Source organism: Physcomitrium patens, chromosome 15 (assembly GCF_059467195.1).
Source record: "Physcomitrium patens ecotype Gransden chromosome 15, ASM5946719v1, whole genome shotgun sequence".
NCBI classification, from domain to species: Eukaryota; Viridiplantae; Streptophyta; class Bryopsida; order Funariales; family Funariaceae; genus Physcomitrium; species Physcomitrium patens.
This window is the reverse complement of record NC_143424.1, coordinates 15,691,714-15,763,564: the sequence shown is the minus strand read 5'-3', so window position 1 is coordinate 15,763,564 and position 71,851 is coordinate 15,691,714. Positions and strand designations below refer to the sequence as shown.

Genomic DNA, 71,851 nt, shown 5'->3' with positions numbered 1-71,851 from the left:
AACTGGACAGCATGTGGACTACGATCAGAGGCCTGATGTGTTTCGGTAGGTTTTCTACCCTGTCCTGACTACAATTATGTTTTGATTGTATTTGATATTTGTTTTTAGCCTCTAGGCACCGTGGGTTGTAGCTGAAATGCTTGTATCTGCAGTGGAACAGTTCGCTATGCCAGTGTGCACGCGCATCTGGGAAGAACTGGCAGCAGAAGGGATGACTTAGAATCACTCGCTTACACCTTGGTATTCCTTCTGCGTGGACGTTTGCCTTGGCAAGGTTACCAGGTATGACTCTCTTTTGTGACTTGAGGTGGAATAACTGTAGTTCTTTGTAAGTGCGGCATTTTCTCTGTATAATGCCTTTCTTATTGGCCACCATCTGTTTCTCTAACTAGATGGATGGGTTGGGTTAACAGGGTGACAACAAGGGGTTTTTGGTATGCAAGAAGAAAATGTCAACTTCTCCAGAAATGTTGTGCTGTTTTTGTCCGCTTCCATTCAGGCAGTTTTTGGAGATGGTCGTAAACATGAAGTTTGACGAAGAGCCCAACTATGGAAAGCTTGTTTTACTTTTCGACTCAATCTTGGGTCCCAATCCCGCTGTGAGACCCATTAACACAGACGGCGCTCAAAAGGTATATCCATGAACTGGAATTTATCTTTATCTTTATACTTGTAGTTTCTGCGACACCTGTCCATGGGTTATCTTTTTATTGTTGTTTCTTCAATGACGTATTGTGTCTGCAGTGCTCTATACAGGTTGGACAGAAGAGGGGCAGAATAAGCGTGGAAGAGGATGAGGATGACCAACCGAAGAAGAAGATTCGCTTAGGAATGCCTGCTACTCAATGGATTACCGTTTATAATGCTCGGCGACCTATGAAGCAGAGGTAATTGCAAAAACAAGTCGTTACAACGATTGAGTCAGATATTATGCTGCGAGGCTTAGTATTAGTGTCGTCCTGCCTATTTGGGTTGCTTGGGGACATAACTGTTGCCGAATTTCGTGTCTCCAACTTGAACTGAACATAGTTTCCTCTGAAAACTAGCCACTTTTCTCAGCATCCTCGATCAACATATTTATTCGATTGTTGAGCTAACTGTGATTCGTTTTGCAGATATCATTACAACGTGGCTGATTCTCGCCTTACGCAGCATGTGGAAAAGGGTAATGAAGATGGCCTGTATATAAGCAGTGTGGCTTCTTGTACAAATCTGTGGGCTCTTATTATGGATGCGGGGACGGGATTCACAGCCCAAGTTTACGAGCTGTCTCATGTTTTCCTCCATAAGGTAAGTGCTCAGTGATTGTTTAGTGTTTCTGCTTGTTGTTTTTGAAGGATCTAGTTGGCCCTCTTCTTTTGTGGAAATTAACATGGTCATTGGTATTCTACAGGAGTGGATCATGGAACAGTGGGAAAAGAATTTCTATATCAGTGCAATTGCTGGAGCTAATAATGGGAGCTCTTTGGTCGTCATGTCGAAAGGTATTTTATTGGATAGTATCCTTTGATGTATATTGAATCTATTTTCAGAGTTGATCTCAAGGGTGTTTGATGATTTATTCTTATAATTTGTCATTTGGAGACCTTTTTGTGGTTTTCTGGCTCTTGTTTTACTTGTTGCATGATGTCTCACGGTGTTTATTTCTGTAGGAACGTCGTACACGCAGCAGTCTTACAAAGTGAGCGACTCTTTTCCATTTAAGTGGATCAATAAGAAATGGCGAGAAGGCTTTTACGTGACTTCAATGGCTACTGCGGGAAGCCGATGGGGTGTCGTTATGTCTCGAAATGCAGGGTTCTCAGACCAGGTGATTAAAACCGTCGATCGGTTTTTTTATTAAACTTTCATTTATTTTTATCAGCTTTATGATTTTAGCATGATCCAAAGTGTACATCAATTGAGAGACATATCGAGGACTTTGTGACCTAACACCTTAGAAGTGACGTGTTTTTGATTATGCTATTTGTTTCTCACAATGCTGCTTTCTTTTGCCTCTGCAGGTGGTTGAGCTTGACTTCTTGTATCCTAGCGAAGGTATTCACAGGCGATGGGACAGTGGATATCGCATCACATCTACTGCTGCCACATGGGATCAAGCAGCCTTTGTCCTGAGTGTGCCTCGAAGGAAACCAGCCGATGAAACTCAAGAAACATTGCGTACATCTGCTTTTCCAAGCACTCATGTGAAGGTATGCTATGGTCGATTTGCGCGTCGAATGCAAAAATATTGTAGGTTGTCGTATCGATTCCCGTTAATTTTTTGGTCACGATAATTCTGTACTGAATTGGTTCGCATTATTTACAGGAGAAGTGGTCGAAGAATCTTTATATTGCAGCTGTAAGTTACGGGCGGACCGTCTCATAAATCCCTTTCGCTGCAGTCAAGTAGCTTAAATGACTTGTCGCCAGGATCTTGACAAGAAAGATAACATGACGTCTACAACTTTCTGGCTTTTGTGCCTAATTGGCTTATCTTGTCGCCTTTACTTAAGTGGAAGGTCTTGCGGCTTTGGAGCTGTACCTTTGCCCGCTCTCTCTTCCCCCGTCCCCACGTTGAGTTGAGGAGAACAGGTGCAATGAATGCAAAAAGGGAGGAAGATAGGTGCTCTAAGTTATCCAGATTGTTTGTTGGAAGACTCAAACTGAATTGCAGGCGAGGGAAAGGTAGCGAAGTTATGGTGCGATCGTTTTCTACCAGGTCGATGTTCAAGACAGATGTGGTCTTTGCCTGAAAGAAGATTCGTCGTTATCAATACCAAGGTTATTCCACGCGAGGCTGGTCTGATTTTTTTACATTTTCCTGGCTAGGTTGAGCTGATCAAAAATGTGCCTACTGTTGGCCATCGAACTTTTGCGGGGATGTAGTAATGGGATGATAAGATTCTGTATTTTGCACTCAGCTTTCGTTGGGTATAATATAGGCCAAATTGTTCAATATTCCTGGGGGAAGTTTTCTGGGGACTGCACCCTGGACCAGGTTTAATGTTCGAATTCCCCGAAGAGTTTTTCATTCTTGAACGAATGTTTATTTTAGCCTTGACATTATGATTGTTTTTTTAGAGTGGGCCTGTGCTTGAAAATCCTTGCCGTATTGATCTTAGTACGGATAATTTTTATTTGCATCTCTCTCTTCGACCTTGGAGGATTGTTAGTGCAATCAAATGAATATATGCATTCTTTGGCTGATGGCAAAACCTGTTAGTCATGATACTAATCTTGTGATCAGGATCAAGGGAATGTTGGCGTTTGCCGATCTGCATTGATTTTAAAATTGTCATTCATGCTTGCTTCCGCTGGAATTGTCGAGGGTTTTAGATGCTGAACCTGATGAATTTCTCACTGTAACATGCGTTGCCATGCTTCGACTTTCCCATTGGCCACTCAAAATGCCTTCTGAAGTCGAGCCATGTCAACTCATTTACTGCTGAACAATTAATAGAAACTGAGTCTCCTCAGAATACAACGAAGTCAGGTTTGAAGAGTTAAACTGCACTTGGTTGAAACAGATCTGTACTGTATGAAGAATGTGCAAGCAAGTATGATAAAGGGTGTTGCTAACGTCACCACAGTGTCCAACATCGCAATGATAACGCGCTTAATTGGACTCAAACACATGTTTAAAAGAATGTTGATTTCATTCAATGTGGTGAGATGTGCATCAGCAGTATTTCTCGAATTTGTTCACAACACAAATTTAGGGGATTTGTGGTGGCATTAACAAACACTGTGACAACATCTGGTGGATGGCAAATTCTGGAATCGGAGAGATTGCTCTTTTTGGAAACAGCGAAGACGAGAGACTCTAGGTCGTAGTTCTGTTTCTCAATGAAAAGGGGTTTTTCAACTTCACTCCATTCTGCTTTAGCATTTGAGCAATAAAACCTCATAGCTCACTTCAGCTGGTTCTAGCACTCGCAATAAATTGTGCCTTCATTTCGTGCATTAACTATTCCATCATTCTGTTATTCATTTTGTGTGTGTCTGTGTGTGTGCTGCCATGGACTCTTTAGCAAATTGCTTCCTTGTCCCAGGGTTGCAGTCGATCGATGGATTGCTCGCCGATTTCATGGAACCTGCGAGGAGCAAGTTTTGCAGCTGACACGATGCTGCAGCTGAAGCATCAAGGGAGAGTCTGGCATTCTTCCCAATGCTTCGAAAGGCGTCCTGATATCCGAGAGCACAAATGACCGAGAACTTTCGATGTCAACAGTGGAACATCAGCGCCATATTCTGACCAGTGCCCTCGAAGAGGAGTCGAGGTAGCAACTACGACAGTGCCTCGGGTTTTGTTACGAGATCTGGCTGGAGTCTAGAGGAAGGTGAAGCGGAAGGATCGCCGTGTCCGGACCCCATTAAGGACCTTTTTCTGGCTTTATTCAGAATGGAAGGCACAAAGCCCAGCTACTCATTCGTGCCGCGTCGGATTCCCCTCTGCCTCAATTACCTTGCGTTATCGATTCACCGAACTTTCTAGATTGAAATGAGCGAAGGTTGGATAAACACTTGGGAATACACGCCAGTGGTTGTAGTGAATTCCTTGAGCTTGTTCCCAAACGAACGCTCGAAAACAACGACCACAAATATATACAGTCGTGTTCATTTTTTTTTTTTTTAAAATTTTAAAACTTTTCCCTGAACTAAACCCAATTAAGATTCCAGCCGTGTTATTTTCCACAAGCTCGTGATCTCAGTGGCTTGTCTGTGCTTATCACCGTAAGAGGTGGGCAGTTGCAATCCAATTCGGGATCTACTCGTCTGGGTAACGTATTAGTGATTGACTGGGTGGTTATTCCAACGGGGTCAAATTTCGTATCACCGAATTATACCTCCACCCGCCATTTCTCTATCGTTCCTCCCGCCGGTTCGCTCGGAACCTTTTAGGAAGCATCGAACGAAGCACCCGTGACAATCGGCCAACTCGGGAGACTCTGGACTTTTCTCCTCTCCCTACTTAAAGCGATCATCCAGTAATCATCCTTCACAACATTCTACACTCTGTCTTGTCTTCTGCTGTAGCTCTCTGAATCTCAACCATCTCAATCGCATCCACTGTTACAAACTGTGAACTCGATAGGTTTCTCGGCTTTTTGTTTTGGGAATCGAGTGCTTCTGCTGTCTATCTCTACCTAGGTCTACTATGGCGATTATTGTTCATGGCGCTGGGTTCTCGACCTGTACCCAGCGAACCCTCACGACACTCGCGGAATTGAATGTTAATGACTACAAGCTGGAGTTCGTGGACATGATGAAGGGCGTCCACAAGAGCCCAGAGTTCTTGAAGAAGCAGGTAATAAGTCCACTCGGGGCTTAAATGCAGTACGTACTAGTTGTGGCATTATTACTGTTGATTGACTTCCCGAGAACCGTAATGTAGCTGGGTAATCAAGGGGGCGAGTGATTTCCAATGCCTAGCCTGATCTTTGTGTTGCGGGTCCAACAGAATCGGTGTCGAGCTTTCAGGACATTGCATTGTTGTTGTAACGGGGACATATTGTTGGGCTTTCACTTCCAACCTGAATGAAACTTATTCAAATAACTAATGCGATCTATTTGAACTTGTGCAATGGCAGCCTTTCGGACAGATTCCTGTTCTTGAAGATGGAGACATACAAATTTTCGGTACGTTATCCAACCAGAACGCTCCTGAGGCTAGTTAGCTGTTTTGAAGCATGCATTGGTTCATGCAGGTTGATTTGATGTGTGCCACAGACTCCAGCTGTAGGAGACGAAATTCCGCTGATTTTACTCGAGCCTTGACGAGATGTTTTCTTTTGCGATGTGCAGAGTCGCGCGCCATTATCAGGTACCTTGCCGAGAAGTTCGAGGGACAAGGCACACCATTGTTGGGAAAAACGGTAAAGGACAAGGCCCTTGTTAGTCAGTGGCTGGAGGTCGAATCCCAGAATTACAATCCCCCTACTGCGCAAATTGTATATCAAAGAGTTTTCTCGAGCATGTTCGGTTCTAGCTGCAACGAAGATGTGGTAACTGAGCAAGTGGCCAAGCTTGAGAAGGTACTGGACGTGTATGAAGCTCATCTTTCCAATAACAAGTATCTGGCGGGTGACTTCTTCAGTCTTGCTGATCTTTCTCACCTCCCTTACACCTACCTGCTTGTGAACGCCGCCGGTAAAAGCGATTTAATCACCTCTAGACCTCATGTATCTGCTTGGTGGAACGACATCTCCTCCCGTCCCACTTTTCAGAAGGTGCTCGGCATGAACGAGTTCAATAAGAAGGAGTAGACTTCATCAATGTCTCAGTCTACACACCAGAGTAGATGATAACCGCGAATTCACGCTTGTGATATACATGTGCAACATATTCTCACTTGTAAATCCAATCATGTAATAAAAGTGAATTTCGAAACCAGACTTAGATTATGTTATGCCCCATTTGGAACGCCGAAATCTTATTTGTGTCTGCCAAATTCGTAAATTTGTTAGCACAAGGAGCAATCTTACGAACGAAAGAGTGAAAGCACCATTTTGTCATCTCCAGACAACTGGGCAGCTGGATTTATCACAGCAAAACAAATTCCCTCAATCTTCGACTTTTGGATAAACTTCACAGTTTGCTACGGTAATGCAGTGACAAGAGAGGAGCAGAAAACTTTGAAGTAGTCATTAGCCGAAGTTTGTCACTCTGCGAGGGAGAATAGTTTCGAAGTTGGGGACTGATGCTTTGCATAGTAAATGATGTCATAGTCTTCAAACTTCAAGTGAGAAAAAAGTGCTACATGCAGTGTTCAGGAGCTTTTTCCGCTTTTGCACCATGAGCTTTACTGTAGCGCGCCGGGACAAACTCTCATGGTTTTCCTTCCTTGAACATCTCATGTGATCTGCAAGATTGCATACCTCGGGAGTGGGCCCAATGGTTGGTGTTCCAGAAGCTTTGCGATGCCGAGTCCTGTGTGTATAATTCTTGCCATTCTTTAACGTGATGAGATCGAAGTAATTGCATTGCTTCCCCAGAGTAGATCGTTACTCTTGTAGTCAGATGAAACAGTTTGTGTCGACCGAATGCACTGAATAGCTGGTTTGGAGGCATGTAGAATTGAAAAAAAAACTATTGTTTAAACATGTATCCTTGGCATTATCAGGTGTTACGTCTATTAATTTGAGATTATATTTGGATCATAAAATTTTGGGAGAAAGACAACTTGTTTGTAGATGTCAATCTTAAAATGAACGCGAATGGGATGATTCTGAGTCCAAGATGAAGTTCAATGTATTGCAAAAGTTGAGCAAAGTGATTAGTCAATTGGTTTATACGATCTTATTTTATACAAAGTTAAAAATTATTGTAGAGAATTATTGATATTATTGTAGAGAATTATTGATATTACTATAAAAACAAAAATTTATAGAAGTTTTATTAATACACTAATATAAATTAGAAATTTATGATAGCTATAAATCATCTTTCTACTTGTGAATCTTCCTCAACTTTAAATTTATGTAAAATAAAGATAACGTTGAAGATTTAAATTTAAATTAATAATATTTTTTGAATTTTTGAAATAAATTTAAAATTAGTGTATTTATAAATTAATAAATTTAGGGAGTTGTCTAAGCTACACCTTCAAACTATATTATGATTAATTTTGGGGGACATGGAACAAAAGATTTGGATAGGTAATAGGGATAGGGGCTACAAACAAGAGACAAGTGACATAGAACAATAGAAAGAGACGGGGGATGGATGAAATCAATCATGAGATGGTAATATGGAATGTGGCTTTAATAACTCTCTAAATTTATTGTATTATTATATACATTTTATTAATATAATATGCTAATTATTTGTAGATTGTTGTATCATTTACAATTATTTTTTATATGATTTATTTTAACATTAGATCTGAAAAAATATGTTCTTTGACAAAATTTATATTTTAAAATCAAGCAACATGATAAATTATAATCTATGACAAACTAGTTATGTCTTTTGCTATTTTGTATCAAATATTTTTCCATTTACTAGTCAAAGAGATTATTTTATCTACAAAATTTTCTATTAGATTTTAAGTTTGTACAAATGTTTTATTACATTTAGAAGTTGAAAAAATATTGACTAATTATTAACATTTTCTTCAATTAATTTTAATGAATTAATTTAAAGGTAGATCAATCTTCCATGTACTTGGCACTTTACACATAAAATAACATGTAATATAAAATTTGTATTGTAATATAAAAAATCATATATAGTATTTGATCCTTACTAGAATTTGTCAAGAATTTATATAAAATTTGTAAAGACCACTACATATTGTAAAAATCCTAATTCTTTGATCTTTTGCCTATATCAGCTATCAATCACATTAACATCAATGAGTTAATATTTTTAAATAAAAATATTGTGATACCAAATTTTGATTTATTTATTATTGTCAAATATTCAATAAATATTGGTTAAAAATATGTACCTTAAAAATCTCATGCCAAAAAAATGGTGATATTAAAAAATAAGTTAAAATTTGTATTTTAGAAAAACACGATTATACTTGGATTAAAAAAATTCTTCATTTTCATATACTCATTAATCAAAATAAATTTCAGTTGGTGTATGGTCCTATTTATATTAATTTTTGTAAAATTAATGAAATATTTAAACCAAGTAGTTGCATAACTATTCAAAGAACTAATTGCAACAGGGGATTTTTATTTTTATAAATAATAAGTTTATTTATCTTTGTTACTATACATAAAAACTTCATAAACTTAACACTTCTATTTAGCATTTGACAATATTTTTTGACAATATCTAATAACATTCCTATAAGAACTTCAAACTGTGTCTTTATTCAATGTTAAATTTTCTTAGATTTAATAAGAGATTTGAGTTATGTAAAAGTTCACATGATTTTAGAATAAAAAAGCAATCATCAATATATATATATATATATATATTTATGTTTATGTAATCAAGATACTTCATAATTGCAAATGAAATGGTTGATTTATGAAAATATACTTTTAGCATTGTTTGTTGCTTAAGATGAGTCAACAGTTTCAGAGAAGTAGAAAATAAATAAATATACATGTTTTAAATGTGTCTTCAAAATATCGTGGATTTTAAAGTAAAACATGTGTTAACTTAGATCATGGCTACAACTTGACATGGAACATAATAGTTTTAAATGTATTAATTTTCTTCAAAAAATACTAGAATATATATATATATATATATATATATATATATATTTGATAAGATATTAAATATACTTTTGGTATTAATTCCTTACTTTAAAAAAATATTACACATGGTGTCAATTAAGGCTACAAAGTTAGTTTGTTTAATTATAAAACATCCCTTAATGTTTTATAGAGTATTACAAATAAATAAAAATTCTTACTTGGATTAAGATACTAAATTCTTAAGTGCCTTTTGGCATCAATTCTTACAAACAAGTAGGAAAAATAATAGTTCCAATAAATTTTTATGATTTTAAAATTAAATTAAATTAAAATTATATATATATATATATATATATATTCAAAGTCTTAAGTGAATATTTCGTGATCTTTTAAATGGAAACCAAAAAATTAGAATATATTATGTAGATTTTGCAGAGTATAAAAAATAATACAATGATATTTTTGGCTGTAAAAAAAATTATTCAAAAAATTAAATTATGAAAGAGAAGAGGTTAATTAGAAGATAGGTTAAAGAAATATATTTAACTTCAAATTCTTTAAAACTTTATCTCATAATTAATTCTATCCTGAAAAATAAAGCTAAACAAAATTCTATGGAGTAGTATATTATTTGTTATTTTTGAATTATATTAGACTAAGACATGATTACAATATAATTTTTAATATAATATAATATTATATTTATATTTTTATTGATTTATAAATTTGTTTTTTGGCACATTTTCCATGATTAAATTCAAATTGATTGTGTTGAATTTGGTTATTAAAATAAAAAATTATAGATTTTTTGTGTTTAATTTATGTGGTTTATTATTAAATTATTTGATTGTATTACATATATGTAATTTATTATTTAAAAATTGGATACCAAATTAAAATTAAAATATTACAATTGTGTTGTATTTTTTCTTAAATTTATAATTAAAATATAAAATAAAATAAAATAAATATATATACATTTAGAATAAATAGTTTAATATAATAAAATATAAATTAAAGGATTAGGCTACAAGCATATCTTAAGTTGCTACACACACACACCTCATATTACTAAATATACATCCAAAAAACATAGAGACTTATAATTGACTACCACTTTTGTGAACCTTGCTATCTGACATAATTGGAAGGGGGGACAAAAACTCCCTCTTTGATGGTCCCATTGATTGGTCAACAAGTAGGATCAAGAGATAGCATCCCTTGTAAGAGTCTTTGAAGATAGAGCCTTGGAAGAAAATTTGAAATCTACACTTTGTATTAGTAATTTTTTTTTTGACTTTCACTACACCATATCACAAAATAGCAACACTACACCACACATTATATTTTCAAATCTACATAACAAAGTGAGAGCCTTATTGTACACAAAAATCAAACCATGACACAAATCAAATAAAATTGATGTCAATAATTGCTCAATTCTAAAATTATTTATTGCTCCAATTCTTTGGCATGCCGATGATAATTATTTCTATAGAATGCATCTATAGATGTAATGGTTGGTGCAATTTTTTTGTAATGATTTCTCTTTGTTTTTCTTCTTAAGAATTGAACTTTGACCAAAAGTCTTTGTTCAAAAATACATAGTTTTTTTGAAAATTGACCTCATTACCTATAGCAATGGGAATAGTTATGGAATCCATTGAATTCAATATTATGTATGATTTAATATCTAGTGAGAGGAAACAATGCTCAATAAATCCTATAATGGATGCCTCCTATTAATGCTTGCTTGCATATAATTGTATATAATGTATAGATTTTTATTTTTTTTATTTTTTTATATATATATATATATATATATATATTATTTTTTTGTTTAAATTACATTTCAAAAGAGATGTTTTGTCCAAAATTGATGTCAGTGATTATGGATGTATGTGATTAGGTACAAAACATAGCTTCTCTATTATAGTAGTGTAAATCTCCTCTAATTAAAATGTTATTTCAAACCACTCTCAACCATGCTGATTGCTAAGCTTACAAAGCAAAGTGAAAACATTTATTTGGTATGATCTAGAAGGAATCATAGATAGAAGTTCAATACATGTCTTATAGAATCCCTATGTATTTGGTGATTTTTTTTTTTTTTTTTTTTTTTTTTTTTTTAATTTTAAACAATTACTATTTGAAATATTTTTGTCTTTTTATTTGAAAAAAAATAAAAAACATGACTTAAGGAACTTAAAAGCATAAAAAAGAAAGTTGGTATATGCAAAAATCTTATTGTCTCTCTACATGGATTGTGACATTTTGCTCACTATTTTTTGAATTAAAATCTCAATTATGCATATATTTAGTATGGTTTTTTTGAATATTCAATTGCACATTATATCCATGTTTTTTGGTTTTTAGAAATATATCATTAATTATATTTTTACTCCAAAATAATTCTTTTGTTAAAGTTTATACATTATATATATATAATAAATTATATTTATGTGATTCTTGTAGAAATAGTTTTTTTGACATACTTTAAATAAAATTATAAAAGATTATGATTTACTAGAGGTAGAAATAACCAAGAATATCAATGGAATATGTTCTTAAAAGAAACATCAAATCTTTGAAGAAACATGGTTTTTTAAAGCTATCAAAAGACAATAAGTAAATACTTCATCAATCTATAAGTTTGGTATAAATATTGATTCGAGAAATTAATAAAATATATAAATATAAATATTTAATTTTAGATTTTTAATTTTTTTTAAATATAACTTCATGTGGCCTTTTAAAATATACAAAGAAAATTTTATCTTTTTATAATAATTTTGGACAAGAGAGAAAGAATTTAAAATATATAAATAATAAAAAGAGATACTATGTAATTTTATATATTATTTCAATAAAAATCACAATATGATATCTATATAATTAGTAATTTTTATATATTTGTAATTAAATAAAGTAATTATACTTAAAATAAGTGTTTGAATTTTAATTAAAAATAAAGAATATTAATAAAGGATTATCTTTATTTGATATTAATTATAATAAGATAACCATAAAATTATTAATATAATATAAAAAATTAAAAAATTAAATAATAGAATAATAATGGTATTAAATGCATTTAAATCCATTATTGAATTTTTTGCAACTTTAGGCATGAATTAAATTTTGCATCTTATTTTATATACATTATTACATGACAAAAACTAATTAAAATATTACAATAAAATGAAATTAATAAAATCATATTTTTAATTGAATATTATTTATAAGATAAACTTGGTTTAGCATATATGCAAATTTTTAAGTCTCATTTAGATAGCTTGCTTTTATTTATCAACTATATTATCTTTGATAGAATCAATTTTTATAATTCATGTACTATCATATCATAGTATACACATATAAATACAAAAAAACTAATAAGAGAATTTTGAATTTGAACTTTGTTTTAATGTTGCATATCTATATTATAGACATTTGTGGTTTATTTGCCAATGTCCAACATCATTGCATGCACCACAAGACATTATTAATGCTTTTAATTAGAAGTGCTCAAATCTAGATGGATCTCTTCTTGTATCATTTCTCCACAGTAGATGTCTTCTTTTATATACCATCTACAGTTTATTGATATGGTGTGGTTGTTGTTGTGATATATTTTGGAGTTTTATAAGCCCATATATTTGTTGATGTAGTAGAAGATTATTTATAGTTTCCAAAACTTATTCTAATGTATAGAATATAGAATTGAGTGCATTTTTGATAAAAAAAGAACTACAACTAGCTTCGATAAGTGCCAATGGCTGTCAAAGTTATTGAGATTAAAGTGCTTTCCTTATAACATAGTTCAAATTTTATTTGAGCATGGAAAATCAAGCATTGCAATAAAAGCTCCTTTGCATGATTCAATATTCCTTACAATATTTAACATATAAGTTTAACTTATTCATAGACTTTCTTCAAAACATAATGAAAGATTAGTTGGTTGACATCTTAAAAGATCTTATCACAAGGAATTGGATTAGTGAATGTCAAGATATGCATCTTTTTACAAGAAAGTTGTGCCATATACTCCTTGTGCATGTTCTTGATGCAAAGCTCTATACATTGGCATATGCTAAGCAAATCAAATTTTCTTGATTTATGATATTATTTGAGCGTGTGATACATGACTTTTACTGTGGAGATTAAAGAATTGCCAAAGTGACAAATCTTGTTTGTTTAAGTTGCAAGGAATATCTCCTTGTACACATCAATCTATATATATTCTTAATGTACATAATTGGCTTAAAAAAATTATTTGTTAAAATACTTTTGTTTAACAAAAGTATTTTAATAAATAATTTATTGACCCATTCAAGTACAATTTGATAAGATTTAACTTTTTTTAAGGCCATAAAGACAAGTACTACTACAAAAAATCTATTAAAAGATGTGTACTTAATAATATAGAAGAGCACCATCCAATACTTGTTGGTCTTATAGATGGCATCAATTACCAATACTTTTTGATTCATGTAAACAAAGTTGATTGAAATAGGATGAAAAAAAAAGAAAAAGAAAAAAAAAGATTATAATTCTACCATTTTATTATTATGTATGCTACTTAGTAGCCTTGGCAAATAAAGTCATCAAGTAAGGCTTTAAGTGGTACTCGCCCATTGAGTAATGTCTTAGTAAACCTTAAATGTGCATTATAAATTATCTTTTGCACAATAATAAATCTTCCATCTTATTGGTGCAATATTGTCAAAACCTCAGTCAAGCAAATATTTGCAATACATATGCTTTCAAGTGTAGTTAGCTTTTTATGCACAACTTCTCAAAAAGGAGCTAATGGTGGTTCAAGGTTGCACTCAAGATTGGTAATCTTAAAGTACCAACAATCATCTCTCTTATCTAGCCAAGCAACAATCTCAAATGGAGAATTAGTTCTTTGAATTGACATCTCTTGCTTTTGAGAAAGCTTAAAAATATTGCTTCTTTAGCTACCATTGTGGTTATATCAATACCACACAAAATAATCTTTCTTTGAGTGCTTAGTGACAATGAGATAGCCACAATTTGTTGCATAGATTTGGATATCTTTGAACAACTCTTTTTGAATATTATAAAATTTTTTTTGAATGTGGTAGAAGAAGGCTCATGATGAAAGAGAAGAAGAAAAAAAAAGTTACAAAGAAAAAAAAGAAGAAAGAGTAGAAGGAAGTTGAGACAAAAATTAAATTCAAATGCAATGCAAATGCTTTTGATTGCTCATTTTGAGGTTGTACATGCTACTTAAGTAACAACTTTGCATTATTAAACATAAAAGACAACAACCAAAATATAGAAATAAGTCATGTGGCATAATATTACTTAAGATAATTGTTTGAAGAAAGAATTGTGTATGTGTGTATATGTGTGTATGTATGTATATGTGTGTATGTGTGTTTTATTTTGTTTTGTTTTATTTATTTATTTATTTATTTTTTTTCATTCTTGATGTATATAGCCTTCAGGTAGAATGTTTTGAAATGTAGATTTCTTCAATCATTAGAGATCTAAGAAAGAATTACTTCAGTCTAAAGTATGTATGCACTTTTGATCTACATCTATAATAAGAAAAATATAGATATTACTAGAATAAGTATCTTATAGCACAAATTAAATGACGTATTTTTTCTTGATTGGGCTTCTTGGCCATTTTGCACAATCTAAAATGCTGTAAAATCAATAAAAATAGAAATAAAAATGGATTGAAATGAAAATACATTTTAACAAGCAACAGTGTGTCACATAATTTGTATCTACTAGATTGAGCATCATTAGGTGTATTTAGGTCAAATTGAGACAAGATTAGTTTTTAAAGGTATGTCTTCCAAGATCAATATTCTTTGTGGTTTCAAAGAAAGTTCTATACATGAGAAGCATTTACCTATTACTACACATTTGTATTGCACATTTTTTAACAAATATTTATATGTAATTATTCAAAACATATAAATATAAATGAATTGAAATAAAAACATATTTTTAGGAATATAGTTGCTCCTATAAAACGTATTTTTAGGAATCAGTTTGTCAAACAAATGGAACAATATTTTTTTTTGAAATTATGTAATTGTTGACCCCAACTTTACTTGGTTTGTATTATCGTTTGATTTTGTGCAAAATAATCTCTTGCTTTGTGATGAGGATCTAGAAAGGAAATATGTGGTACAATATTGCTATTTTGAGATGTGATGCTATAAAAGTCACCAAAAAAAACTACCAATACAAGATGTTGGTTTCAAATTTTCTTTCAAGGGTTTTTAGAGGCCCTCATAAGGGATACTATCCCTTGCTTGCTGACTAGTTAGTGAGACCAATGGAGAGGAGACTACCACCCCCTTCACCCCGTGCAATTGTGTTAGGTCATAGGATCTACATAAAAACAACTAACCAATTACAAGCCTTCACGTTTTTTGGATGTGCATATAGCAATATGAGGTGTTTGTAGCAACTTAGGATGTGCTTGTAGCTTGAGCCTTCAATTTATGCTATATTATATTAAACTATGTGTTCTAAATTTAAAGATTATATATATATATATATATATATATATCTGAAATTTTATTAATTACTTTCTTTATCATTTAATAATTACAAATTTAAGCAAAAGAGCAACACAACCTTCATTCAAATGTTTTGATGTTTTAATTTAATTTGTTATCCAAGTTTGGTTCGCGTGTTGAATCCCTTCTCAGACTTATCAATTCGCACTGATATCGGCAACCCACAGGGCCCCACTGAGCAGTTTGCTCAGCCTTCTTCCCGTCGGTGTTGGTCCAGTAGACTTGGTATATCATTCATCAGAATCGTGCGATTTCCACGCGTTCACGCTGCACGTTGGTTAGGTGGGTCATGACTAACTGATCTTCTGGATCTAAACTTGCTGTTAGAGTCATTTCTGTGCCGTCGACCACGGAGGAAAAGCTATCCAAGGTGTGAGTTTTGGGTCCAGCTTCTGATGGCGTGGAAATGCTCTTTCAATGAAGTTCCAAGGCTACCTTCCAGATCACATGCATAACCTTTCGATGAAAATATCCACCCTGTGTTATCTGTCGTAGAGTTGTTAATCCTCGTGTTCGTGCCAGAATTTTATATTCTCGAAGAAGACTTCAAAGTGTTAGCATGCTGTTGAGACTTTACATCACGTTACATATCACGTTGCTTATTCCTCGACCTGCTTGTGCTGTTGTGCTAGCGAAGGTGTTTTGTTTTGTTTTTGTATTTTTTTAAAAATTATCAATAGGCTTAAGTCGGTTTCAAGAGCATTCGAATGGTACATGTAGGCTTTTTGCAGGCAATTGGTAATCTGAACTTGGATGCCACATCCAACGTTTCCCAGCATGTAATGAGTACCGAACAAGTGCACGTGGTAAAGCTCTACACTCGAATATGAAGAGAACTGCACTGAATTATTTCAACGAATGTCTGCCCTGAAGCTAGCGCATTCTTAAAAGCTTAAAGCCTTCAGTACAAAGGAGCATAGCTGCCGCTTTCTTCCTACGATTTTGTTTTTTTGCTTTAGTGCTTTTGCTTTTGTTTTGTTTGTTTCTTGTTTTGTGCTGTTTTGTATTGTATTGTATTGTTTTATTTTTATTTATTTATTTATTTTTCAAACAGATTCAGCGGTACGCACAAGAGCAGTTAGATGAGCGTCGGTATCGTCGAAAAACTGGTCTGGCTGTATTAGCATGTGTTTCGACCCTCTGAGTGGCACCTTTCCGGCAATGAAGATTGGTTACGCGGCAGTTGCAATTTCTTTTCAGTACCACATTAATTCAGTTCGTTGTGTCCGTAGCAAAGTAGTTCAAACTGGGTGATGATGGCCTTCAACTGAACCAACTAATTTGTGCACCATATTTTCCTAAACCTTTTCGTAGAAAGTAATGTTTGCGCAGAAGCGAGTTAAAGTCAATTCACCGGATGATATCTTTGTTTTTGTTAATTAGATCAGATTCTCCGTCTTCTTCTATTTTTCTCAGAACAGTGTCTGTTACATTAGGCCAAGCACTCTCCCTCCAGACACTCTTGCGTTGAGGCTAGGCTATGAACACTGAATCTGCAAGACGCACCGAAATCAATAACTAAAAAATGAAAGGGATTTTTAAAGCAATAGGTGTAAATAGTATACTAAACAAAATATTTCTAATTGAAATAGTTTCTAGTCATCTTTGCTATTTAATTTTACACAATGCTATTTAAATTTTTTTATACAACTTTTAAATAAGCATACTCTTAATCCATAGTTCTACTAAAAAAGTACTTATAAAATTGCCATATAAAACTGATTTTTCTTTTTTTTTTTTTTTTTTTTTAAAGCTTGGATCCTCTATATTGATTCTAAAAAGCAATTTGGAATGCAATTATATTTGAAAAAATATAATATATTAAAACTTTGGCTTGGATAACTCTCAAAGATTGCCAAAAGAATTTTCAAAAGAATAGTAGCCAAATTAGTATTAATTTTAAGTAAAAGTTTTAAAAAATATTTTTGTACAATTAAAATACCACTTGGCATCAAAATTAGGTACAATTTAGGAATTAGAGTGATAATTTCTTTTGTTAAAAAAATGAAAAGATATTATTATCATAATTTATAATTATTTACTAATTTAGCAGCAATATAAGAAACCTCAATTAATATGATTCAAACTATAAATTGGACATCAATCTGCTAGAGGTACTTTGCAAATAATATCATACATACTAATTATAGATATTGGTGTAATGGCAATAATCTAATTGATTAAGAATCAAAATTGAACTTAATTAAAATATAGTACTTATAAGTTGATAAGAATTTGTAATATAAAGTAAAAATAAGTTCAAATCACCTTAAAAAATATAATAAAAAATCAATATTATATTAACAAAAGAACAATAAAATAATAACCTTAATAAATATTAGAAGTAAATCAATGTACCAAAAGATTTTTTTTTTTTTTCTAAAGATTACTATCTTTAAGAACTTAAAAAAAATACTTTTAGTAAATTCTAATTCAAAAGAACTAATTCAAAAGACAATACATTCATGTATTAATAAAGAAAGAAGAACATAAGGTATAAAGGGATAGATATAAGATAGAAAAAAATGAATAGATATTGCCAAATGAAATGAAGCTAGAAAGTCATAAATCAAGATTAAAATATAAAAAAGATGTTCACAAGATTGAGGATTGCTTCACTCTTGTTTCTTTATATATTAGCTACAAAAAAGACCTTATAGAAGCTTCTTAGGAAATATAAATCTTGTGGCCCAAGTATCAAGTTGTAGGTTGCATATAAAAGTAGAAAACTTATGGCACAAGTTTCAATAACTATGATGAAAGATGGCAGTAAAGATGGCAGACATGGCTGAAGGTAGTAGATGGCGGCCAGACTTTTCCTCTTCTATTCTCAAATCCACTCTGAGCTCAGCATAGTGATCAAATGGTCCGAACTGAGGATCCACTATCGGGATTTATCTTTTCTTGACACTTAGTATGTTGACAAGATGTGAGTGGCAATTAACCATGTTCGCATAAAACATCTTTCAGTCTTTATGTGCTTCGAGTACATATCGGTCTTAGTTTATGAACAGGGCGCTGGTTATTGTCCTAGTATTACCTTTCAATCTCACTTTCTGACATCGGATTCGAAGTGCTCAAGAGTTTTGCTCCCAAGGGCTCATCTGGTAGACAATACTGGATGAAATGACAATTATATGCTTGCAGATACGCAATCAGGAAACCGTGCTTTCCAGAGTCTCTGAAAATCCTGCTAGGAGATCGGCGCAACTCATTCTTAAATATGCTCATGTAATGACTAGTTTAGCCGGCATTTATCCAATTGGAGGTAGTCACTAGAAAGACATTTGAAGATTTGGTACAGGGGTGCCGATAACCTTATATTCAAGACACTAAGAGAAACTGAAGGCGAGATGCCGAGAGCAGAGCAGGAGCCCATCAGCGAGTAAACACAGGTACATTGCCCCCCCAATCTTAGAGCATCTAATTCGATTTAATCCTCGTAAAACAGTTAAGATGTTCATTGAATAACATCACAAGCTTATGGCACGTAATACTGCACGATATGTCTCTGGAGTTGAACGTACAAATCATAGCCCTGGAACGTCCTAGGGACTGTAACCTCACTGCTGCTATTAAAAATGAGACGACGAGTACTCTAGGCACGAATGCAACGGCATGATGAATCGATATCGCTAGCTGAGAATCTCTTTGCTTAACACTTATTATATTGAAAATCATTGAAGATGTCAAAATAGTGCTTACGGTGCGTACCTTGATCGACCGAGTTTTCCATTACTCTTCAGCCATATGTTGTAACTTGATTCCAAAGTTTCTTATTTCTTGTTTGAAGCTTCGCAGGGAAATTTGCATGACCTGAATGCTGTTTCGTAGAGAGTTCGCACAAGGTTCCCCAGTGTGATCACGCAGACACAAAAGTACAACTTGGATGTTAAAACGGCAATGATAACCACATGAAAAGCATTTGCGACTATTGAACGGATTCATGTTGCCATTGATTAAGAAAAGATGTCAGCTTGACATCTTACTCCCGCACCTTCATAACACAGAAGAGGTACTAAATATAAATTTCTTACAACTAATACCAAGAGCTATTCCTTCCACCAGAACTTGGGTCCTCCAGGGTCCATGGGCCAGTCTTCGAGAAAACTCTTCGCTGAGCAGGCAGCGATGACAAGCCGACCAAAAGCACCATCCAGTCCACATGCGGCAGGTGCAGATATTCCGTGTCTGGCCATATGGTAATGAATAATACACTAACCATCGAACATTAAAGATGATAGTACACAAATCAGGTACTGATCTAGCTGGTGATCTAATACCTAATATCAAAAAAACTTTGATCTAGTAGAGGCACCCAGTAAAGATGTCTGTTTCCAGAGGTGAAAACACATGATCACTTGATAAGAAGATGCAAATGATTATCGTCTTCAGGTGGTCTAATACTCTGAACCCCCGCCAGCCTTCAATCTCTCCATCCGGGCTTGCAGTCCAGAAAGGGCCCTGTCTTCAACTATTTCCCCACTCGAACTAGTCCGAGAGAGTGAAACAGAGCCATTCGAAGAAAAATTTGTCGAGTGAGTTACTGTTGTTCCAGCTGCGCCAGCTTGGATGCTCTTCATCCTCTCCCTTATCGCATCTAAAGTGCCTCCTATGGCTTGATTGTGGGGTTTCAAATCACCAGGGCCTGCCAAAAAGAACTAAATCTTTATCAAGCTAATTTTTAACAACTCCATCTGGTTCAAGTAGACGGAAACTATAACCAAACTAGAAAAAACTGTCAGCAAATAATGGTTTCTCCGATGCTGCAACTTTCGCGGAGATGCCGCCTATTTCTGAAGATCCGAAACAATCGTAAATGGTAGAAGAGGGATGGCAGCTTTCTCACCTTGAGCAGTAGGCATAACATTATGGCCAGCAGATGATTTTAAAGGCAGCGCTTCAGTGTATTCAGTTGATTTAGCATCGGTATATCCTGTATTACTATTATCCTCATATGGGTGCAATGCATGGGAGCTACCACTTTCCACTCCAACTCCCTGGCCCCTGCCACGAAGTAGGAACGAAGCCGATGATTTGTTGTGTTGAACTGTTGGAGAAGACACAGGGGGAGGTGTGGCGATAGGCATACTACCAAAAGCCCTACCAGCAGCTGCATTTCTTTCCATCTGTCACACGATAAGGAAACGCAATAAGATTGTGAAAATGATGCAACATGGGGTTGGGGAGCCCATATACATGTTGCCACTCATTTCAGAGTTCACTTATTGAGACGACCTACACAGCATCAAGGAAACCATGGTTCAACCAACCTGGGCAATGCCATCGCTTATGTAGGTCCGAAAAGCTTCACTCGCATTTTGCAGTTGGGAAAAAATATCAACCTGGTAAGGTAGAATGAGCATGCATGTTGTGAGCAAAATATTAAAGAAAGAAGGAACGGGGAAGAAATTGTGCGTGAATAGGCAAACAGTAACTACGATGGAGAAAACGTTGCACAAGCTTCGCACCTGAGGATAAAGCTGTGTGATACGATAAAGCTCGTAAAGACCAATTGTGCAAGTCTGCTTATCACCGATCTTCTTGAACACTGCAGCAAGCTCTTGCTACAACAACGAGATCAACAAAAACTCAGCCAAAGATTGTAATCACATATATGCAAATGAAGCTGAAGAAGACTTCTAATTACCAGATTGATTAAGCGTACACACAGAAAAAAAGTTGTAAAGAAGAAAAGTGCATAACTTACTTTCAGTTGTGCCTCAGCAGAATGATTCGATGGTGAAGAGTCTCCATTGTTTGCAGCTGACCACTGTGTTTGGCCAACGGTTCCCAAGGTCTACAAGATTCCATGCAGAGAGGAACCAAAAACTCATCAACTGAATTTGAAAGTGGAGCAAACGACCAAAAAATTGCTGGAAAAGACATACAGCATTTAAAAGATGCTGTTACACGTTCATTTACTTTGGCATTAAACAAATTGAAGCTTCTCTTTTGAGAATTCCTACCTTGTTTCTACACTCATAGAAGTTACAGGAATCCAAGTAAATGATCCTGCTGTACAACGGACGCCCTGGTTCTACTAACATAACCAATCTTCTAAGTTCCTAAAGAGTGCCTAAAAAAAACAGATTTTCTGAGCACCAATCGCAAACTATCTGGCTACATCAATACCCTCGCTTAAGTTACAGAAACGTTTAGCCCGCAGTCCAGATTGGTTCCATGGTAAACCATTTGAATAAGACAGTGATGTATCTCTAAGCCATCTACCCCTAATCTCTCAGAGATTTTGAATTTCTTTTCAAAGCACCTGAAGGTTGAGATCGATGTAGGCAAGAATGATCGGTTGAGGCTCCAGATCAATCGGCACCAATGAAAGGTGTCCTTTGATTGCGGCGCCACGGAGCTTTACAAGCTCGTGCAACAATGTCTTCACCATGCGCAATGGCTTGTCGTCCGCTCCAGCTCTGATCCAGAGACATTCCCATGCATTACATATCAAGTTAATAACCAAACGGCCGTGAACGGAATAGCAGTCAACTAAAATCTCAGAGCCAGCGACGCAAGAACTTTTTTAACAATCTAGTAAAAACGGATATTATATTGCAAACGTTGTGGTGAACGAGCTCGGAAATCATCTTACCGTTTCCGTATTTCTGCCATTCCCAGCTCTTCAAAATACTCGTGAATGCTTTGAAGAATTCGATCAAGGTCTACTTCAAGCAAAGTTGAACCAAGAACCTGCCATAAAAACAGCTTCACACGTTAACAACCCACACGTAGTACAAAAGTCAGAAAAAGAAACACAAATCAATTTCAAGAGAATATGAGAAAATCAGTTCCAAACCTTGGTTAGCTTGATAAGACACTTCACAACCAGATCCAGAAATTTCTGATTTCTAACAACTGCTGTTCCTTGTTGACGACCAGCAAACTTTGATGAACCAATAGGACGCAATAGGTAGATCAAGACTATGAATGCTGATGTGCGATCCGCATTTTCCTGAAAACATCCATATTTGCATGCTTACATAAGTTGAAACCTCGATCACAACGGATTCACCAGCTTCTCTCAAGGAAACTTGAGCTTCAAGACAGCACCTCGGAGAAACATCATTAAGACAGCGATTTACAAGATGAAAAAGATTATTTTGACTTACCAGTATTTTCAGCATCAGAACATTCATGGCCTTAAGCAGCTGACTACCATCGTCCATTAGTAGAACTCGCTCGTCCAAAAGCCAAACTAAAAGCTCAGTGATGAGGTTGTGCAGGGTGCCCTCCTTGACAGCTCGTGCAAGTTTCTTCACTTGGAATGTCTACAAAAGACGAAGCCATAATCATGCAGGTTCAGGCTTTATCTCCTCTGGTGACATAAAATTTTATCTCATTAAAGGGACTTCAACAACTGAACTGCATTTAACTTTGTGTCATATATACCTGCATAAGAGTATTCAGGACATATTTACAAGATCTTGAAGAAGCTCCAGCAAGACCTAGATTGAAAGTGGTTGTGACCTGGCATTCAACGATACTTGGTGAGTTTCGTTCCATAAGCATTCAAAAAAGTCAATTTTGAAGTAAAGAACTCCTTAACTCGCCACTGAAGCATACAGTGAATTATACATCAACAATTATACAATAGTGAAGCTGAATTTAGGACATAAAGAAACGTCAGCAACTACTCAACCTAAAACCAACCGAAACAACAGTTATGACATACTTTGACAAAGAGGGTGGTAACAAGAAGATCCGCATCATTTGCAAGTTCATCAAGAGCCCCACTATCTGGATCTCCCGCAGCTTTTGCCAGCTCGTGACATACAAGTTTTAGGCCATCAACCACCTGATTGCATTGCACAATACGTTAATACAGAGGAAAAAGACATCTTTTCAGATGAATAAAAGACCCTAGAAAATAAAAGAATGTAATACCTGGGTGAATTCCTTCACAATATTGAACTTTCTAAATTTACTGGTTCGACAGCAACATTGCTCAAAACAAGTACAGTAATAAGAATACGAAATTCATACTCAGATATTACAAGTTCCTTTACTGCTGGGTTAGGGGGTTATCCTATAACGCAAAAGAGAACGAAAACATCAAGAAGCACGAACGAAAGAATTCGACTTCAGAAAACCGCTTGGAACCTGCTCTGATGATGTTGCATTGTTGATGATGTCAAGCGCCTCATTCCAGTCCAATGGACTTGATTGTCGTAAATTTCCGTGGGGCCCCTCAATTCCACCTTCAGAGTGTCCATTACTTGATCCCGAACTGAAAGATGAATAAGCAGAACGCATTTATTTCAATGCGGCTAATAGAAGATATTCCAGTTACTATTTCGGATTGAAATTCCAGGTAAAATATCAAAGTAAGAACTTGATAATACTTTCAACTCTTGTGCATTTAAGAAATGCATTGTGAAGAGTAGCAAAAACAGAAAAGAAAATGCAGTCATGGATTCTTTTACGAAGCAGTGCGTCAGAAGAGGAAAATCGAGCTTTAGCCAAAAACATATGGAACAAAAATCTCAAGCGTTGAATCACAATCAGAGAAATGTCATTACCGATTTAATCATGAAAACACCAATACAATCGTAACAATTAATTTAAGTAATAAGTACTATCGCTTGGAAGTAAATCTTAAAATTTACCAATTGCAGATGACTGCAATACGCTTACTGAGGAAAAATCAAGATTGGGCATCGTCTACCACAAATAATTCATCTGAATATGCTAAGTAGTGATGCCAAAACACGTCGGATAGATCCCTTAAGCCTTCGCATTGGGAGACAAGCAGATACAATTCCACTGTTTCGTAACTAACCTGGTATCCACAGCAGAGCGCTTTAAGGAAGCTCTCCCCACATCAGCCCTTGCTTCAAGAGCTCTTGCTTCTTCCGCTCTAGCTCCGCCAGGTTTACCTTCTCTTCGTTTCTCCATTTCCCGAGCCTGCGCTCAAAAAGCAGGGGATCATATTCCAAATCAGCAAATGGTAATGGATTTAAGAGAGAGAGTAAGAGATTTAATATGAATAGTAAAATTTACTCAATAATTGGACCCACCGTCCACTTAAATTTTTCGTCCATCACCCCTTTCTGTGCTCCTGAAATCTTGCCCACATATTTCCAGATATCGTCACCTGCAAAGTAGAACAAATGAGGTGCTGCATATGCACAAGAGCCGAAAAGGCTAGGCACAAAGTGAAAGAAAATGTAAAACAGAAACTACATGAGACGAGTGTTTCCTTGATTTGTTTAAGCGTATTTGATCAAGTGAATCATGAACCTAGGCACATTAAAATGGTTAATTCATTCAAAAAGATGAAGTCCTACTACACGCCCACAACAAAGAAAACATAAAGATTATTACATAGTAAAAACGCACCCAGAATTTTATATGCAGTTGCAAGCGCTGCTAGTGATGCTTTCCGAATATCACCATCTCTTTCGACAGTAAAAGCCGCTATGGACTGCAAAGCTTTTGTGGGGCCTACAATCTGGATAACATGACATAATCCCATTTAGATTCCGACTAAGCATACTCAACATGTGATGCATACAAGTGCCAAGAATTAAACCCGAATTCCAATCTGTGGCGCAAGAGGTCTCAAAACAGTTTAAAAATAAAGCATACGAATACCTCCTTCAGTTAAAATTAAGAAAGTCAAAATCCCGTTAAAAGCTTGCAAAGAAAGGTCGACATATACCTCAATACCACACTGCTCTATCATGAATTCAATATTCTCTACACACTCAATCCTCGTCCGGTTGTTCTTCGATTTCAGGCCATCTGTTATAAAGCCAAACACTTTTGGAGCCGAGTAGATAGAGCATAGTAGCCTTATCAGCTCCCGAACTTTCTCACGGACCTTCTCAATGTTATGGCCAGACTGGTTCAAACAAGAAATGTGTCAACTTCCACGCACAATTCCAAAGCTATCTAGTTCCTTTAATGATAATCTGATTCAAGAAACCTGGTAAACCGTCCATGATCAAGAAAGTTAGGGAGTTGCATGATTGAGATATGACATACCTTTTCCACCAAACATGGGAACAAGATGCTTGCTTCAAACTCGCTAAATATATATGCCTCACCCTTCAACCCCTCCACAAGACCGAAAAGGAAGTCGAAGACCTGGATCACCACAATCATGCGTCAGACAATCTTAAAGTACGCGATATTTGTATGACGAGTTCAGTCGAAGAGCTATAGTAAGAGGAAGCAATCATCCGAATGTAAAGAGAATTGTTCGAGATGGGCGTGTTCAAGTTCAGGGAAAAGCTAGATCACCTTTAGAAGACATGTAGTATTTGACTCTGCAAATCGAATTGACATCCATCGGAAAATGACATCCAATATCTCGATTATCTCTTTGGTCTGAGTTGGTATAGCCTGTACACGAAACAGACACACTTCAGTTGTCTTTGACTAGGATTGATGTCGACAAGAAACTCATGAGCACCTTGTCAGGCAAATGGAAAGCATCTCAAAGATTCTAATGAGTCGCCAACGACCAAACCCAGCAATAGACATTATACCAACAGGGTCAGGTGCAGAAATTAGATGTGCTTGCTCAAAATCTTACAGCACAAGCGAGTCTCATACGTCTACACAGATAGATAAACGAGAGCATACCCGTTGTAGTATGTCGAGACCTTCAATTTGCTTTTTAAAATCCGGACTTAAAAGCTTCTTCTGAAGATCTTCTCGAAAGAACTTAACAATATCAACCTGTCCATTCGAAAATTTCAAAACAAAAAAACAGAATGATTGTAGATGTTATTCACACATTATACGCAAAAGCAGAAAGCAACCGAAGCCCAACAATAATAAGTGTGAGAGGCTATTGCATTTTACTTGAGGTAAAAGTGTCAGGGAACATTGTTTTTACACATTAATATGAGTGTCACATCAGATTCAAGACCGGGAACAGAAAACTACACTAAGCTTTCAGGAAGAGTTTTGAATATAAAAAAGTAATCCTCTACACCCACCTCTATGTCGTGTGGTTGCTCTCTTCTTGCAGCGTCATCGAACTTGTACTTGCGGGCATTTAACCTCTCTCGTTCGCTCTACCGAAAAGACCAGAAAATGTCAGTACAAATGATATATTATGATTGCAGAGTACTGCCCAATTATGCGTAAGTCATGCAAGGATAACATGAATCACATGTCCTAGGTTAAAATGTCGGTTTCTTCACACCAGTTTGTTGAACATCGTCAATAACATGAGTATTGATGTGAAAAATTAATAGCAGAAACGAATTTGTACCTTATGTGAATCTTTTAAATTGAACAGAGCTTGTCCTTGCATTTGTGATTCATATGCTTCAGCGGCCAATGCAGCTGATGTCTTTGTAGGTTTTGAACCCGATTGTCTCTGTCCAAGAAGAAACTCGGTAAGAAACTTACAACTAAAAAAGGTCAAACCTTTGAAAATTCGATTAAACCCATTGTGGATTTTCAACAAAATGTGCACACGGAATGCACAAACTGAAAGCACAAGTCAAAAAGCCAAATACGTCGAAAGAAGGAGACAACTAGGGTGGGTAGATGTGTGAAGACGTAGAGAAAAAAAAAAGGAAAGATACGGGGCTTACCGCACCAGCTCCCCGGCCAACAGTACTAGGATTTCTACTCGAAGCTCGAACCTCCGAAGTGGAGGCTTTACTTCCAGCTTTGGGAGTTGTGCTCATCGTAAAAGAATCTTCTGAGGCACCTGTCCAAAAAGTAAAGTTTAACTTAACAGAGAGTGCATACAACCGAGTATCTATTATGCATGTAGAGGGGTCTGCAAGAGTAAAAACAAAGTGTTTGTGCTATGCCCATGATGATCTGAACACACTTCAATATGGGCGGAAAACAACATTATAAGATTACACACAGAATTAACATAACAGGTCAACAGGCAGGCCAGTCACAAACTCACTAGAGGATCTTTGATGATCGAATACAGTCTGCAGTGCAGCTAGCCCTGATCCTTGAATGCCTTTAGACGCTTTCATCACCTGCACCATAGTTAAATGTTACTTGTCTTAAACGTAAAGACAATCACAAGCTCTACATGTGGTGGATTGTAAATAGTAACTTTTCAATGGTCATGAAGCCATTGACAAACCATTAGAACACATATTAAGGAAAGATAAGTTTGAAATGTAGAATAATTAGAACTAAAGCAGGAGTAGTACTGGTTCAACGTCAAAGACTCGAATAAGCTCCACCAAGCACGCTTCGGCCGATTTCCGCATGTCTACAAATTTGTCCTGCGGTACCGAAAGACGCCAACAGGAAGGTGCATAAGAATTGTACGCTAATAGTTAATAGCATTAAACCACTCAATGAAAGCACTCAATAACACATACCTGTAAACCAATAGAAATAGGTTTAACAAGCTGCAACAAAACCGGCTGATCGCCTTGTTTTGCCACATTCCTAGCCACCCACTCAAATAGATCCTTCCGTCCTTCAGCACAGATTTTAGCCTCAGCCAATGCGGGTACAATATATGGAAGCTGTGAACACATTCCCTGGCTTAGTCAGACAGTAGAACTCAGCATTTCATAAGCTGTAATGGGTAACACATTATTGTGACACAATGATAGCATAAATTCTGAATTATTGAAGGAGGTGCATACCATTTTATCAAGCTGCAATAACAGCACCCATGAGTCCAGCATCTTGATGACTGCTTCACGAACGACCTTCTTATTGTCACCAAGACATTTGAGAGCATCGGCCAAAATCCCCTGCACAGGATATTCCAAGGATATCAAGATAGACTTCAAAAGAATCAAGAATTAAAGATTCTATACGGAACTGTCGTACACCAACATTTGATTTTCGCATTGTTGTTAAAAATGACTATTCTAAACTCTACGTAACTACTGAAATGCCACAAAGTACATCAATATTCAATTCGAAACAGTTCAGAAGCAGGGGCCACGAATGGTTTCTTAGTCATAAACTCACTTTGCTATGCTTATCAACGACCGGACCCATAGCTGTTGCTATAGCACCGAGGGTGGCCAATGTCATCATAACTAGGTTCTTGTTAGAATCGTTGAGTCTCGCCTTCAGGCTCATAAAAAGTTCACCTGAATTTGATAAGTATGCCACTCAGCAAATCGGTCAACTCATGCAAATAATCACATTGGTAGTGCACAGGAGGCAAATCGCGCGACATGAAGATCCATGGAAGGACAAATAAGAATATCAACAAACCTGCCTACGTCAAGAGAATCCACTGCAAGGAAAGGGACAAAGAAATCATGTGATCCTGTGGGCAATTACATAAATCAGGCGAAGACTTGCAGCAGACACAAATTAACATGTAAAACCTGCTTACCGATGTCGGTAAATACTATCATAAATGGAAAGTACCTGTTCCAGTAGGCTGAATCCTTTTATGAGCCTCCTCAATGATCCCATTCAAACTCTCAAGAGCTTCTTGTCGCAGCTGCATGTAGTGCCAATCAACAATAATTACATATAATCAAGGAGGCATCGAATCATAAATCAAAAACAATATTAAACAATCGATGGTAATCAACACGAGAACGCGGGCAAAGAGAAATGTCATGCTAGAAGGATTCACCCGCAAGAACAAAGCTTGGAAATAAATGAATTTCACTTCACCGCTTTCTATACGTAATAAGGTTCATGCAGGTCGACAAGGTCAAACCACGTACCTTCCAGTCGGGACTGCTCATATTCTTCAACAGTGCTGGAGTTAATCTCCCACTAATGTCTTCACGAGGCAAGCCGTCAGTGCCACCTGACGGAGCTCCGACGTCAACTGCTCTTATAGTTCTTTTAGGTGCAGAAACTGGTCCCTGAACATCCCCCACATAAAGTAAGTGCCTACGTCAACGATTCTGCCTCAAAGAATGGATAAGCTCATATACAATATTGAATAACCTCTACATGATATGGGAAAAAGTACCTCATAGGGGTTTTTCTCAATCTCTGCGTCAATCATGGTTTGAAGTTGCGACTTCACATCACTTAAGAAACCTTTAAGATCTGTCCGCAAAAACAAAGATGTCAACCGTAAATATAATAAATTTAACACAAGTACAACCAAGAAAATTCAAACTGTCAACTAGTAACTAAACAGTCAAAGGTAAGAACCTGGGCCAACAAATTTGTGAAGAACACCAAATAGCTTGATAGTAGCAGTTCTGACAGCAGCAGCACTGGAACCGAGACCCGTTTCTTTACAGAAGTTAATGAGGTCCTGCAATCAATCAGCATAAAACGGTTAGAAAAAAGTTTTACAGAGTGCACATCAAGTATGAAATGTACAGAATTTAAGACGTACTGATTTCTAGGAGGCATTTAACGGGTTACACTTAAACACCACAACAGCCAGTGGGTCACACCTTTAGCGGCACATGTCCAATTCCAAAGTCGTCCAAGGCTGTAACCATCCAACTTAAACCTTCACTTAGAACTTTAGGGTTCTTGTGATCCTTCATAATCTTGAAAAGCTGCGACACAAAATCGTTGAAATAGTCAGGGAGTGAGATGAAAACTTAGATCAAACAGAAATACCAGAGCTACATATAGAGGCAGAAACATAAAAAATTGTTGATACGTACCCTCTCAAAGACGAACTTTGGTCCCACTGCCTCGCAAAACGTAGTAAGACATTTAGTAGCCTGTATCCTAGTTTTAATGTCACCAACTTTCTCCACAACGCCTGTATAGAAAACAAACAGCTGTAAAAAATAGGTAATAACTTAAAGTCGATTAAAAAATAAAAAGATTAAACTATAAGGCGACAGCCGCATGAAGTTCATGGAGAACGTATTAAAAAAAAAACAAACCAAAAGATTGGTAAGAATACAAAAGGAACCTACCTGTGAGGCATAGAACCACACATTTCTTCGAAAAGCGTGTTGCGTTTGTGGCAATCAATATAACAGCTTCTATAGCCTTCTGTTGTACCTATACACTCACAATTCCATTATATGCATGAGTAATTTACGAACTAATACAAAAGCATATTATACTGGGTGGACATGAAAAACAGAGTGTAGATACAATGCTGACATAATATGCAGAAGCCCAGCATATTTACCTGAATGTTTTTTTCATTCCAGCCAGGTAATATGCACAATAGGCGAATGAGCAGTTCAGCGTATTGATCGAGCGCCTTCAACCCTTCGACAGTATCTCGCAAAGCAGTTATAGCTGAAAACACAATATGCATGAGACTCACGAAATTGATGCACTAAGCCCCGCAAATTTTGCTCGTAAGCGACACAACAGATGGATGAGACCAAATTTGGAATCATCAGAATCAGAGGTGTTTAAAATAAAATTAAAACTATTAAGACATAAACAAATATTTTAAACAAAAATTTAGAAACCACTACGAGCATAAACTACTGTTCCGATATGAACCACTAGAAAAGGATATCCATGAAAGATACAAACTGATATACTATAAACATTTTAACCACATAATATGCTAAGCTGGTTCACAAAAATGAGTACGAACTGGAATACAGATTGCAGGATAATAAGACGAGTAGCAGAGCTCAAAACGACGCCCACTTCTCACCTTCAAGTCGTTCTTTCCAATTTGCGCTCTTCAAATTTGTTATCACTTCCGATTCAAAAAGGGGACTAAGTCTAGTCTCTATGTCTTCCAAACTCATCTCTCCGGGCTGCATAACCAATTCAACGTATGAATTCCAGTGCACATCAGCAGTGAGTACTGAGGCTTTACTCACGAAAATAGACCGCGCTGTGACTCTGACCTAGAAGTATGTATGCTTAATTTAGACTGTGTATCAGCAATTACTCAGTGCATGAGCTGGGCAAGTTTCAGGAGGTTGGAGGCCTATCTGTAGGAGTCAGAATCCGAAGTCTACCTCAACGTCCTCGACAGCTTCAGTCAGAGGCTTTGAGGAAGCTGAACTTCCATCAGATTTTTTTGAAGCACCTGGCTTGGAAGCTCCACCAGGCTTGGAGGTTCCTCCAACACTAGCCTTCTTAGGAATCTGGACCATCAACACAAGACTATAATCAATAGTAATAAAATGTTAAGAAAGAAAATGCAGCGAAGAAGTCTATTCAGTGTTAATACTAGTAATTAACAGTAATACTAATAACAATCTAATTTGGAATTTACAGCATTGCTCATCGTCTTTAACAGAACCAAGAGAGAATACATTTACTTACAGCAGAGGGAGGTTTTTTCCCGGATAGGAGACTGGCAGCAGAGGCAGGCTTCCCAGCTCCCTGAAAACAAACTTCCATTTCAATCCACAAGTATAAACCAAACTCAAACGCATTACAACCAGTATAAGAGATAACTGTGATAAATAAAACCACACAAACCAAAATAACCACATACAGATAACAGGAAACATGCAGTGGAACAAGAGGATATGAGCAAGACATGAAATAAGTACAGTTCTTACATTTCCAAGAGCCGAACCATTAGAATCCGCCTGTGCTCTAGAGAAGGCTGCAACACAAATATCCACAAACTATACTCAGGAAGACTGGAAAACACACCCCATCGTAGAAAACCCGATACTCTCCACCTCAAGTACCGATAGCGAATATGACCTCAATGACCAAAATACGTCCACTGCAAAGATAACTATTTTGTACATGACTGGAGCGCGGTACATATAAAACAGCAATTGAGGTGATCTGGAAGTACAATCTCGGAACATCCAATTCAACTACAATACCAACCTGGAACTGCTGTAGCAGGAGTACTGCTTTCAACACCACAAAGTTCAACGAGTTTCTTCTTCCTGACTTCGTCAAGCTTCTCCAATGGTCTTTCCAACACCTTCATGCCTACAACCTGCAGAAACTCAAATAATACTTTGTCATGAGTGTACGCACCGACAAAATTTTATAATATTCTTTCAATAATTGATTGAGATGCCGCTTCACTACGCACATGATGCTTACGAGACATGAAACCCACTAGAAATCATAATACATATGGGTAGATATGATTTGGACATCATAGAAGGGGGAAATATTAAGAAATTATAACGCAAATGTTACGCATTACCTTCGCAAAAGCAGCCAGGGCCAAAAAAGCGGCATCTCGTACCTCCGGAGAACTATCATTCAAGCACTGTTTTCCACGAAGTGCGAGGAATTAGTGAAAACGGACACGAGGACCCAAAATATATACACACACACGCACAATTACAAATATGAGCCAACTGAAAATAAATTGATATATGAAAGTACAACCAAATCACATTCAATGCAGGAGACATAGAAATAAATACCTCCATTAAGATGGGTATGTATTCCTTATGCAACTTGAGAACTGTCGGCTTATTACTGGTCTCAATACATGTAGCTACCCATGTTAAACAAGAGGATCGTACTAAAGGAACTTTATTTTTGGTAGCAAGTTTAACATCTGAATAAAACATTCGCAAGAAGTAACTTTGTCAGTACGCTTAGGGTAATGAAATTTTCTGCCAAAGAAAATGTGCATGCCAAAAATGCCAAGCCATATAAGAAGAGTAATTGAAAAGGTGGAAAAAGCAGCATTCGAGATGGTGCAGCTGGAGAGAACGTTAAACTACCGACCTTCGATAACGTCTTGTAATTGAATGCAACCACCCTTGTGCATAGCATTGAGTGTTGTCGTTAGAGCATCAACCATGACTTGTTTTTTCTCTTTCAATTTATCCTGAAAGACCACCAAGTTGCACAAGGTTAACATCAACAGTCCGACTCAAAAACAAATGGAGGATAAAAATACGAAGGCGAACAACCAGAAGAAAACTTGAAGGCAAGCTGAGTATACCAGAAGGACAGGCAATAGTAACTTCGAGCCCGAGTTAAAATCCTTTCGTAACCCACTAGCTAAATTGCCAATTGCTTGTACTGCTTCAACAGCGACAGCTATATTTACATCTGATACAAGCTGGGAAACCATTACAGCAACTTGCTTAGTAATCTCTAATACGTCATCAAGACAATGAAGCAACACCAGTAGAAAACATAATCGTGAATGAAAATGCGAGAAATATCCATAAAAGAGCGTGCACTTAACTATATCAAAAAGAAATTGCACAACGACCACAGGAAAGTGAAGAAAAGATCAAACGTAAACATGATAGCCCAAAGTATCAGACCTTGTTAGTGACATCTCGATATAAAAACGCCAACTGTATTCACATACCTTCTTCAATATCCGCGATACTTCTGAAAAATCACCGTTTGCTATTTTTTTAACAGAAGCCAGCTTTGTCAGCTCTGCCACTGCGTCTCGTCTTTCAGACCATTTTGTTGCTTTCTATACAAACAATAACCGATAAAAACAACTGTAAGTAAGGGGCAACATTCAGATGAGAGTAGACAGACAACACGTGGGCAACAAAGGCGAAGTGTATTACCCACAGTTCCAGCAAAACATAATCCACTACATACAGTAATCATAACTAACATTCTGCACAACAGGAGACCCTCTCACCTGACAGAAACTATTGACTGATTCAATAAGAGACTTACACAGAATAGAAACGAAGAAAATTAAGCAACAACTTATTTCAAAGAGTGAATCAACGTCACATTGTCCTCTCAACTGAGTACTCACCACTCCATCCCAGAAGGTTGACTTGCCCAATGGTGTCAGAATGTCCACAGGATCTACTAGGTCATACTCATCTATATCAGATGAACCTGGCATGTAAAACCCCTCACGCATATCAGTGATCATAGCATCATACAATAACACGTTGCGGATAATTGCACACAAAAGTACTACACAATCTGATACCTGGCACAGCAGCTTCATCGGCAGGCCCTGCAGTTGATACAGAGGCTACTACTGTTTCTTCACATTCTAATGCCTGCTCAGACCTGTGCAATAATAGCAAAAGGCAATTTGCAATGAGAAAGCGTAAAATTTGAGAAGCGGCATCAAGTAGGGCTCTAGACGACACTCCAGACCAATATTCATCAAATCAATTAATTCCAGTATATCAGCCATGTCAAATTTCAACATTAGAAATCTTGGGACACGTAATGTCAGCTCTAAATCGTGCTAACTATACAAAAAAGGTAAATTGATCCTCGTCAAAATGATATAAATGACATGTAAATCTGCAAACAATATTACAAACCCAGGATAAAGCACTACTTCACCTAATTTTTCGAATGGGCTTAGCTCCAGAAACGACATTATCAACTTCTACCTCCAGCTCCTTTTTCTGCCAAAGAGAAGAGCACGAAAAAGCTCTAAAATAGTTAATACTTTGTATTCTGAAGGTATTCGCAAGAAAGCAACACAAGCATACGCTCTTCTGAGGGTAGTGCATGCATTCTAATGAAATGAGGACAACCCACAAACATAGGCATCCGGTACTTACCATAGTATCTCGCATCTTATCGAAAAGAAGGTTTTTAACAGCATCTTTTCCGATCCACCGGCAAAGTTCAATAGTTAACCCTTTTGCACAGGCCCTCACGTTTGCGTCCGGATGATCGAAGAGGTCTGGGAGCATCTTTATTATTCGCTTTGCGGGGACCACTTTGGTACCAAATTGGCTAAAATTACACCAGGAAAAGGTCATCCAAGATCAAAGTAACAGAATTTTCAGGGAAATTAGATTAATTTAAATAAATAAATAAATAAATACATAACAAAAGAAAAAAGAAGAAGAAGGGGGGCTCTGAATGATAAACATACCTTACAGCCTGGTACATTACGTCAATCGCAGGAACTACCGCTTTCGCAAGCTTAGCTTTTACAGCTTTCTCCATAGCGTCCTGTGCCAAATTGGAACGTCAACAACCTTTCTCTGTTGATGTAGGTGCTGAGAATCCGAGAGCGTCAAATGGTATAACTCACGTGCAGGTTTGCTGAAAAGTCTACAAAATTCTAGAACATGAAGCTGAATACAAAACACGCTAACAAACTGTGCGACACCTAGAAGGCCGCGCACGCCTCTAAATCATGTGAACCCCAATGAAAAGTTGCGACATCGAAATCCACATCATCGCACGCCTTACCTTGCGGCGTCTGTATTATATCGTGCCAGTAGAACACCAGAGAATGCAAGAAATCCTACTAACTACTGAGAAAATCCAAGAACCATAAACTGGAAACAGAGCTACATGACGGTGGATAACCAAGGCAATAATCATAGATAACACCAAGAGCAACTCGAAGGACGGATCTAACCAGAAAAGCTTCCGATGCTTCAAGCTCGACCCAGAGAAGAAAAACCGCTTGAGACTTCTCTAGTGTCTTTGGTCGCCCTGTCATGCACTTGGCTACGATAGAATCACATATTTCTTTCGCATATCTGCAAGAAAAACAATCTTCTCTGAGCATATCAAACGTTATTTTCTGAAGGAGAAAGCAAGGAGTATTAGATAAGAAGACAAATCCAACCTGCATCAACCATTGTATTTGCTACATGGGAAGACAACATGCTACGTGCCATACACAGAGCAATGCTCTCTACCCAACCAACTAATTAATAAGATAGGCAACAGAGGGGAAAATCACACCGATTCGGCTTGCAGAATCACATGCGAGACAACACAAACTCATAACAGAGAACACGGTTCAGTTTCTAGTACAAACTTTAGGTCATTCTTCGTTCAGAGCTGAACAATAAGTCATCAACCGGTTTGAAAGTAGTGACCATTAGATTATCATCAAAAATAGAAGGTGTTCTTCCATCGCAACTCCAATGAAACCTGGGGGTAAGAGGGTAGGGAACCATGCCTAGCAGCATCCGTATCTGCTGCGCGTAAGTATGCTATAAGTGCATCCAAGGCCTTCTCTTGACAAGGAGCATTTGAGTCGGCCACTGCTTTCTTGAACAGAGGACCTGCGCCATTGACAACGGCATAAGTTCGTAAGCCGACCATCGAGAAGCCCTAAGTTTCTCAGCGACAGAGGACATGAAGTAGACGCTCGGCAATACATCTAGAATCTGAGCATTCGTGTCCCCTTCAACAATACATAGTGAAATTTTCACAATGGTACTTGACATAGTTCTCCAAAATGATCGTGAAACTCCAATACGTACGTTCTACAGAGACCAAAACTTCAATAATTTCGCATTTCAAGGGAAGTTCTTCCTTAATGGAAATTCAAAGTAAAAACCGGCGTTTACATTGAATTGTGTATAAAGTAAAGATAAAAAAATAAAAAAATACGTTTTAAAAAATAAGCAATCAAAGACCCACAGAATTAGTGCCAGTAGTGCAACAAACAATAAATTGAAGGGCTAGTACAACAGCTACTGCGTCGCAGCAAAAGAATGCCATTCCGTAATTTAAATTCCAAAAATGAAATCAAGAATAAAATCAAAATATTTTGAAACCTTAAAGGTTCATGTGCTATAGAAATATGTGACAGACGGTGCTCCCACCAGATTCCATGACACATTATCGTGAAATACAAACTAATTGCACTTCTACAAAGCTGTGGACCGTAACACTCTCTAAGTTTGCTAGTGCAAACAACTTAGTCTACGTGTACGGTCTAGTCAATTAGAATCTAAAACGCATTTGTCAGAAGCTGCAAAACAGTTAGGCAAGCTTGAAATCCAGTGTCTCAACTCTCAAATCACAATCCAATAAAATAGAAGTTCGTTAAGTACAAAACTTCTCATCATGCCGACCTCGCACTAATGAATTGTTACAGCTTCAGCCTGGTTTGAGAAATTCGATTCTCTTAGAATATGAATTTTAATCACCCTGGAGTATCAAGGTCTACTCAACAGTGCACCTGGTTGCTCAAATCCTTGCACTTTCTAATTTGACAGTTCTAAGGCATTATATACAAAGTTGCCTGCAACTTTGGCACTGCAAAAAACCACCACCTGAGTTGATCGCGCAAATGCATAACATACTACCACAAGCTAGAGAAAGCAAGAGACCGATCGTGAACAAAATCGCTCTCAGTTCGCCAATCCATTTCAAGCTAGAGGTCAGCTTGACGACATCTCTTCATCTTAATGCGCTGGAGGTGAGCCAAGCAGTCAAAAAAAAAACGGTTCTGACTTGTCTAAAGAAAACCTAAAAATTCAAAGATGAGGAGTGCAGCTCGTTCTGTTCGCAAGTAGCGACAGCTTGGACCATTGCTGAGAACCTATAGATGAAAGAAGATTCTCCAAATAGAACAGTATAGTTTTTAACGATATCTGACACTGAAGTTTATCGACTGAGGAAACCACAATCCGGGAGCCAAAACAGCATTCTCGCCCTCTACAATGAAAACCTGACAATGGCAAGTTCATATAGTAATAACCATCGCCACATTTTGTGCTTCAAATCCGAAATGCTAACCCTGGAACGATGTGAATCTTTCCTCGATCATTGAGGACAATTCATTAGACAGTAGAGAAGTTGCACAATCCATGGGACAGAAAAGACAAACCATTGCGCATTACCAATCGTGACAGCTTTTTCCACTCAATCCAAAGAATACGCCAGAAGCACCCATAGTTTTAACGGTACCAGCAGTATTCAAAAAATCCCAGCCAACATTTTGAAAGGCCAGAACAAATCCGGAGAATGCACAGTATGTTTCACTAACTCTGAATTCATATTCACTTGAACGGCTGGGGACTGACAGCAGCCTATCAAGAAGGTCTACATTATTCAAGTTTCAAATAATCAGTGATACAATGCAATAAACAACAACCACAACCAGCAACGGGGGGACAATGGCGACCCCATAGAACAACACATTACCAAATTCTCGAAGGCGGGGGTCTTTGGGATCCATGATGCCATCGCACACGGCAGCAACGTCGATATTGGCGTCATTCCTAACCTTCCAATTCTTATGCGCCAGTCTATCCTCCCAGGCCATCTTCTTGGCCTCCTTGAGGAGCTTCTCATCTTCCGACATTGTGGAAACGAACCCAGAAACTCTGCTGTTCCTTTACAAAAACAACAGTCGCAACACGCGCAAATTCACCTCTGCCACATCACCAACCACTCCCCGTTCCTCTCTCTTCCCAACCTCCCCCTTTCCACGCCAGATCCAACTCACCTCCACCTAAAACTATCCCAAAAACCAATCAAAAACCCTGCCCTCCTCGTTCTCTCTTTCAACTCCACAACCATCCGCTTCACCACTGCTCTTAGCAAACTACCACTCCCGCCCAAGCTCACCGCCTTTCACTCTGCCTAGCTCCACGGAAGACAAGATCCAGTTCTCCCTGTCCGCCCCGCCCCTGATCTTCACTAACACATCCCTCGCTCTCTCTCGCGTAAATATATATTATGAAAAAAAAAAAAAAAAAAAAAAAAAAAATGTGCGCAACACCTCCACCAACAACGCGACGGCCAATGGAGAGACACGCTGCACGCTGCACGCTGCCTCCTCCGTCGTCGGGTGCCCGTCTCTCCCACTAGAGCGCGAGCGTAAGGGCGGACAACATTCAGCTTGACATGAGAACCAAACCAGGAAGACGACGTTTAGCTTTTGAAATGGAACGGGAGGAACGGGTGAATGGACAGCTTTGCAGGGAGGAGTCGGACAGACAGACAGACGTCGTCCCCTATCATTAGCCTCCCCACCCTTCGCTGCAAGGAAGACGAAAGCAACACGAATACTACGACGAAGAATAAGAAGCCGAAGAAGAAGCCTGGGCTGGGCTCACTCACTGCCCACGTTCCCGTCCCCGTCCCCGTTCCACCCCCACGCACGGGCATACTCATACCCGGCCTCCTCCTCCTCCTCTTCTGACTGCGTTAGGTTATGCGTTTGAATTATATATTTTTTCCTTTCGTCCATTCCTCCCAGAGGAGAGTGACCCACCCACCCACGCACTCACTCACCCGTTCGCCCTTCATATCCATCTGCCTCGCTCATGTTGGTGTTCCTTTTTCTTCATTTATTCATCCACACATGCATACATTCATCCATCCGGGGAAGGGGGGGATATCTATTTCATTCGTGCCTTTTTATTCAATCCCACTGGCACAATGTGGCTTCCTTTCATTGAACCCTTTTTCATGCTCTTAACTGGTTTACCATCTTTGTTTTCCATACACATCCCAATTTTCTTCCTCCTTGTATTGTTCCAAACTAAACCCTGTCTGTATCAAAATTGCCAACTACAACCTTCTTATGATTTTTCATGCATGACCTTTATCACTAAAATAAAATAAGAATTAATAAGTGTATATGTCATACAAAATTTAAAATAGCATGTAGATGGTAATAATATTTTAATGGAAAAATATCATATAAATCCCTCAAATATGTTGAAATATCAAAAATATCCATGTATTCTTGATAGTAGCAAAAACATATCCTTGAGATTTTTAAAAATAGAAAATCTATCCTTGTTGGTAATAAGGTATCATCAACATTATTTATTTAATTGTCATCTAGGGCTCAAACCATTGTCATGTGGTAACACAACTATATGGTGAAAAATAAAAATATGAATGTTATTATAGAAGAGCCTAATAGAAAGATGTAATAGAAAAATAAAGACAAATGGTAGGAAGGTAGTAAAAAATTTAGTTTTAACGTTGTTTTTTGTAGAAGAAACTTCTATTTACTTTGTAGAGGTATAAATATTTCAATGAAAAGTAAATGAGATAAGTAAATAATATAAAGGTCTTTAGGAGAGAGTTAACGATAGTTTTAAGGAAAAATTACCTCAAATTACCAAAAAATTGATATTCAAAGAGAACCAATTGTGAACTTGGATCAAAATCAGACCCCAAGGCATAAAACCATGCACCTATAGTGACTCTGGCATTCTTTTGTCAATCCAAGAGCGAAGTATGAAAGCAAACTTGAAAAGAGATTTTTAAGAGTTGATTTCATGTCATTTGAATATGTATTGAGGTTTTGAAGGTTTTTCAAAGTTAGAGATGTACTTAGTGGCTTATTTAGGGGTGAAATTTTGTTAAGTTGTCATTATACTTGTTATGAATGTGTGTGAGAAATTTTATATCAATTGAGCAATTAGATTGAAGGTTATCAAAGTTTTTATTGGTTATGATCTTAGATAATTGAAATTTAGGACTAGTGGGGATTTTTATAATTTAGAAAAATCTACTAGTTTGATTAAAGCAAAATTTGGTGAAAGAAATCTAAACTTAAATACCTACATACAACCTAATTTTAGGAGCAATTTAATAGTTCAGCAAAGAGAAATATTTTTTGAAAGATCAACATTCAAGTTGGAGAAGGTGAGCAACTAACATCCAAGAGGTTTTGAGAGCTTTTCTTACAATTGGTGAATTTGATTCTTTTCAAATTTTTTGTGCCTATTACTTGCTTGTTGATTGAAATTTAAGTGAAACTTTAATCAAAATCAATGGTTTAATTAATATTTGTTAAGATTTTAAATAACTATAGTATTTGATTAAGATTTACTTGGGATTATTTTGGAGTTTTTTAAGACTTGGTTTATGATTTTATGAAAATTAGTCTAGAATTTGGTTAAGATTTGATTAAAGTTGATCTAAGGTTTAGGGTTTGACCTAAGATTTGATTAAGGTTTATTGGGATTTCAATTAGAATTTAATTAAGATTTGACATAGGACTTGGTTATAATTTATTAAGATTTTAATTAAGATTTAATTAAGATTTGATTATGATTTATTTACAATTAAATTAAAATTCATATTTTATTATTTTAAAATTTTAATATTTATATTATTTCTTTAAGATTATTTGTATTTTTTTATGATTTACTTTTTATATTTCTTTATTATTTCTTATTATTATTTTTTAAAATTAATATACTACTTTGTTGTATTTCTTTTAGAACTTATTTTAAATTTCTTTTGGATTGGTTAAATTTAATTAGGATTTTTGAGGATTACTTGAAGTTTATTCAAAACTCTATTAGATTTGGCAGGATTTTGTTGTTGCATTTTTACTTACCTTCTACAGCTAAATGTCTAGTGCATTTTTAAGTAAGAATATATGTAATACAACATTGTGAGCTACATATTTATGGATGATTCATCCTCCTTGTATACCATCACCTTATCAATTTTTTATCCCTACATAAGTAATATTTGTACCTTGAGGCACAAAGGCTTATTGATAAGTAGATAATAGTTGTAGCATTCAATTTGAAAGATGCAAGCACATGGATAAGAAAAACATTGCCATAGCCAAGTGCCACCAAGAATCTATAATGCAAAAAATGGTTTGTGATCAATAGAAGGAAGATTTTTTTAATTCTTGAAAAATCAAAAAGGAGTACAACAAAATTTGTACAACTTACAGTCTAGGCCTTAGATGACAACTAAACAAGAAATGTTGGTGATACTTTATCACAAATAAAAATACATTTGCTATTATTAAGGACATTCTTGATATTTCAATATATTTGATATATATATATATATATATATATATATATATGATATTTTTCTTATTTAATCATATCCAACTTTCTAAATAATTATTTTATATATCAACATATAATTTATTTAGGAATGTTATATTGATGACTTCACACATTTTTCTTTCAAATGTTTATATGAAACATAATAATTTAAAATTTCATTGTCTAATATCATTACAATATTTTAATTAAATATAATTTCAAATAAAATATATGAACAATCTTTAATAAGTCACTCTTCTACACATTAGTCTTAAAACTTTTTTAAAGATGTTATTACTAAAATTTTTATACGAAAAATAGTAATAAATATAGGATGAAAGATATAAAAGTGTCAATTGATTAGTTTAGAAAATAGAACAAAATATTAGCACAAAAAAAAATATATATATATATATATATACATAAATTTAAATTTATTTGCATTGTAATAATATTCTTATTTTACAACTTGGTATAGAAATTTTATAACCATATAAATTAACTAAATTTGAATACAAAAATGCAAACAACAAACAAACAAATAAAATAAAAATATCATATTTTAGTATTTCTTACATATCACAAATTTCATTGATATAATGTAAGTTTAAATGTATAGTCTAATCAATAACTTAAACTGTTAATTTTCATACAATATATTGTAAGATTTTATATTTTTAAACACAATTAAGAAACATTTCAAAGTTTAAATGATCAGTTTTACTTGTGTTAAAGCTTTTGAAATTAAAAACTTTAAATCCTAAATCCATTCATGTGTAAGGTTGTTTTAAGACCTAAGAAAATGACACCATGAATGATTACACAGCCTCACACAATTTTAAAAGTCTAATTGTGTCTGTTGCAAATCTTGTAGATTTTCTATAAAACTTGTCTTACTACTTTAGATAAATATAACATACACAAACAAATGCAACTATCTTCTCATTGTCCAGATAATATATTATCAATTTTTTTAATACAATTAAAATTAAGTAAATTTTTTTTTTAGTTTTTAAATCAGAATTATGAATAGTCATTTTAATTTATTAGAGGCTGAATTTTGTTTTTAAATGTGCTTTCATTATAAAATAAGTTTCAAAAAAATCTTCAAAAATTGAGGTTTAATCAAATATAATATATAAGGACAATAAGTAATTCTCTAGTACCAATTAAATTTTATTTTTAAAATTTTGTTTAGAACATATTAACTTTTAAAACTAATCATGTAAGTACTAATTGACACAAGAAATATGTAAATAAAAAAACATATTATAATTCTAAGACACTGTAGTTAAATGATTTTTTATTATTATGAAGAATTTAAAATAATTGCATAATATTTTTTTAGACATAATTTAATTGATTTTTTACTTAAATAAATAAATAAATATTTAATTATGAATATATATATATATATATATTAAAATAATTATTTCTTTAGAAGTATTCATTTTAATTTTTAATAATTTATATAGCCAATAATATATTCATATCAAAAAATAAGAATATTTTTATCAAAAAATATGAGATATGTATTCCTATAAGATAGAAGTATAATGATGTAAAACACATATGAGTTCATTATCCAACCATTAAGGATTCCAAAGAACTAATTTCTTAAAATGAGCTTTGAATTTTAGTCCTTATAATACAAGTCTATGGTCTTTTGATATGGACATTTTAGTCCAAATATACTCATAATTAGCTTAGCTACCAAGATCCAATTGATATGTGGATACTCATCTTGTTATGTCATATGACAACTTAGTAGGTATCACAGACATACATACTTATTCTAATATTTATCTATATAATTAAGTAAAAGTAGGTAAAAGTAATTTTATTTCATAATATTTTCTAAAGAAGTTTCATAAAAGTTTGATTGATGCTACTTTGATTTTACATGTATTTGTAATTTATTGGTAGGTTAGAAACTTAATCAACAAGTTAATCATGTATTAATAGCTTAGGGAACAAGCTAACTATGTGGTGCATATATAGAAAACTTGCCTTGTAAGTTAAGATACATGTCTTGCAAAGTCAACACGGTTTAGAAGTCCTATAGGACATTGCCACATAGCTCCTAGTTAAGCATATATATAGAAGCAAGAGTGAAGTCTTCTTCATTCTTGTCAATGCCTTTCTAGTCCTTAGTCTTGTTTCAAGTCTTTTTAAATCTTCTTATCTTTGGCAATAGCCATTCTAGTTTAATACTTTATCATCTTTGAATGATTTTCTAATATTTTTGAGTCACATAAGAGTATATTGAAATTTTAGTTCTTTAAGGTTCATGTCCTTGATATTAGGTGGCAATAACTATATATTGACTATTCGCTAATATGAAGCTACAAGTTTTCAATTAATAATATTATTTCAATCATTCACATAAGTAATCACATAATATCTAATAAAAATTATACATTTATATAAATTCTTTTTAATATTCCTATTTAATGATATATTAGACTAATTTAATCTAATAGTTTCTATTATCTTTTTAAATTGACAATGCTTCTCACAACTTAGATCTCTAATAAAAAATTTGCAATTATGTTTTTTGTTTTGCCAAAAAATAAGTTGATTTCACCATTCTCAAACTTCTTACAAAAAAAGTGATGTTGAAATTTAATATGTTTAATATAAGTATAAAATATTGGATTTTTTGAAAAAAAAATATAACTCTGGTTATTATTAAAAATAGTTATAAGACCATCTTATGAAAATCCGATGACTTTGAACAACTTGTAAAGCCAAACTATTTCTTTTGTTGTATGAGTAGCTATCATGTACTCTACTTTAGTATTAGACAAGGCAACTATTGATTGTTTCTTATTGTTTCAACTATTAACACCACCAGCTAACAAAAATGCTTAGCTAGTAGTAGAACATTAAGTATCAATATTTCCTATATAATCTACATTGACATAATCAACCACTTGCAAACTTAAAGAAATTCTATTATATTATAATATATGATCTAATGAGCCTTTCAAATATTAAAAATTAATAATAATTATAATTTAATATTAAGAACCGAGATTTACTAAGTACAAGCTAACAATTCCTATTACATATGAAATATTTACTTGAGTGCCTATCATTGTATAGACTAAACTATCAATTTTCTTTTGGTATGGAATATCTTTTATTGCTTCAACTTCCTCAAGAATCAATGGACTCGTGTTTCTAAACAATTTTTTGTTAGAATCTAAAAGTATAGTTAAAGATTTACAATCTTTCATGCCAAACCTTTCAAATATGTTCTTTAAGCATTTTTGTTGACTAAGATAAATTATATGATTTCATTGATTCTTTATAAATTACATGCCCAAAATATAATGGGTTTCTTTTAAGTCCTTCATTTCATCTTTTTTAGCTAACTCAAGCTTTATCTTCAAAAGAAGTTCCTTTTTGTTGCAAACTACAATCAAATCATCTATGTATAATGCAATGATAACAAATCCATTGATATTCTTCAAAGCATAAAAGTAAGGATCTATATGACTTTTCTTAAAACTTTATAAATTAAGGTACTCAAATATCTTCTTGTACCATATCTTTGGAGATGCTTGAGTCCATATATAATTTCAAAAAGCTTACAAATTAATGACACTTTGTCTTATAATATGTATCTTTAGATTGGTCCATATATATATATATATATATATATATATATATATATTCATTAAGATTTCTATTTAAGAATGTCATCTTATCATCTACTTGATGAACTTCCAAATCATCAATTGGAATAAGTCCACAAAGTATACAAATTGAGGTTATTTTTGCAACAAAAGCAAAAATCTCATTGTAATCAATATTTTTTTTGTATATAATCTTTGGCAACATGTCTTGTCTTATAGCACTCTATTGAACCATCTATATTATATTTAAACTTGAAAATTCACTTACATCTAATATATTTTCTACCTACCAATAAAGATGCTAAAGTCCAAGTCTTATTATCTACAAGACTTTTATACTCTAAGTCCATTGCATCTTTTCACTTCTAAGTATCATTTCTTTTCATAGCATCAATGATAGTAATAAGTTCTTTAGTACTTATATAAAAACATATGTTATATAAACTAAAAATATAAAAGATTTAGAAGGCATTCAAGCCAATAATGATTCATCAATTATTTATATTTATACCAATTTACATACTTGTGAATGACTTAACATAGGTGAAGGTAGAGTTGGAGGTAAAGATAGAGGTGTAATTGTATTAGTTTGTTCACGACCAAGTACATGAGCCAACAATTGAATCTTCTTTATTATAAATGAAGATTCAACAATAGGATATTGTTGCCTATTTCTATTGTTAAAAATTCCTACTACATCTTTGCTTTCACTCTTAGAATTAGATGTAGAGTTTATAGATTCAATTTTAAACAATGTATTCAAAGACTTGTCATTAAAAACCTCAAATTTTTCTTTTGTTTGCTTATTACTTTCACATTCAACAAACTTAACATCATGGTTCTTAATAATTGAGCTATTTTCAACATCATAAGATAATTTCACTCAACATAGTTCAATAAAATATATTTTTTGCTTTTGGAGTTAAGTTTTGTGTGTTTTTTATTTGAAAATTCTACAAAGCTATCACATTTAAATACACAAAGGTATAAGACTGAAGATTTTATATTAGACTAGACTTCTTTGGGTGTTTTTGCTTCCACAACTATAATAGGAGTTCAATTTAAGACATATGTTGTTGTATTGATGGCATTTGCATAAAATATATTAGAGAGTTTTGTATGCTATAACATGCACTTTACAATATCAAATAGTATTTGTTTTTTGCATTTTGCAATTCTATTTTGTAAAGGTATCTAAAGTGTAGAAAATTGCCATTTAATGTTATTATTTTTACAAAACTGCTTAAAAACTTTGGATGTGAATTCACCACCATTATCACTATATAATTTTTGAATCTCCAAGCCTATTTGCTTTTCAACCAAAGCCTTAAAAATTATAAATTTTTCCAAAACTTTAAACTTTTGGTTGATAAAGTATACAAAAGTGTTCCTTGAAAAATTGTCAATAAAGATGATAAAAATACATCTTTATTTTATTTAAAAATATTTTTGATATTTAAAAAGAACTAAAAATTATTATATATATATATTTCACAAATATTATTTATTAGGTCACATAAGTCACTTTTTAGAATAAAAAAGGGCATTGATGATAGACAAGATAAAATAAAGAATAAGTGTCAATATATACAATTTTGTAGAATTTTTGGCATATGTGTAATATACTTGAATTTGAATTAATTATTATATATTTGATTCACATTCACATATAGTTCTTAAAACATAGATTATTTTAGTTAAAATTTTTAAGCTTTTAATCTCTTTTCCTAGAAATTTTGAGTTGCAACAACTTCTATCAATAGTAAAGTAACAAAGCATTTTTAAATTTTCAAAGATTTTTTTTGAGTTGGTAAACTATTGGCTGGATTAATTGTTATATGCAACCACTATTTTAGTCTTATCTTAAATTTTGATTTCATATTATTTTTATGCATTTTATATTTGTAGCAAATTTATTCTTTATGATTGGAATAATTTCTACAAATTTTGCAAAAAAGATGTATCTAATTAAGAATTTTTAATTGCAAAAAAAATTCAAGAAAAGTAGATAAACAATGTGATTAAAAAAAATCGAATAGCTATCATTTTAAAATTGTTACTAGATGGATAAATATATAAAAATTTAAAAATCTATTAAAATATAAATAGTAAGAATTTAAAGTTAATATATTTTTAAAAAATACAAATAATTATAATAATTTATATATTTATTAACTAAATTATTCAATTATTTTAAGATTAAATAAAAAAAGTTCAACCATACAAGAAAAATATCACCATTTACCACCATTAGATTCTCTATATGATAACCAAATTAGATCTTTAAGCATAAGATACATATATTCAAGGACCCATCTTTTGTAATTGACATAATAAGAATAATAGAAAGCTAGAGAATAATGAATTAATTTTTTTAATATTAGACTTCTACCTTGAAGCAATTTATATTATATCATTATGCAACTTGTAGTTAAGGCTTTAAACAATTTTTTACTAAGCTTTGTATTTGTTTATTCTTTAAGATTTGTGTAAATTTTATTTTTATTAATATTGAGAATTATCAAAATTTGAATATTAATTTGTCACTTGATCTTAGTTATAAAGCATTGCTTCCATTTTTTAAGAAAGTATGAGACTTCTTTAATATAATAGAAAATATCTATTTTAAAATCACTTCAAAACTCAAGGTTTTTTTTTTAGTTAGTTTTTATAATTGTTCTTATTGTAGCTTTGTTATCCACACAAAGCAAGTAGTAATAGAATTTAATTATAATATGCATGCAAATTTACGAATATATTCCTTGCTAGACTTTGTGTTTGCTCACCTTTTAAAATTCTTCTTAGTGTTTGATCAATCTTTAAGTATCCTACTCTACATTCTTTTCTTATACAATCCTCTCTTTGTACAAATATATGCTAATAAGAGTCAAAGCCCTGACATGCTAATTCTAATGCTTGGACCTTTTGTAAAAATGTCATACTTGGTTGGTGATTTGAACAATTATCAAAAAGATGACACTTTGGATAGCTGTATTTAAAAAAATACTATTATTATTATTATTATTATTATTAGACATATATATATTTTTAAATTTTATAAATATTATAAATACTAAGTATTATTAGTTAATTAATTAAATTAGATTAAAAAACTTTATGTTAAATCTTATTTTTGTATATATATATATATATATATACATATTTTAAACATGAATCAAAATTTAATTCAAAAAATAATTTTTTAAAGTTATTTTGTTAAATTTTGTGAAGTATAATTGTAATAGATATGACTTTTCTCTATATTAAAGATTACATGTTAGAATTTTGTGACAAATTTCAATTTATTCAATTATTCTTATTAGAATTACTTTACAATTTTTCTTACCTTTATTCTCTAGATTTATATTTTCAAAGATTATATTTTATTATATTTTATTATAATTTTAAAATAAATATACACAATCATACATGCAATAATACAAAAGCACATAATTTTTAACTTTCAAAACCATGTACAATGTAATTTTATTTGTATTAGTATTTAAAATATTTTTTTGTTACTTATTAGAAGTTTCATTTAAAATATGTTTATGAAAAAGTTTTGGAATTCCAATTTTTTTTATAAGGAAAAATTTCAATGTAAATTTTATATCTAAACTTTGTATATTTGTATATAGATATTTTATTTAAAATCAAAATTTCCAAATATACATTCAAAGATTTAAAGACATCAACATCAAGTGAACTACTATTAGCTAGTTTATGATTATATATAGTTTTAATTTAAGCCTACAATAAAATAATATGCATATGAAAGTACAATTATATATATATATATATATAGGGTATTGCTGATGCCATCGCAAAATTTTGGCATTGCCACATATTCAATATGTTTCTTTGCTTATTTTATTCCATCCAAAAAAAAGCCAAGTATTTTTAACATATATTGAACTAAAAAAAAAAATGGTTGTGGTGGCAATGAGATCGTCTTGTATATATACATACATATTTATATAAATAAGTTTTAAATATTTTCTTTGCATAGAAGAAAAACCATGTTTATTTTGAATTTAAGATGCAAATAATTGTCCAAATGCAACTATTTTTTTTATAAATATTTTGCATACATAATTTTATTTATTTATTTAGTAATGTAGAAAAATAATTTTAAAATCTGATAAAAATTCACAAGTATTCAAGTATCTCAAGAATTGATATTATTTCTTTCTTCCAGTTAGATTGCCATTGGTTTGTTTATAATTTATACGTTTTTACAGGTATCTTGAAATGAAAAATTCAAAAAGAAAATTTTTAAAAAGTATTCCTGAGGAATTCAATTGTGCAAAAAAAACTTCACTATGTATAATAAATTCCCTTAAATTATAAATTATCAATATGTTTGAGGACCTAGAATTTAAGATTTACACAAAATTTTACTTCTGATGTACATGAGATTGAATAAGAGATTAGTCAATGCAAATATTCATTTAAGATATATTGACTTTAAAAAAATAACCGAAGAAACTATGTTTTGATAAGATTTACAATTAATAAAATAAATTTTTGTTGAGCATAAGTTTCATGATTCTAAAAAAAATCAAATAAATAACAATAAAAAAATCAAACAAACAAAGGATGGGTTTCTGAACCAACTAACAAAGATTGAAAGAATCTATAACTTCAAATGAGTTCCAGTGTATTTTACCTTCTGTGGCACAATGCTAAACTTTTCTTATGTTTACTTTACAATTAAAATAAACTAACACTTAATTTTGTCAAATGGGGTCTAGTTGGTAAATGAATGTTTGTATTGATAAGCTACATGATCTCTTGATAGTGAATATATAATAATATATTCATTACTTCCCAACATTGCCAATAAAATATTGTGAATCAGTAACTTGAAATTTACACTATTTTAAAGTTATTACAAGGTAAGAAAAACTGTATATATGTATGTATGTATGTATGTCGTTATGTATTATAATACACTAGTACTGTTTTTAAAAGTCTTGAATTATACCACATATTCAACAATATTAATCAACCAAATTATCGTCCATGCAGCAACTTGTAAATTTGGGATACTAAACTAACTCCAATACCAATGGCCTTGAAACGTATTTTATCAACAATTTATGGAACCAAAGAATCCATGACAATGTTGACCTGGTCACTGACCAACATCTAAAGAAGGCATTAGGGTTTGTTCCAGAGGGTCCCCTTGCAACCATTCAAAGTCTTTGCAAAGACACTACATTGTCACCATCAAAGAGTTTGTGTATTCAATTTGGGTTGGTGTTTTACATGTATACACACATACATGTCTTTAATATCTTTCAACCTAAGGCTGTATTCTCAAAATCTGTTTTGAATTTCCTCGCAATGTATTTGTTTAACTAACATTTTGTTCATAGATTGTTGTTATTTTTGGGATTATTACCTTTTTATTCATCAGCATTGGGTGACACAAACAGAACATCACCATCATTACAATTCTCTCTTTTTGTTTGTGGATGCATTTTTTCTTGTTTGTGCTCAATTGATGGGGCAATTGGAATTTTTCTTTGGTAGGGTACCTTCTGGAAGGTGGGCATTATGGTGGGCAATCTATCCCTCTCTCTTCCTCCCATCCCAATGGATAAATGCATCAATGAATCAAATCCTTTCAACCCCCATGGCCCACTTGTCAACAACCCACTTTTCATATATATATATATATATATATTTATTTTGGAGGGGGGGAGGAAGGGGGAAAGCCGTTTTGAGGCTTTTGTGGCCCCCCAAAAAGGAAAACAAACAAGACAAAAAAACACATCAACCAAATCAGAAGAAGAAACAAAACAAAATGAAGAAGAGAATTATTCTTTGGTATGATTGTGCAATAGCTGAAGGGGGTTGCTGACTTGTAACTTTCTTCAGCCTGGACTGAGATGATACGAGCCCAATGCACTCAGTTTGCAATCGCTTCAGTTATTATTTTGCTTTTCTCCAACCTTGAGCAGGCTTCACATGCAATCCACTTTGCTAGAATCTACACAACGTTGGGAACAGTATTCCACCCAATGGGAACCACTTGTTCTATCTCCCTCTTTCATTTCTCTCCAGCTGAAAGAAATGCACACTCTCTCTCTCTTAACACCAAGCTACCAACAGAGACAAGTTGAGGGTGGCCCTCCATAGCTCCAGTATCAATGAGACTGCCCACCTTTTGCCCAGCTTGGGAAAGGTTACGGTTACATACCATATGAATGGACCCAGTAAAAAGGAAGGAAGGGGGAATAAAATAAAAAAACAGAACAAAACAAAACAGAACAAACAAACACAGAGTACATTCGAAACCACACAAGTAGTTTACATGAAGATGGCATGATTGGAAGCTCTCACACAATTCTATTGGAGGGTTACCTGCCTTTAATAACAATTCAAGGTGATTAAGCATTAGTCCTTGGATCAAGTCCTACAAAAAAGAAAAAAGAAAATTTTGTACACTTACGTCTTCAAGGGTTTACGATTCCCAGCTGTTAGTAGAGGCACTAAATTGCACACCAGAAGTGATTGCAACAGCTGGTGCAGTACATGACTTCAGCTTTGTGTTTGATGAAGCTGTGGCTTTCAATCTGATTGCTGTGAAGCTTGCATTGGTTGGTTGGGTTGATGCTGTCAGAGCAGAGCATCAAATGGAGATCCCTGGACAGGCCCAGAATGTGGTTAATTAAAATGTTGGGAAGTATAAAAGAGAGGCATGGAGTTTACAGTCCTTGATGGTGGTTGAAGCCTGAAGGGTGGTGTCCCTCCAGTTCAGAAGGGGAGGGTTGCTGCTAACTTAGGTTGCAACAGAGCACTCTTCTAACATCCTCTGCAAAGTCAAAATAGTGTTCTGATCCAGGTGCCACACTTCCATCTCCCATAATATATCATGAAACATCCAGAATGTTCCTGGACCATGTGCACAACATCTGTCTACAGTGCAACTGCTCACATGGATCCACTGATACAAATGAAAAATTGGTGTTCTGACAAGTACACACATCACAACCACAATAGCTTCCATGGACCAATCTCAAATTAGTTGGGCTGTCCTTGCATGATCTACAGGTCACAACATCTTCTAAGTCCAAAAACTTCTTGTAAAGAGTCATGAACCACGATAAGGAATCCACCATAGAATGGCAACTCCAATAAAATAATATTTGTTGAAAAGAGGAAGAACAAGAAGAAGAAAGAAAGCAAGCAAGTCAACTAGGTGAGCCGCTCAAACCCAGAGGAGAACATTATGTGCGCTGTTCAAGTGTGCTCACAAGAGGTGGAAAAGCAGCAAAAATCGAACCCTATCTTTTCTTCTTCTTTTTCTCTTCTTTTTTGTTACACAGGAACCCCGCTGCTAGAAAGGTACCAATGCTGAAGAATTTACACTAAAGGGAATCACAACCGTAAATGTGAAAGTAACAATCTCACCTGCTTACATCCCATGAACCTCATTTTGAAGTCCTACACTGTAGTTATGTCTTGCTTTTTAAAAGATTTCCCCGCATCTTTACGCCATTTCCCAAACCTGAAGAATCGGAATCCTCTGTGATGTGCTCGAGAACGCTGTTGAATAATATCATTGCCATCTAGTGCCGCAGAAATCTTTTCAGACCCTACCCTATTCAGATCAGAATAATCACTTGATTGCGATGTCTGCTGAACGCTGGATCCCGTAGGCCCTTCCATCGCCTTGGTATGTGCTGCTATCGAGTAAGACACCTTAGTTTCGCACGTAATATGCTCTTTCGTGAGTTCCTCCGGTAAGAACTCCTCCTGGGTATCTAGAAATTCTTCTGCCTCATTAAAAAAATCCAACTTTGCCGTCGAGCAGATAGGCTCTGAGTTACCTGTGTTGTCGTTTTCTACACTAAGGGTTTCTCTGCTCTCAAAATTTTGAGAGGAGGCTCTTTGGCTGCTAAAATGCATTATAAGTTTCTCAAGAAATTCAAGAGCCCAAACGACCTCCGGATCTGAAGGTCCATCTTCCTCACTGGCCAATCTTATCTGCTGCTCCGGCACAAGTGACATGGTGGACATTTCTATGCCGTTTGTTTCAATAACGGGCGTCAAGATGTTGAGATCTTTGTCGTGAATATCAGCAAATGAAGCATTTGAAATTGGGACATCAGCCGTGAAAATGTTGCTATCAGAACATGTGTCTTGCCTTTCTTGAACCAAAACGTCCTCTGGTGTCCGGTTCAAAGGCTTAGGCAGCCTCTGGTCAGACAGTGCTTTGATAGCATACTCCACACGGTCAATTTCTTCTTGTTTATGAGGAACTTTGTAGAGTCCTGCCAAGCCCTTCTCTGGTGGCAACATAGCCATTAGCGCAGGGTCATGCATATTCAACGACATGTCGTCAAGAGCTTGAATGCGCTTATACATAGGCTCGGTGTCGAGGAGCTTCTCCAATGGACTTCCTTTGACCCCAGCAACCGCCTAAAGAATTCACTAACAAACAGACATTACAATTCTTTTCCGTTTCGCGCAAACACCATGCACACGTCAGTGTTCAGCTTTTTTCATTGAATGAATACGTTGCAAAGCAAGCAAAACCAACTGGGTTTAACGTTGAGCATTTCACATTGTATACTGTTCACTCTTCACCATTCACTCAATTCCATCTGAGTTTCCAGATACAGTATCATCCCAAAGACTATTGTGCCGCACACAATGTGCCATTCGTACCCTACAAAAGGCTATACGAGAAGTATGAAGACAATACTAAGAAGTGTGCATCAACACGTCCAGCGAAAAAAATTCCTCCAGTGGTCTTGATTGTTCCCGCATCATTAGATTGCTTCCAAAAATATCTACTTATTCACAATTCCCTAGAGCATTGGAATATTCAACAGGCAGTAAGAGCGTCACCTTTTGATACAACTTGTAGCCAAGGCCTAAAAGCTGCCTAGCAATGAAGTTGATTAGCCAAGGAGGAACAAGATCCAGCTTCATATCCAGATCCACAACAACACTATGTACAGGCCACACACACTCGGGAATTAGATTTCTGAAATAAATGGGGTATGAGGCAAAAATCAGGAATTAATCGCTCAAACCCGAACCTCCTCCTCTCCAATATAGCTACTATGTACTCTCATAAAAGCATCCTGAGACTGGTTATTGATTATATCCTCTAAATACTATATTTTAATCCAAATAAATGCAACTTCATGGAGAAAAAACGAACAAACATACACATAAAAATAATATAATGAACCATTAATTAATAGAAACACAAAAACAAAAACCTTTATCAACCAAAAACAATGTGTAACAAAATATTTGCACCTAGCAAAGCCAGGACGTCAGCACTATCTTTAGCAGCACATAGACAAACCGAGCCAAAAACCAAAACATACTTAAAAGATTTCAAGAGGTTTACCGAAAGAAGCTACGATTGTGACCAATCTTCTGCAACACAAATCCACCCTCAAGGTCCATACGGACCGCATTTGAATGCAATCCTGGTATTTGAGTGCTGCTAATTCCATCCACCTTCTCCTCTGGGACATCTGGCGCCTGTGTTGAACAACAGCATACTAATCAATACTAGCACATAACAAACTCCAGGGGTTGAAAATGAAAGTATGAACAAGGAGTCTTACGCATACACAACATCAACTTCTGACTGAAGCTGCTCAAACCCCATAAGATCGAAAGGGAAACGTTAAAAAAATAACATCTCGAAAGCTGGGTGACCAAAAAAAGGAAAAAGAAAGAAAAACAAACGTCAACAAGCCGTTCCCACTGCTTTGATGCTTTCAAAAAAGATGATGAAATATAACACAAGCTGCATCCATCATGTAGGGGATACAAGTTACAAACGAAATGAAAAAGAGGCTTCCAACACTTACTGTTTTGTATAGTACAGCCACAAGATCTTCATCAAAGTATTCCAATTCATATGCAGATAGGATTACTTCACGCATTGCAAAGGGCCAAGGCACTTTAAACCTTCATTAAAACAACCACCCATTGACTGCTATAATCAGGGCGGCATCAAGGATGATCCAAAAACATAAACAATTAAAAAGCTCTGGAGCGTTTGAAAACTAGATGTCCGGACAAGACAAATACATTGCATCTTCCATGTCAAAAACTAGATCCTTTAAGCTCATACCTCAGCACAGAGTGGTCTCCACCTACAGTGTTTCTTTCAAGCCACCTGGACTCTGTGATCTTGAAGGTAGGTGCAACAAACTGTGGCCACCTGGAAATAACGTGATGATATTCTTATGTCGATTCCTTGGCATTCAAGCCAGATTTCCAGAAGTAATGAAAACATAATAATGTGAAATATTTTGAAGTTACACAAAAATGCTCTCAAAATGCACATTCTCACATAAATAAACAAAGTTCCGCCGAACTTACCATTCTTTATACATTGGCACCTCCCAAGCAACAACCAAAGCTGCACATGGTAGCAGAAGAAGAAGATTGCAAGCGTCAGTTATCTCTAGGCTGCCTGAAGAAATACACTAATCCACGGTAAATCCTTGAAACCAAGGAACAGACACGGAGGAGGAACAACGTTTTTTGTAAAGTAAAATGAATGAAATAATAATTAAGAAATAAATAATTGCAACAATAACAACTCACCGTGTGACAAAGGGCCGTCGATTACGCCATCTAAGCATAGTGAGTGATATGGAGCTCCTTCTGGCCCTTCTCGGTACATAACCCGAAACTGTGGAGTATCTTGCTTGACCTGAACAAAATCTCAGATTAGGGTACAGTATATCTGTGCGGCCAACACTAATCTGACATTGAATAACTTTAAAGATTATACTCGCGTAGCAGACCCATTTGAAAAGAGACAAGGCGACTGCATTCCTAGCTCCATCATTCCTTTCATTCGTGAAACACACAGTGAGGTTTACAATGTCGCTCAACAAAACTAATACTAACAAATCAGGCGAGTGGCAAATCGTGGTATGTTGAAAATAGAAGAACATAAACCTAGCGATTATCAAAATATATCCGGACAACCCCAACTCGCGTACACGAGAATTGCCACCTTAAAATGTGATGAGTTCACCGTGCCCAGTGTTAGCAAGCTCATGACGTCCCTCAAGGACGTATTGGGTTGTAGCACAAGGCCAGAGTAATTTAGGTGTGCTCCTGGGAAAAGGGTGTAATAGGCTGAGAGGAACGCAAGCGGTAATATAGTAGGCTCCGCACGGTGTTATTGATAAACTCCACATGCAGTTGATTGTCTTTGACGTACCCGCCAGTATCATATGTAGCCACTTCCAAGCTGTCACGGATAGAAAATAGACCTTCGGAAGCGCTTGAAATGTTTACAAAGGGAGAGAGGGACTTCACCTTCCATTCCCCATCTACAATTTTCGTTGACCTCTCTCCTTTGGCACTCCTCAAAGCATCCAACAATTTCAGCAGCTGTTTGCTTCTCTTCTCTACAACTTCGTCAGTTGCTAACTTTTCTGAAACATGACAACCACGCAGTGATCATTCTCAGTCGATGCTTAGAACGAATACAACCCCCGCCCAGCCCCCCTGCGCAAGAAGAAAATAAATAAATAACAACAACCAACCAACCAACTCATAAACTAGTTTCACCACTTTCATTAATGATTGATGACTCACAAATCAGGCATCCAAATAATGCCACAAGAATTTCTCGCTGCGATCCTCCAAAATTAATTTTCAAGGTCAGGGAGAAATAGAAACCGAACCTTGGGCAATGCAGCTGACCATCTTCGTTCCGTCAGTTCGGTAGCTACACTTAGACCAAAATGAACAAAAGGACATACACTAAAAATTATCTGGCTGCTAACAGAATTCCCAATACATGCTCTACGCTTAAGAAGAGTCTACGCTTATGTGCTCTATAACGACAAAAGATACACAGGTGCTCATTTCGACAGAATGTGGGACATTTTGATTTGTTCACGACTTTTTTCTAACTAGGGTAGTCACTGTAAAACTCCTGAAGAACGAAAGAATGAAAAAGAGGGTGCTCAGCGATTGGTAGGGCGTTCGTTATGCGGAGATTAGGGAGCACCACCAGTCGCAATTATTCATCAACACTAAGAGAAGCTTAAAGCAGAGCAACGAACCTGAGCTGGTTTTAAGTAGCTGCTTGCGAACAAGGTTGTTGAGGATTGCAGTATCGGACAAAGCTGACGATGATAATGTTTTGTCCAACCTTCGGCGCGCATCTGTAATGCTAGTCATCCTTCCTTCACTCTCCCCTTCATACAACTCCTCCTCTTGCTGAATCTCCTACCTCTGCACCCTCTCTCATCAAAGATGCACATTACCCACTTCCGGAAACCGCACTGGATCACCAATTCCAGCTCCTCCTTACCCCCGCACCACCGTACCCAAAACATTCGTCTCACTTCTCTCGCTTCCTCTCCCTGTCCGCCGAGCCTCGTGCTTCCTAGCAAAACGACGGGCCTCCATACCCACACATCAGATCACGCAGTAACGTCCGTGGCTATCCGTAACGTCATCCGTGCACGATACAGGGAGAGAAGTAAATGCGCGTCCACTCCACCTCAACTCGCCACCAAATTTCTTCACATTCGAAGCTTCAGTCTCTCTCTCGCAGCGTCCTCTGCAACACAGCGCCCTCGAGGAACTGGCACGAGAATCCGCAGCGAGCGAAGGCAGTCCTGCGGGCTCACCTCATTCTCGTGCATCTTACCCTCGCCAGCGCCGCTCCGAAACGGGCCCGGTATCCAAGGTCTCCACATTGTCACACTGTATACCCCCCCCTTCAAAGAAGCGTAGGTCGTGACATGACTGTGGCCCGGGATGATCCATCAATAACGACCTTCCTACCTACCTTACCTACCTAGCTCCCCTCCAGAACCTCCCTACTGTCCCGATCTCCCCACCTACCCTCCGTTTTCATTCCCGAAAATACTCTCTAACCATGTACTGTCTGAAAGCATGAAAATAACCTATTAATAACTATTATTAAATGTGTAAATTAATTATTACTATGATGCAATATATTTCAAATTGGTAATACATTTCAAATACCAATCAATGTGTAATAAAATACAATAAGTGTTTTTATCTATGTGTCTGATTTAATTATTAGAAGTAGGTTGAATTTAAAAGTTTGGATTACTATTGGTTAAAAGTTTAGAAAAAATATTGTATCTCTTAACTGTAAATGTAACAAGTAGAAGAATGATCCTTTGACAACAAAATTGAAAATTTATTACCACATTAAAATTTTATATGCATCAATGATGCTGCAATTCTTATACAAATGCAAACACATGAAAGTTTGGGCATCATCAAAACGATTCTCTGTCTCTCTGTGTGTGTCTCTCTCTCTCTCTCTCTCTATCTATCTATCTATCTATCTATATATTTATAAAATATTATTCAGGGGAATTTATAAAATAGTGAAACAATCTAGAAGTATTTACACTTAGGGAAACAAATCAAAAGGGATTTGCCATAAATAAAATATGTAGAAAAATCATTCCCCTATTTGTAAATACTTTCAGATTTGTTCCCCCTATCTGTAAATTCCTCTGTAATTTATAATTTAGAAAATTTGGGGTTTTCTTGGCATGGTCAGGAATTAACACCAACATCTATTATTATTTTATATTAATGACCTGGGTTTTACGCACAAATCAATGCTATCAAAGATTTGTGGGAACATGGAAATGCTTGCAACACATTCCATTTCTTTTAGCTTAAAACAAACATATAAAAAAGATAATTAAATCAAAATTAAAAAATTCACATCAATCCCAAGGCTAGAACTAAAAGGAGTATTGGAAACAAGATGATAGTGACTGAAGAATATATATATCCAAAAATAAAAAAATCAAAGCATACTATACAACACCTGCTCCGAAAAGATGCTCCCCTGTTACCACATGAAGAGCAACACTAAAACATATGAACACTATTTTACAACAATAAGTAAAGAATCGAACAAACGAATGAAAAGTGGGTCATCACGTCGACATATCATCCATCATTGAATTCCCGGTCTTGTGCATCTTCCAGGCACTAGGTGTGAATAAGGTACTGTCGTGACCGCGACGGTTGTCCACCGTGGCGGAAGTCGGAGCCAACTCAGCGTATTGAGGTGGCGTGGTCTTGGAGACAGACGCAGTCAGAATGGAGGTTACAGTCAGAAGCTGTGTCGGGACCGTAATTGTTGTCGCAGACAGGGCTCAGGCTATGGCGCTCTTGGAGTACGCAACGCCATCTTGCAACGCTGGCAGGCTATGGTGACGGCTTCAGGACGCTTCTATGTCCGTCGTCATCGGCTAGTTCCTCGCTGCGGCTACGGCTTTGGGTTTCTCTGAGGTGATGGGTGATGGGTGATGATGCCAATCTGCTGCGGTCTCTGTGTGTACCTTGCAGAGACATGACAACCGTTGCCTTTCGTCTTCGTCCAGTGTCCTGCCTCTGGCATCTTGGCTCAAGATTTTTGGTGCAACGTGCAGGCTGAAAAGACAATTCAAAACATGCTGCGTAGTTGGGTATTTGTCGGTGCGTGTAAGTTGCGAGTGCGGAATGTGGTGCGAGATTAGGGTTTTTGCTAACATGGAAGGTGGTCGAGTGTGGTGGCCTGAATTGGCCTGACATACTAGAAGTTCAGTGGTGTTGAGTCCCAGGAGTAACATTGGAGGGGTTTCCAGGCCATGTGTTGAAAAAAAGTACGAAGACTTTGAATGTGTCTGTCTCTGTGGGTCTAAGTGGTCTAAGTGAGAGAGGTATTCTTCCTTCATTGATGTTCTCTGTTTTTGTACGTTTCTTTTTCTTGCCGTCTTGCACTTTTTTTATTTTTTATTTTTTTAAGGCCACTCCAAACGCAAATGATCCATGTGAAGGTAATCACGACAGCAAGCAGTTAAGCTGTAGCGGGAGCCATTAAGTGGTGATTTTGCCCTTGGGACCAGTGGCGTAGAATCCAGTTTTTCAATCTTTTGAGGTAGATTTCACTGATTTTGTTGTTTTTTTTAGTTGTTCTCCATATTGAATTATCTTCAAGCATTAAACAGGAATTGTTAAACTGTTACAAAAAAAATATTTTAGAAAAATGATGCATGTTGAGATTTGGTTAGTTGGAATTGTTTGTCAATCATCTATTTTGTGTCATTAGCATTTGCAACTAGTATTCATTTTAAAGTATTATTGGTCGGTGATGAAACATTTGGTATTACAAGCCATTATGGGCGTATTTGTCATCATCTGGTCATAATAGACACCCCGCAATGTCCAACTAACAAAGGGATTCATAAATTTGATTTAGAATCGCTTTACATGCTACTTTGGAGGTTCACTGAGAAAACTTAACTCATTCATTTTCATTTGCATAATTGTTGGAATTTATTGTTTACTATTTTTTGTTTTATAAAAATTACTTTTGTACTTTGTTCATTACTTCATTGTCCTACATGGTAGCATTTCCAATTTGCATTTCAATGCGCATACCAAGAGTGTTGGATAGAAATGGGGCCTTTTACTACCACTAGCCAGAGAGACCTAGTGTTAATGATAAAAGCTATTTTGATTGGTAGCATTCAAGGCTCAAAGTGCGTGTTGATTTTTAATGGGCTTGAACAACACTTCACTCCAGTTTTGGACATGCAAAACTTCACAGACATCTTGTGAAGAGTTCTCGTAGCACTGTGTCTCACAATACAACAAGTGAACTGAGTTTTTTCGAGCTACCTTCCAGATGGGATTAGTGAACCTCCCCAAAATATCTTCTTCGGGAAAGTTCACTTACAGAAGAAACAAATCTAAAAATTACTAAAATCTATCATGTCGCCTGGCCTGGTCGAATGCCACGAATTCAGTGATCTAGGAATCACCAATCTTTCATTAGATGAAATTAGACTATTTCATACTAGAATGCGACATCTTAAAGAGGACATGAGAAGTTGAGGAGAAACGATTGAAGGCTGCAAAACTTGCAATATAAACTCTGATCATGTGCCGTTATATCGAGCACAATACTACTACCACATCTTGAGACACAAATGCTCCTGCCGATTTCCGAAAATTACTCAGAAAATGATGCTATTTTGTGCGACAGACCTGGGAGAAAGTCACAACTAATCCTATACAATTGTGAGAGAAGAAGCTTCTAGATATTAGAAAGCCCAAAATCACCAGGACATCATGAGGAATGAACTATCGTCAGTCAGTACTTCACTGAGAGATCAAGACTACTTCCAAAAGCTCTTACAAAGTCTCTTAGTCAATCAGCAACTACCCTAACAAGAACCCTAAATACTCCTAGCTCGAAACTAAATACAATTGTTACTAATTCACCTCTAGCTGGCCAAGAATATATTCTCCTTCGTAATCTACCTCCAAATGAATCATTATAGAAAAGCATATGAGGTGCCATTTGGCTGACCTTAAAAAGAATCATATCCTGGTGCAGCTGAGGAATGCTATTCAACAAAGCTAGGAACTGCACTAACAAGTGGTCTTCCCTGTTCAGTTGCTGGAAAAGTTGACAACATCGTGGTAGTACAAGAGCAAGCACATGGGTTGCCCCACAATGCAGAAAAAGAACCAAAATACCATATTTCCAACCTGGGCACATTCAAGTCGATATTAATGTCTTACATCTAACATTGTACTATGCGACTGAATAAACAACAATTTAAATGACAATATATCACGTTATGCTTTAAAACTCAACCGCGTAGAAGACGTTATGAAAGGTTCTATCAGACAAAACATGTAAACACAAATAATTGTGTGTCACTGTTCCTGAACGCTACGAAAATCTCTTATAATTCTTTGGGAGTTAGTACAAGAAATTGGCTGCTAAAGCCCTAGTTACCTCTGTTCTTAAGGTCAGTCTGCATTATAATGCCATACCATGCAAGTTTCAGGAATCACAAGCACGTACCATAGAATTGTGATATCGCTCTTTAATCACATTTGTCAAGTACACCAAAGGAACCTGCATGACAAATTTCATGGAATGAAACTACTCCTCAGTCTTAAAAATGAACAATGAAAAAAAATTAAATAAGAGGAAGAAGAAGAAGCAGAAGAAAGCAAGAGAGACAAATTATCTTTTTTGACTAAACAAAGAAAAAAGCAAAAAAAGAAGAGGTAAAGAATCTAACTATCCATTCTGTCTCTTATTCTAGAAAAGTGAAGACTGAAATACCTGCAACATGATGCCAAGAAAAGCCCAGCATCGAAGCATATGACAGGGAACACCAATGACAACCTTCCAAAGAGTATTAAATATTGAAGGTCAGTACAATAGCGGTAGTAATGAATCAGTGCAGTGAGAAGGTACATTCAATCATAGAACCAATCACTTATGTAACCACTGTTTGTGATATGTTTCCAATCAGAGCAAAACATGTGATAACTACCGTCACAAGCAAAAGAAAAAGTGAAAGTAACCAACAATGGATTGTCGACTCTCAGAGACAGCAGATCAAAAGCACCTAACAAGCTTTGGCTACAGCCTGGAGCCATAACTTACTTACTTTATACACATTTAAAGTGAAAGCACATACCTCATGAAACAAAGCAGAAATTGCAAACACCAGTAGCACTGCTGTTGACTGTCGATGCCCCAACCCCAGAATTTCCAAAGTGAACAAAAATATATTAAAACGCGCAGGTGTGAAATGGAACTTCAATTGGTTACTTCGGAAAAGAAGCATACGACATAAATGCCCTCCGACCAAATAAATTAGAGAGAAGTCCAAATTGATTGGAACTTCACAAGTACATAACGAGTCATCTGGGAAAACCAAATGAAATACCTTGTGTAAACCAGCTCGAATGGAAGGAAAATATATATGCCGCACCATCCACTTGTGCACAGGCTGGATACAACCCGTACGTACACATAAGCATTACAGAAAAACACAAGAAATTCATTCCAGAGAATTTATGTTTTTATCTGCTAAAGTATCATGGTGGAAACAGCTAACTATGTATGTTGACCTAGAAATTCTTGGTCAGAAATTTTGAGGTTGCATACAAATGGTTCATTCACAAGTAAAAGATGTAGAGAAGAAAAAACCATTACGTTCTACACAATAAAAGACATGTAGAACGCGACAAAGTGGCAACGAGATCCATACCATGTTCCACATTCGCCAATACTGAAATGTGTAAGTTTCATCATAGATATCCACCACAACACAAAGTCAGTAAAAAATGACTTCAACATTACAAGCAGCAGATTCTCGGGCCAATCTTACTAACTAATCAGTGAAGTGGAACAGGAAACGCGAATTTTCGACAATTGAGTGGAAATTTTTAAAGCGTCTGAACTGAAAAGAAGAGTTGTATACATTATAAAGTGCGGGTTCTAAGATTTCAACTCCCCAAATAAGGAACAGTAAAAACAGGTTCAACTACGAATACAATAAGCTTGGAATGACAACATAATGTTGCTGATGCATGGCGTGTACATTTTTATCCAAGGTTGACACATTCATCTACCAATCAAAGAAACCGAGAGTTTTACACAAGAGATAGGTTCTCGTTGATATATTAAAAGGAGGTGGGCCTGTCCATAGCATTTGTTGAAACCAGAAAACATGATAAAACTGTTTAAAATCTAAAATTTGCAACAAATTAGTTTTAGAGACTTAATGAATGAGAAAGAAAGAACTCTCTACCTCTTCAACTGTTTGCGCATTCCACCAGTCTTTGTAAAATTCCCTGTCTCCAAAGCAAAGTAGCTCTGCTACTACATTCAACCTGATTCCGACACATCAAACGAAAGTCAAACCAGAATACACCAGCAGAGTACTATCATGATATTTTATTATATATACAGACAACCATTTAAATGCATATATAAAACTCGTCTCAATACCAAACATATTCTTGCAATAGCATGTATTATGAATAAAACATCAACCCAAGTTGATAGAAGCAGCACGCAAAGAAATCTTGTATACATATAAATTCTGCACAGGTTTCGTTATGGTATTTTCATCCCACTTTTTTGGAAGAAAGGAATCATAATCGTGGACATACCAGAGATGAAAGAAACAGTAGAATAGACAGAGCCAAACGTAGAGAACTGGCAAGGAGAGCTTCAAAATCCTCTCCAGTGCTTGAAGGTAGTTGCCCCGGAGTGGGTGTTGCGAGTTCTTTACAGTGGGGTTTATGTACTACAAGAAATAAGAACATCACGAACAATGTAAGACATGGGACAAAAAAATCGCTAACAATTTCCGACGAACGTGTTGATCGCTCTTGATACTGACACCCTGTAGCCCCATGAGTGAAAAAGGACTGTCATCGATAAAAGGGGATGGCCATTGACAAGTATAATTGGGTCCGGAGCAGCTTTTGAGACTATTGCCACATGCTGCAAAGCTAACCAAACGAACAGTTCATTCCAGTAATCTAGTGGAAAAATAGAAGAAGAGCACCTGTTCAATGATAAATCCCATTAAACCCAGGAAAACCACCAACTTCCCGACTTGCCGCAACACCCAGCCTTTTCGAATCGTATCAGAACGAGGATAGCTCAACTGAAAATGAAACGGCCCACCAACTGAAATTCAATACATACATACATACATACATACATAGAGAGCGAGAGAGAGAGAGAGAATGCAATACAATTACCAAGTTACAAGAGCAAAGAAGATTAGAACCGAAAAGTTTTAAACGGTGAGAAAGAACCCCAACAATGCACATGACATCGAGTTCGAGATTCAACAAGTAGAATTCAACAACTGTCTTTATAATAGGGAGTAGACAAAATATATTTAGACACCGCACAATTCTCTTTAGCTACTTCTATATGATGTGCAAAACTGATCAGAGTCATGGCAAATCGAACCCGTCACTATTCTCCAAATTCCTTACGCATAATCTACAGTATATGTGTCAAAGTATACCTGATAGCAAAGTGTGGGTGCTAGCATGAAATAAGTAATATTTTTGACAGTGAGATGGTTCGGAACTTCAATCTTTTCTGCATGCTGTGGTGGCTCAGGCTGCTGCAATTTACAGGTCGATTTTTGATATTTTAATTACATATTCTTACGCACCGTAATCGACGCTTTTCTACAAACAAATGGTTTAAAATAGAAATTGCAGACCCCAACCTCGGAAATAAACAGGATCACGAAGTTTCAGATGTGATGATGAAATCCAGACAAATTGCAATAAATAATTTAAGATGAAAGACGATTGGACCTTTTCCCCAGCTTTCAGAAGTTCTCGCAGGTCCTTGTTGGTGTGAGCATAAGATATTAGCTTCATCCACCCAGTTACTGCAATGATTATCAATACGAGACCGGACAACAATGCGGATTGCACCCTGAATCCAGCCAGTCATAAAGATTCAGCGACGTTCTTTTTCTCTTTCGTTAAGAGAGGTTGGAGAAAAGAAGGGAAAATAAGGAAATAAAAGAGGAAGAAGCACAGTCACGTAATAACAGCACCCATAGATAAACAGTTGCGCTATATTTTTCGGTACACCGTACGTCCAATAACCGCTGGCACAAATTGGCGTTACACACATGTGACGATTATTATGTGGATATGCAACGATAAGGGAAAAAGTTAACATGCCTGTGTATTACATATCCAGGATAGAGGATGCCGACAGTACTGATGATAAGATGTAGTACAAAAATTACCTGGACAATGAAAGAGAAACATTATAAAAATATATGGAAGGATTAAGAATCTTGTCTCAGGGCAATCACCCAGACCATGTTGTCGCTACCGCCGTGAGCACGATTGTGACTTGCATTTGAACTCATCTTGCAGAATTTGACCAAAAAATCATGCCAAAAGCGATTCAAAATTGAAGAATTCCTCCCGATTATCAACTAGAAAATACTTACTCTTTCTGAAACATTTGATATCACCACTTTTCCGTTGATATTTTCCCAGCACAGTTTTTCTACTAGCAACGCCGCCAAAGGAAAAATTGGCAAGGTCAAACTGCACAACACAGAGCACCAACTCCATCAATACAAGCTGTAATTAAACCACTTCCAGTGTGATGTCTCATTACATTTTTGACAATCGTTAAACCTTCCTAACCATTAGACGTGCTAAAATGCACACTTTCGTTGCAAAGCAAATAGAAAGAAAGTGCACATGAAACAATAGGACAACTTCAGCCTTGCGTACCCACACATCAAAAGTGGCCAATCGCGTGCAGACTTCGAACTGAACCAGAAACCCGTCCTAATCAGCAGTCCATACTGTCAAGCAGCTAACTCGTACGTTAGAATCTGAACACTTGTGGAGCGCAGGATGTTGTCAAAATTATTCTACATCTAAAAGTGTTGATCATTTTCAGATAACCCCGCCAAATCATTTGAATCCCACGAAACGCATGCCTAGACTTCGATAAATACTACTAATACATTCTTCTTTAACGAAAGAACTCATAAACAACGCCCGTAGCCGCGAAACACCAAAATACCTTCATCAAGTTCTCAATAATAAGCCGGCTGTTGACAGCTATCAAAACCACGATACAAAGATTGAATAGCCCAGCATGGCTCTGCAATGAAGAGAAAATTAATCGTGAGCTTTGTCCAAAGAATTACGCGTGAATAATAAACACATACATTGGATCGTTACAAACGAGCAGATATAAAGTCTACATATAATAAGGTACAAAGCTAACCACGTCCAAAATGCAATTTAAAAAAAAAATCAAGCAAACAGGAAACGAAGATCAAACAATCGCGGAAAGCATTTCAGGATATCATTTTGTTAAAGAAAAATTATGCATATCCAAAATAGTCCTCCTCCACTAACCTGTCGAAAGATTGCATCCGAACTCAAGGGGCTCTCCTTAATCTTTTGATGCGCGGGCGTAGACCCCCGCAGGACGAATTTCGTGCTGACTTCAACTTTTTGAGTGACAATCCTCTCCTCCATGAGTCTTTTCTTCCCGGGCCTATCGTCTAGAAGATTGCCACTGTCTATGGACTTGAAGTGGACGCTATTGCGCTGTCGTACAGTCGACAACTGTCCATTCACAGCACCTATTGTGCTCACGCTGTCTTCCTCCCCCGAAGTCACGTCCGACTCCACATTTGTCATTTCGGACAACTGCGAGGACGAGTCTAACGAATCTCCAGCTCCCTCGGGAACATCCTCTCGCTTCGCCACGCCCGAGTCCGCCATGGTTGTTGCCTCTCACTGCTGCGATTGCCTGCCTGGCTGCACAGACCTTAACTACCGCCTCCAAAATGCGAATTCACTAAGCGCAACCGCATCCGATTAATGAGCATGAAGATAGAAACATTTCTATCGCCGAAACGGTGATCCGGCAAGCGATCGCTTCCCAAAAATCAAAACGGCGCCTCGAGCGGCAGGCGGTGCTTCTCCTTTCAAAGGCCCCGACTCTACAACGAACAACTAGCGACCTGGTTGGTTGGAACTCCCCCCGTTGGTCGGTACGTAGGTCTCATGAGCTGCCTTGTAGGTATCTCGAGTCAGTAATTTTAAAGGGGTACTTCACCTTTCAAAAAATTACATGTTACATGCTAATTTCTCTATAGATTAACCTTCCTCATGGGATGGTAAAAAATTATAAATTACCGCCCCTGTGACAGATCACTGTGGATTGTTTTACCTACAACCTTTCTACACCGGTGAAAGGTACTCCAAATTACTTTGCCCCACTACCGTTGGGAAGGGTTGCTGTTCACAGGACGGTTGCTATCCCCGCAGCTTTGTCTCCTTCAGTAATATGGAAACAAGTGTTGGGCTCTTCAGCAAGTTGGCTATTGGTGGCGAAGAGGACTTGGGGCTTGGTCATGGGGACCTATGAGCTTAACACCCTGATAGTCCCTATAGCCGTGTTTGTGTGGCATATGACCGGAATATTCGATATGAAGGAAGACCCTGATTGTTTTCTTTCATCGGTAAAATTAATAAATAATTAAAATGATATGAATTTTTATATACATATATATATATATATATATATATAGATATATATAAATGTGTATTGAACTTATTCTCAACATCAACTTCCATTTTTCTGTTACGAAAAAATATTTTTTAAAATAGGAAAAAAGAGGTGATTGTTAGTTTGGCATTCTTCACCAACATCCACAAACGACCTTCAACTTGGCTGGTAGGAAAGATAGAGAATTGGCAGGTACTGGGCAAGTCCTTGGGCAGGTCCGAGGGACTGGATCAGGCGCGCTGCGGCGAATATTCGGAAGCTGCCGAATAGCAACTGGGGCTCGTCGAACGATGCCTCGGTAATGTCGGACACTTGGCATGAGAGGTTGAGCTGTTAAGGCACCAGAAGACGTGGTAAAATTAAACATAGCTTTTGTGCTCTAGTATGAACTTTGGGTGATTAAATACTACCGCAAAAAGTTGGTTTGGTAGGTTGTGGCTGAAGCTTATGCTACTTTGTGGCAAAATACCTATCTGTGCTTAAAACTAGATTTCTGTCAGTTTTGAGTAGTGTTCTTTTCCAACTATCCAATGCTTCGCATTGTTGCTTTCAAATATGGCTTTCCTGCATTATGCACATCTTATTAGGAGCCTGTGATGCCTTGTAACATGTACTAGATATGATTTACGTTTAGCTTTCACCATTCATCATGTTGCTCAATTCATGGCAAAACCAAGTTATTTGCAATGGACACATTAGATTGTTTTGTATTTTGTTAAATAAAGACATTTTGGATTAATAATTCTTAAATCTTATATCTCTACATTTCCACCTCATCTTTACAGATAGTTATACAATAAACCTTAAGCTCGATAAATATAAATATAAATATATTTCAATTCTTTATTTTTATATTGGTATTCTAAGCAACAAGTTAAGATTGTTCAACAAAGTACAAAGTTCAAATATGTAGCTATAGCCTTGGCTTTGAAAACATTAATGTGGCTGCAAATCTGTTTTTAAATGGATTTAAAATAATAAATCACTGAAAAATATAATCTCTTGTAATAATCAATCATATAGTATTTAATTAATAATTCGGGCTTTCATACTCCAACAAAAACATCTAAATATGAAATATTACTTTAGTAAAGATTGGATAATTTGGAAAGTTCTTTTTGGATCTAAACAATGCACCATAAATTTTTATTTATTTATTATTATTATTATTTGCATTAGCACAATTGGCGACCACTTCTAATTAAAATTTATTTTATATAAGACTTTTACTATTAGATATAAATAGCCAAAATCCACATATATTACAAATATGCCTTAATTGTCTAATAATGTTTCCTAATAACTACCAATAATTTGGAAACATTATCAAACGAGTTTCTACTAAAACTTTCACTTCTTTCTTTATTAAGCCATTTTAAAAATAAATACATTAAATCATATTAGATTGTTAAAAAATAAATAAAAGTAATTGGGAGTTTATTTTACTTGCATCCAACAATGTAACTAAGTAAATTGAGACTAAATCCTTTTAAAAATATCATATATATATATATATATATATATTTTTTATAAAGTATAAAATAGATAATGATAAGCTTAAACCTATAGAATATTTTTAAAGAATATATTTAAATAAAAATAAAAAAGCTAGATATATAGAAAAAATATGATAATAAGAAAATTTAAAATTCTATAAAAATAATAAAAATAACAAGAGATTTAGATAAGAAATTCGCCCAAATTGGGAAGCTATATTAAACTAGTTCAATACTTGATTGTATTATTAGATCAAATGCCAAGATGGTCAAACAATGAAAGATTAATTCACAAAAAAGAAAGAATATCATGTCATGGCATGCATTTAGTGGAGCATTTAGTACAATGTGACAAAGAATCAAATTCAAATCAACTATAGACAATCACTTCTGAAGAAAATAATATGTGCATGACTTCTTAGAATTAAAGTACTATTTGAATAAGTTAACAAACTAAAAGAAGTATTAACTTAATTCCACAAACTTTACACAACTTGTTGCTGGGACCATTATTTAATGTGATGGTATAACATACAAGTTTTATCTAAGTTAAGGATAAGAAGGCATGTGAACCTTCTTTTAAAAGCATACTTTATTGTATTAGTTGATTGTAGCAATTTATTGTGAGACACCTTTAGAGAGACTAAAATATAATTGGTATGATATAAAATAAGTTTAGTTGAGTAGCTAAGAATGAAAGCGGCAAGAAGAGGAGCAAAAAAACTAATGGATTAAGTGAAATTGCAAAAGTTGAATTTACTCAATTTAGACAATAATATAAGGAGAGTTGAGCTACAATATGACCTCATTGCATAGGGATGTGGGCAACTCTATCAAATGCCCTAGTTGTTTTATAACAATGTTATAGTTGAAAAGTTGATCTTGGAAGTGATAACTCTAGGGATAGAAAAAACCATTTGAAAAAAATTCAATAAGTGGGATCTCCTTCTTATTATGTAAATGAACCTTTTGAAGAATAAAAAAAATTGTTAGCATTTAAAAGAACAAGAAGATGATTTCAAAGATGACAATAACTTGAAAGAAGGGTATAAGTATAATGGAATATAGGATGTATAATATTGGCGATTTTTTGGATTTGTACTTCTAATCTTTTATCTTGATTATTCAAAGCCCATGAATAAAATTTGAAAAATAATTTTAATAGAGTCTATTATAGAAATGCAAGTTCTAAATTAGACCAAGTTACTCTTTGGCTCTATATTGCAAGCAATGGACAGCGTAGATCAAAGATAATTTCTCCAATCTTTCTTTTATTATATCACTTGTATTGGACTAAGAAATTATTCATCACCATAAAAAATAAAGAATAGATATAAGAATAATTTTTTTGACAGCTCATAAAATCCAACTCAAATAAAAATAAAAAAGAAGCCTTAAAAATAATAAAAAATACTTATAATTTTTATTTAAGGAATCCAAGCAAGAAGATTAAAAACAAATAGAGTACTTCATATTCATACATATAATTAGAAGCAACACCTCCTAGAAAATACACTAAAATGTGATTGTAAAACTTCCCATTCAACCCAAATTATAAGATGGTTTTAATTAAGGATTTTTTATAATTGGTGGTATAAATTGAGAAAAAAATTAATTATAAAAAGAAAAAGAAAAAGAAAAAAAAACAAACAAACAAACAAACAAAAAAACACAATCAAATAATTATTCACTCTAAAAACTAATCATAGCCTTTTTACTAATGTCTATCTAATAATAAATAAATATAAAAATAAAAAGATATATATATATATAGT

At 35.4% G+C, this 71,851-nt stretch overlaps 5 protein-coding genes across 8 annotated transcripts in view; 2 read left to right on the top strand and 3 right to left on the bottom strand.

The window, feature by feature from the left end:
• Positions 1–3,043, top strand: part of LOC112292618 (casein kinase 1-like protein HD16) — a 5,982-nt gene extending 2,939 nt beyond the window's left edge. The window contains exons 8-16 of one of the 2 annotated variants that reach the window (XM_024541276.3): positions 1–45; positions 153–282; positions 414–632; positions 745–887; positions 1,116–1,290; positions 1,394–1,484; positions 1,653–1,810; positions 2,004–2,192; positions 2,309–3,043. The exon at positions 1–45 is cut by the window's left edge and continues 22 nt beyond it. In XM_024541276.3, coding sequence (XP_024397044.1) covers positions 1–45; positions 153–282; positions 414–632; positions 745–887; positions 1,116–1,290; positions 1,394–1,484; positions 1,653–1,810; positions 2,004–2,192; positions 2,309–2,368 — 1,210 coding nt within the window. In that variant the 3' untranslated portion in view covers positions 2,369–3,043. The remainder of the gene's footprint in view (positions 46–152; positions 283–413; positions 633–744; positions 888–1,115; positions 1,291–1,393; positions 1,485–1,652; positions 1,811–2,003; positions 2,193–2,308) is intronic. The other variant, XM_024541277.3, reaches the window with a different exon arrangement.
• Positions 3,044–4,995: 1,952 nt separating this feature from the next.
• LOC112292619 (glutathione S-transferase F9) lies at positions 4,996–6,375 on the top strand. Its single transcript, XM_024541278.3, has 3 exons — positions 4,996–5,290; positions 5,574–5,622; positions 5,788–6,375. Exons 1-3 carry the CDS (start codon positions 5,141–5,143, stop codon positions 6,246–6,248), a joined length of 660 nt encoding a protein of 219 aa, XP_024397046.1. The 5' UTR covers positions 4,996–5,140; the 3' UTR covers positions 6,249–6,375.
• A 13,273-nt stretch (positions 6,376–19,648) lies between these two features.
• Positions 19,649–38,933, bottom strand: LOC112292427 (protein MOR1). The gene is made up of 53 exons (XM_024540893.3): positions 38,402–38,933; positions 36,423–36,528; positions 35,871–35,994; positions 35,376–35,455; positions 35,056–35,233; positions 34,832–34,896; positions 34,464–34,546; positions 34,281–34,366; positions 33,867–33,980; positions 33,489–33,608; positions 33,269–33,371; positions 32,959–33,095; positions 32,733–32,798; positions 32,402–32,516; positions 32,119–32,165; positions 31,877–31,936; positions 31,567–31,695; positions 31,254–31,359; positions 30,768–30,880; positions 30,547–30,634; positions 30,286–30,386; positions 30,067–30,174; positions 29,816–29,921; positions 29,628–29,707; positions 29,374–29,517; positions 29,066–29,141; positions 28,655–28,779; positions 28,321–28,431; positions 28,048–28,197; positions 27,874–27,948; positions 27,615–27,693; positions 27,286–27,404; positions 26,958–27,065; positions 26,680–26,757; positions 26,321–26,416; positions 25,976–26,077; positions 25,718–25,819; positions 25,392–25,574; positions 25,070–25,181; positions 24,748–24,824; positions 24,510–24,634; positions 23,831–23,957; positions 23,403–23,525; positions 23,120–23,197; positions 22,840–22,998; positions 22,527–22,682; positions 22,323–22,420; positions 21,990–22,146; positions 21,429–21,518; positions 21,190–21,285; positions 20,992–21,063; positions 20,568–20,847; positions 19,649–20,366 (listed from the first exon to the last, which is right to left on the bottom strand). Exons 1-53 carry the CDS (start codon positions 38,559–38,561, stop codon positions 20,119–20,121), a joined length of 6,021 nt encoding a protein of 2,006 aa, XP_024396661.1. The 5' UTR covers positions 38,562–38,933; the 3' UTR covers positions 19,649–20,118.
• Positions 38,934–51,999: 13,066 nt separating this feature from the next.
• On the bottom strand, positions 52,000–58,134 carry LOC112292685 (uncharacterized). Of its 3 annotated transcripts, XM_024541426.3 has the most exons (11): positions 57,743–58,134; positions 57,359–57,402; positions 56,988–57,106; positions 56,262–56,370; positions 56,034–56,073; positions 55,783–55,872; positions 55,517–55,616; positions 55,045–55,181; positions 54,531–54,633; positions 53,088–54,098; positions 52,000–52,319 (listed from the first exon to the last, which is right to left on the bottom strand). In XM_024541426.3, exons 2-10 carry the CDS (start codon positions 57,378–57,380, stop codon positions 53,121–53,123), a joined length of 1,698 nt encoding a protein of 565 aa, XP_024397194.1. In that variant the 5' UTR covers positions 57,381–57,402; positions 57,743–58,134; the 3' UTR covers positions 52,000–52,319; positions 53,088–53,120. The 3 variants fall into 3 exon arrangements, with proteins under 3 accessions (XP_024397194.1, XP_024397192.1, XP_024397195.1); XM_024541424.3 differs by lacking the exon at positions 57,359–57,402 and having other exon boundaries at positions 57,743–58,060; XM_024541427.3 differs by lacking the exon at positions 57,359–57,402 and having other exon boundaries at positions 56,680–57,106; positions 57,743–58,034.
• Positions 58,135–61,799: 3,665 nt separating this feature from the next.
• LOC112292007 (diacylglycerol O-acyltransferase 1-2) lies at positions 61,800–67,997 on the bottom strand. Its single transcript, XM_024540070.3, has 16 exons — positions 67,419–67,997; positions 67,078–67,158; positions 66,780–66,853; positions 66,488–66,587; positions 66,210–66,277; positions 65,832–65,955; positions 65,531–65,632; positions 65,057–65,158; positions 64,656–64,792; positions 64,292–64,373; positions 63,749–63,769; positions 63,425–63,487; positions 63,173–63,220; positions 62,812–62,874; positions 62,545–62,598; positions 61,800–62,222 (listed from the first exon to the last, which is right to left on the bottom strand). Exons 1-16 carry the CDS (start codon positions 67,788–67,790, stop codon positions 62,124–62,126), a joined length of 1,590 nt encoding a protein of 529 aa, XP_024395838.1. The 5' UTR covers positions 67,791–67,997; the 3' UTR covers positions 61,800–62,123.
• Positions 67,998–71,851: the final 3,854 nt, after the last annotated feature.

Coding starts and splice junctions, on each gene's coding strand:
- LOC112292619 (XM_024541278.3), top strand. CDS start 5,141: ATGGCGATTATTGTTCATGGCGCTGGGTTCTCGACCTGTACCCAGCGA. Junction 5,291..5,573: donor CAGAGTTCTTGAAGAAGCAG/GTAATAAGTCCA, acceptor GTGCAATGGCAG/CCTTTCGGACAGATTCCTGT. Junction 5,623..5,787: donor TGGAGACATACAAATTTTCG/GTACGTTATCCA, acceptor TGCGATGTGCAG/AGTCGCGCGCCATTATCAGG.
- LOC112292427 (XM_024540893.3), bottom strand. CDS start 38,561: ATGTCGGAAGATGAGAAGCTCCTCAAGGAGGCCAAGAAGATGGCCTGG. Junction 31,696..31,876: donor GGAAAAAACCTCCCTCTGCT/GTAAGTAAATGT, acceptor TTGATGGTCCAG/ATTCCTAAGAAGGCTAGTGT. Junction 30,387..30,546: donor TGTGGTTCTATGCCTCACAG/GTAGGTTCCTTT, acceptor TTTTCTATACAG/GCGTTGTGGAGAAAGTTGGT.
- LOC112292685 (XM_024541424.3), bottom strand. CDS start 57,860: ATGACTAGCATTACAGATGCGCGCCGAAGGTTGGACAAAACATTATCA. Junction 57,107..57,742: donor GCTACTTAAAACCAGCTCAG/GTTCGTTGCTCT, acceptor GTCATGTTTCAG/AAAAGTTAGCAACTGACGAA. Junction 54,099..54,530: donor GCTACAAGTTGTATCAAAAG/GTGACGCTCTTA, acceptor TGAATTCTTTAG/GCGGTTGCTGGGGTCAAAGG.
- LOC112292007 (XM_024540070.3), bottom strand. CDS start 67,790: ATGGCGGACTCGGGCGTGGCGAAGCGAGAGGATGTTCCCGAGGGAGCT. Junction 64,374..64,655: donor TACTGTTTCTTTCATCTCTG/GTATGTCCACGA, acceptor TGTCGGAATCAG/GTTGAATGTAGTAGCAGAGC. Junction 62,875..63,172: donor TTTCTGCTTTGTTTCATGAG/GTATGTGCTTTC, acceptor ACTCTTTGGAAG/GTTGTCATTGGTGTTCCCTG.